Raw genomic sequence first — 72089 nt, 5'->3', positions numbered from 1 at the left:
AAGAACCCAGGTTGCCAGTGGACTTTCTGTTGGGCAGAGTACCATCAGTGGAGATGTGCACGAGTGGATTCAGGAGCATAAAGCCCGGCTACAGGTTGTACATGAAGGAGCCAAGGAGCGACTGCAACTGGCTGCCAACCGCAGGAAGAGGCACCATGATAAAAAGGTGAAAGAGGCACCATTGAATGACGGGCAGTTGGTGTTCCTGCGCGATTTGAGTGGAAGAGGGAGATGTAAGATCCAGGATAGATGGAAACCAGCGGTATACAGGATCCTGAAGGCACCTAAAGCAGGTGGGGCAGTATATACCATTGCACCTGCAGATGATCCTAGCAGTGTGAAGCATGTTCATCGAACGTTGTTAAAGGCTGTGGTAATAGCAGCTATACCATCAGAAGGGCCTGCTCCGAGCAGTAGCCCACATGGCCCAGAAATACCATCCTCAGAACATGACTCATCAAGTGACAGTGACCTGCTATTCCTGAGCGTAGGAGCTCCTCAAGTAAATGTTCTACCATCTTATAGCCCAGTGGCAGTGCTTCCAAGTAGCTCTGAGTTGTTGCTCTCACCAGAAGACCGGCTTTCCGCCGTTCCAGCCATTTGTACAGCGACCCCGAGTGCAGCACCAGTTCCATCCATGCGAAGAACAACACGGTCCACGGCTGGCCAGCATTCAAACATCCATCATCTCCCAAGACCAACAGGGGAGGTGGCACCAGGGGCTGCAAACTCTATTTCTGAGCTTAGGGTGCATGCTGTCTCTGCATTTTTTAGGCCTTGGGATTAACCTGGGTGTCCTTGTAATTCATCGTCGGGGCGACGATGCAAAAAGGAGGGGTAGATTGTGTCAGGAGGAATGTTATTCCTTGGTTCAACCCACTTTCAGCCTGGCGCATTAGGGGGCGCTAGTATAAATAGTGGCCATTTGAGCATTCCTGGATCGCTTACCTGTGATCTCCTTTTTGGTCACCTGACTTCCCCTTGGTGTTGCAGAGATCATTCTGAAGCCTCCATCGTGGCTGGTCATAGCTGTGGAAGCCACCTATGAGCCCCTGCTCATGTTTCATGACGCGGGTTTACTCGGAAGTGTGGGCCTTAGTTTTACGCAACGCTACACTAACTGAGGTGCTGCTGCTTTGCTTTGCTTGGCTTTTACCGTCAGTTCCCGTTGCGAAGTTTCTTTTCCTGCTGCTGCCAGCTTTTTAAAGTGGACGTCGGCGTGGACAGCGGCCATATGCATGCTGGTTATGGGAGTCAGCTGGCGTACATATTGACTGACCGTATGATTAATTTATAGTCGGGCAGACGGCTAGTTGGAGCAATACGGCGATTCCGTTTGCTCCAGAGTTTAAAGTTTTATCCAGATTGTATGTTGTTTTTCTGTTTTGATTTGTAGTTTGGATTTTTGTTACACCACTGGTGGGAGGCCCTTTTTATAGCTGCAGATCACCAGTGTTGTCCTGCAGTAGGGTTATTCCCCCAGCGCTACATTAGTTTTGTTGTAATATATTAAAATTTTCTTTGTTTCTTTTATTCAGATGCGGAGTGCCGACGTGGAGGAGACTAGGGTGCCTTGGTGGTGGGATCCTTTGAGTGTACACACCTGCCTTGTTTAGTTTATTAGTGTGAGTGTGTGATTTTTGTGTTGCACTTGTGTCTTGGTGTGTTTTCTTTTTTTGAGTTTGTGCGTGGCATCCCTGCCCCTCCACTGGTAAGCCTCAGCTCTGAATATATTTTTAAGCATATTTGTACATGGAATTTTATGACTGTGCTTTTATACGGTGTTTTAAATAATTATTAATAAATTGTCAACTTGTTTTAACATTGAACCTCGTCTCTGTACTGAGTATAACAAACCTAACTGCCTTCGTGGTGATTAGTGTTACTTATTATTCTCTGGGTGAAATTCCCAGAGTGGCGTTGTCTTTTAAAACTGTGAAGAGTATTTACTTTATTCTCACCTCGTGCTGCCACACTTGGCATTTCTGTAGATATTCCAGAAAGAATTTCTGTGCTTAAAAACCCCCAAAACAAACTGTATGCTTTGCCAAAGGAGCCCCACTAGCTTGAACGCTAGCATACTTGATGAATGCTAATTGATCTGGTCATCCTATTATATTTGATATTTTTTTTAAGAAAGAATGATGATAAAGAACAGTGTCAGGAGCTATACTAACATGATGGTACAATATAGATATGGCTTCCAGTCACATTTCCATTAAAACAGGGCTTCTTACCTCCACCCTTGTGTGCTTAAGACTGCATTATACTTTATGTTTGCTTGGGTCCAAGTCTCGTAAATGTTGTCATCGATTGGGCTGACTGCAAAGACTTTGCATAATTTACAGACTTCAAATGGACTTTAAAGAAGTATAACAAGAGTTACAATTTGGCCATTTGACCTCCAGCTGTTTGTGCCCGTAGCAGAGTATAATCTAGGATTAACACTCTCCAAAGAAAGCTCACACTAAATAAAGGCACCGTTCAACTGCATTATTTTAGGGGGGGGATTGATAGGATTTAACTTTGCATACTTGATTTTCTGACTGTCTGAAGAACTTAACAAAGAAACTAACCAGATACAAAAATACTTACAGGAGTGTAAGATGTACTTGTCTCTCCTAACCTTTCAGTTTATTAAATAATTCATCGTGATATGATATTCAGTTACAGTTGCTTTAGTTAGACCTGTGTTGTCCTTAGCCTAGCGCACTCCTCAGTACCTCCAGTTGTTCACTTACTTCCTTGTCAGATCGTCTTGCATTTCCTGTAGTCAAACATAGTAATTTCTAGTGTGTCTATAATCCCATGTCGTTTCCATTGTGGAACTGTTGATTACCCTTTGCATGACCCGATGGTCTATTCTTGCATTTTGCCTGTGCCTTGTTGGATGTGTTTACTCCACTCATGTTTTCACATTAACCTCCTAAGACCCAAACTCTTATATGGCATGCATTTTTAAATTCTCTTTGCTATTTGGGCTGTTTGGGATCTGATGAATGTAAAAACAAAGAATTTCCAAAAGATTTTTTTACCAAATTTTTGTCTCTGACAAGGATCCACATAAGATCCACATATGAGGACATTTGTTTTAAATTTCGATAGAACAGTGTCAGTATAATGTTCTCGTAAGTGGATATCAGTCCCTTGTGGAGTAAAATTTTGTATTTTGGTCTAGAAATCCCAAAATCTGATGTCCACATATGTGGACGCCAGGTCCTAGGAGGTTAAAGATTTGGATTTTTTACTTCGGAGGTGCCCTCTTTTGTTCCGTGTTTAGATCATCCAGCTGTGGTAATTCTCAAAAATCGGAGTCATAGATGTCTCCAAAGCATGTGCACTTTGAAGTCAATAAAGTAATAAGTAACCTCTTAACATGACAATAAATGTACTTGTGCTATAACTGCTGATATTAGATAAATGATTATTATACATGGACAGAATCTCCAGTGTGCAGGAAATCATTAATATAACGATTATCTTGAGCAACACAGAAAGAATCCTTGGTCTTCAATTACTAATGGATTTTTTGGAGTATTACTGTGTTGTCTCCCTGTTTCTCTCCACTAAATACAATTTGGGAGCCCTTGACTTTTTCAAGTCATTTACCCAAATGACTCGGACCCCCCATACTGTATTGTAACTCTGCAACTTTGTCGTCAAGCTACAGAAACAGAGTAACTCAGACCACAGCTTTGTCTGGCACATATGCAGAAGTCTGTTCAAAACAAGTCATGTTTTTGTCCATCTGAAGAAAGTAACTCCAACATTCAATTTGTTTTAGCCACCATTTCTATCATTACCTCCAGAGGTTTATCTGGCTGTGCCTCACTGAGTACACCAACTCATCTCTACCTCTGCAGGTCTTCTGTTCATTCGGAAGTGGATACATCCAGTGGATTTTAAGAACTTTGAAACTGAAAACAGCCTCCTGCTGCATCCAAAAACAGCGTCATGAGATTTTCTGTCCACTACCAGAGATCCTTTTCACGCTGTGACATTACTTGGACATTGTCATTACAGTTTTTATAAAAATCTATACAATCAACTTTAATGGGCTGATTATGTTTCATCCAAAAAATGCCTTGTACTGTACACAAAACAGGACAGTTGGGCACCTGTTATTGCAAATTCATTCAGCTATGTGACAGTTAATCCTCTTAACACAGAGCCTGCTTTTTTTCCTTCCCTGTTCCCCCATCTGGCGATGTGGCCAGCAAATCTGAGTACAGTATACAGAGAAGAAAGCTTTCCCCTGGAACAGTCTAGTAAAGCCTGGGACTTATATTTGAGACATTTTGTATTTATTTTTCTTTATGCTCCTGTTTTCAATTTGTTGTGCATTTAGTTTTTAAACCTGATGATTGTTCACTCACAGTGTTGTGTCAGTAATAATTTTGCTCATTTTTTCCATTGTAATGCAGAAAAATATAGCGACAGTGATTGTGGATTTACAACAGAGACAGTGTTAACTTGTGGCTCCTATTTAAGCAGTGAACACAGTCTTTTGTGGTTGTTGGTACAGCAAGTTCCAGGGTTTATTTGGGGACAAAAAGTGTATCAAAATATCTTCTGTAGAAAGAGGGTGACAAAGGCCTTCATAAACTGTTAACTGTGGTGTAAAGCCTGACTCAACATTTGGGAAAGCTAGCAACACAGGGGACTGGGCAACTTCACTGCAAATACAGTTTGGCCCCAGGCAATACGTTAAATACAAGCCTAGTTCTTCATGCTGAATTTTAATACATTTGAAAAATGTTGTGGACAGAAATCCCAGCCTCAGTGCTGGTGCCATGAATAATGAAAATGTTGACTTTCCCCTTTTTCCATCCGTGGCAGATGCAAAACAGAATTGCAGAATATCTGATTCAAAGTCATAAGACTAATGGAATTTTTACTCACTCCTGACTGAAACCAAACAGAGCTGCATATCAGAAAAATAACACTGACACTTTCAGCTGATTGTCTTCTAATCAGTTTTTTTTCCCATCCCTATATGCCCAAAGTGTACTCATCTTCTGATGGCTTCACCCAGCTGGATAAATCATGGGGATGTGGTGGACCAGGAGACTCACATCATGTATGTGTAGCTGACAAATCTGCAGCAGTTATCATGTAAATCTGGACCAAAATTTTGGAGGAATTTTTACACTACCTTGTTAATTCTACACTATTAAAAATTAAAGCAGTGCTGACTGCAAAGCTGGCCCAACCTGATACTAGCAAGATGTACCTACCACAGTAGCTGGTGCGTGTAGAGTTTTGAAGTTCAGTCAGTCAAATTAATGAAGATATGTGTTCTGTATATTGAATACACATAAACATACCTACATTACCTGATTAAAAGTGACATAAAATGCTACACACATAAAGGGTAATAAACAGCATTGCTGACAGAGATGTAACATTGTCTGTGAAGATGGATTTAAGAAATAAGTGCTTAAATTTAAAGTTTTAAAAGCTTAAAGTTAAAATTGGTTGGTTGGTTGCAGCTAACAGACTTACATTAGTTTATGTTAGCTAACCAGTGACATAATCGACAACTCAGAGGAAAATAACGACACTAAAACTCTTTTAGCTCAGTACACTGAGTCAAAGAAGGAAAAATATGTTTCTCTCGGTCCGGTCAACCATCTGTCATCTGGTTCAAACAGTCTCTCCTCTCCACACAGTCCTCATTATTAAAGTGCTTTACAAACCCGAACATTACGGCTAACAGCTGGATTTTCCTGTTTGAGTGCAGCTAGCCAAACAGCAAATAGCCACTTACTGCTAAAAACACAGAGAGTGAAAGTGAACAGTATATCCTTGGTTTCCTAACATAAAACTCATTGTTGCGCCCAGGGGCAGCACAAAAGTGATCCCCTTAAACTGATTTGTAGTGTTACTGTCATTTTTTTCCCTCTGAGTTATCGATTCTGTCACTAGTTGGACTTAGTTTATGTTAGCGTTAGCTGTTAGCTGCAACCAAACAACTGACCACTTGACCCCAGAAGATGGCGCTAAACATGTTTTTAAAACTAACTTTTAGAACTTATTTCTAAAATTCAGCTTCAACGACAGAGTTACATATTTGTCAGTTTCTGAGAGCAGGGTTCAAATTAAATTAGCCTTATCATGTGTGTAGTGTTTTATGTCCCCTTTAATACTTAATGCAATAGGGTCCAAGTGTGTAACTTGTGACTGCACAGACTGTAGCCTAAATACCATGGCAAGCAGCTGGTTTCCACTCATCCAACGACTGGGAATGGCAGATGGAAATCAAAATAGCTCGGAATTTGTTTTGATTTGTGATGATACTTTAACAACTAGACAATATTCCAGTCTTACTAGCTGTAAATAAAACAGCCAGCCCCTACTTTTTATATTGCTGGAAACCTTCAGCAGGTAGAAGAACTAATGACGCACTTGAGTTTTGTTTTGTTTGTTACAGTTCTCCAGTTTTATGGTTTTGTTTTTCCTTTTTAAGCCTTTTGTGTTTGTGCAGCAGTATAAACACCTTTGCACTTAATTGATGACGAGCTGACCTTTGATCTTCAGGTGGATGCCATTTGTTGAAGAGCTTGCCACCAGCGCATGTACATTTATCCTGAGCTTCATGGTTTTTATGTCAGCAGCACCTTTATGAGAATATTTTATTTCTGTCTTATTGAATCTTCTCTTAAGGTCCCACTTATCAGCTGGCATGGTGGGCCACTGAAACTTTGAAATGAAAATAAAAATAGACTGCAAGGTCTTGTTAAATGAATGACCTTCCTGATATTTAAAAGGTTAGGACTTTAAAGAGGGCGCAGTCAGTTCTGGCTGATTCTAAACTCTTCTTGTCTAAAGGTGCTGTTCAAGGTGGCTGTGGATACAGTTCGCTAGCATGCAGGACAAAAAGACTCAACAACTTATTGGTCACTTTTCTTTTAAATAAGGTAATATACTTTTAATAGCTCTATTTTACTATGGACTTCTGAAGCTTAGAATGTTTTATATGTATTTTTTTAGTTATATCTGCTTCTTGAAGTACAGATGCTTTTCTTTTGACTACGATGACCTGGATGACTTCACAGACATATGTACAACATATTCCCTTCCAGGATAATAAAGAGATTCTTGATCCTTTACAGTCCTGCTTCTGGTATATTTTAAGACAATAATTACAGTACAGCCTACATGCAGTAGGTAGTAACAGAAACGGAACATTTAATATCTAGTGCATCAAGTCTTTGTGTTTGCCACATCCAAATCAGTTGTAGGGTTAGTCCAACAGTAATAAATGCAAAAACTCTTCTTAGCATTCGTGCCATTTGGTTGCACCACCTAAAATATTTCCCTGCAACTGTTTTTAACCAAACATTGCACATCACTGTACATTGACTTTATAAAAGTAATGCTTGCAGAAAGTGTTGGAAATTCTCATGATGTTGTGATGTATGTGGAGCATTTCTTTCAGACCAAATAGTACTTCAGTACTGGATTTCACTAATTAGACCACATTCAGTGAGAGAGGTTAATCAGCAGAAGCACCTGCTCCCGCTGCTACTGGACCATATTATTAGGACTTCATGTGAGACCTCAGTGACAAACACTTGAATGGTTTTACTACAGAAATATTATTTTATTGTGCTCACTGGTTGGCAGCTTATCATGCTGACCAGTACGGACTGCAGATGCATGGAGACATACAGTATGGACAGACTGTATAAATCATGTATGTAACTTCCAGGTCTTAAACTAGCTGAACTCTTTATAATGGCCAACAGGGGTAAATTCTATTGTAGCCCTCAGCTTCCATAATCTGCAAGCTCAGCAAACACTTTCTTGATTACTTTAGTTTCAGTTCATTAAGTTAATTAAATTGAATTGAATAAAAATTGAAGTACATTGTGTAAATTATGGTCTCCATTAAAGTCCATTAGAGTAAGATTTTGCATGCTGTACTCTTTGTCATCTTGTTGCCCCTCCCTCAGCCTGGTTCTGCCAGAGAGGTCTTCCTGTTTAAATGGGAGTTTTTCCTTCTCACTGTTGCCAAGGTCTTGCTCATTCAGGACTGTGACTGTGTAATTGCTTCACGGTTAACTTAGCGACTGTGTGCTTAAGTGCACCCTGAGAAACAACTAGCTCGGGCTCAGGGAGGTTAGTGTTGCGCCTTGAGGGAATATTTGAATTGAATTGTCGTTTGTCAGTAAACATGCAGTCTGCAGTTTCAGAGCTAGATCCCCCCCTTGGAAAGCCCTGCTTTAAAGAGCAAAAAAAAAAGACAAAGTGCTTCAAACTTCACTAACCAATCGTCCATAGTTTACATTGGTCAGTGAAGTCCTACTAAAGTATGACCATGTCTGTCTTTTATTTGCTATTTTTATTTATGTTATCTACAGAACATATATTTAACCCTCCTGTTATGTTGCCGGTCAAATTGACCCATTTTAAACTTTAAAAATCTAAAATCTAAAATAAATAGTTTAAAGTATTTTTTCAGTATGAAGCTTCTCGTTCTTGGCTCAGCAAGGGTAATCAAAATGTTTATATTACACAGAAACTGTTCAAGTCAATTTGAATTTCAAGTCAAAGGGGCGGTTAAAGGGGTCAGAAGTGACCTCATCTGCAAGTGCAAGAATGCATGTGTTGTTATGACTTTTGATGGGAACCTTTTCTGTTCCTGTGGGCAAACTCCACCCACAACTCCATTATTGAAATGGTTAATAATGGAGTTAATGTCTGTGAAGGTTCTCAGTCATCCAGGTCATTAGAGTGGATGAGTGGATGGAGTTAATAATGAGATATAAACAATGTTTTTTGGGGATTTTTTGGTTTCTGACACTTTTGGATAAGTAAACATGACTTGGGTCAAATTGACCCAGGAACATCATTGGTGTTCCTGAGAAACGACCATAACAGGAGGGTTAATTTATAAACCAATAATAAACCTGGACACTGGCCAGGTATTTGCATCCTCAGGGTAATTTAATCTGGTGGAATGTGTCCCTATGTAAATGTTCAGCTACTGGACTTTTAGCTCCTAGCTCCTCGTTCCAGTGGCTGCAAAAACAAGCTCAAACCATCACACCTACACCACTGTGCTGGACAGTTGGTATGTTTCTTTTGCTTCTTTTTTTGTTCTCTTTTCCAGAGACAAGACACTTTAGCCTGACAAAACCCTTACGAACAAGTCATACTTGTTCAGCCTTTCTACTGTCATCAGTTTTAACACTTAACATGCTAACCTAAGAATGGCAATGGAGTCCAAGAACCTATGTGTCAGATCTAGCTGTTGGGTTTTTTGCAGTTTCTTTGTATTTGCTGGGACATCTACTCCTGGGAAAACTGGCATTGTGTTAACCAACACTTGAAAATAATAGATTATTGAATGATTTGTACTTTTTTTATTCTTTATAGTGGCTCCATAGTGTAAATGTTTACACATTTGCCTAACAAGTGCAAGATCCTCATTCAATCCTGCAAGGAAACTCACTTGATGACATGTTGTTGTGTATGTATACATGTATCGTGTCACTTTTTATTGTATATTATTATTTGACTTCCATAAGGAGAGCAGACACAATTTTGCACTATATTTTTAGACTGATGCCAACATGCACTATCCATGTCAAATAAACAAATAAAAATGGAGTACTTTTATTAAAATCATTAACATAAATTAAAGCATTTAAGCATTTCTCTCAGAGTGCTAAGTGTAATTCTTGTCTCCTTATGCTCAACTATCCTTCAGTAACCTATGTAAATCTTACCCCACTTTGCTTTGAAAATGACTTGCCTATAGAGTAATTTACATTACTCTTGAGCGTTAGACTATAAGTGTGATTCCAAAGGCTGCATAAAGTACTTGCACATCTACATTGATCCCCCTGTTAAAATCCATAACTTAACAAAGTGAAAAACTCTGTGCATGTAATCTGAGTCCAAGCTTACCCAGTCAGCGAGCATCTGATGAAGAGCTTCACCAATAACCAAGCACTTAATTAACAGCTCCCATTTTTGCTGGTTGTGGAAGAAAAGGATTTTGGATGTCTTAATTAACAAAGAACACTTCCTGCCGGAGTGCAACACTAACCTCCCTGAGCCCGAGCTAGTTGTTTCTCAGGGTGCACTTAAGCACACAGTCGCTAAGTTAACCGTGAAGCAATTATGCTCCTTTTGTGAGCTCAAGTTTGGCTGCTGGTTTATGCTGACCTTATAAATTTTTTGATACAGATGCACAATGAATGGTTGTGAATGAACAAAAGAAACAGAAGGAATAAAGATAAGTGGTTTTATTGCTTGTTCAAACAAAAAAAAAAGATATTCAAAACAACAGTATAAAGTTGGTCAAGTTGCAGTTTATATCGATGTCTCTTCAGACTTGACCTTTGACCTTTTGAAAATAGCCATCCCATACATTATACATGAAAAGAAGTATCAGAATTAACGTAAAATTACGACACTGGCCTTGACCTTTGATCCTTATTGGAATCCAGTAGTGAATATTGAAATTGTGTGAATAAAATTTGAACTTGCCCACATTAAAGCGTATTGTGTGTGCTTGTGTGCAAACAATGATTCATGACATATGGCATGAAAAATTCCTAATATGAAAACACCTCTATGAAGTTTTGGCCGTTTGTTTGTGTTGAGCATTCAGGTGTGTGTTGACACAAAACCAAAATCTTCCCAGCAGTGGAAGAAGATTGCGCAAGAACAACTTGTTCATGCGAGACACTGATCAAGTCAGACACCTGTGACTCTGCGCAGAGATTCCTGTAAAAATACACAATGTATCAGCTACAGGAAACATTGTGGGGATGTATACAAGGGGATCATAATATAATATATAATCAGTGTTGGGAAGGTTACTTTTAAAATGTATTCCATTACAGATTACAGAATACATGCCCCAAAATGTATTCTGTAATGTATTCCGTTAGTTTCTCAATGAGAGTAACGTATTCTGAATTACTTAACATATTATCATGCATTTTACAACTACATGAATGTACTATTGCTGTGTGATGTATTACTGTTACTGAAGGTCAATGGCTCCGAACCGTAGTAAAGGGACGTCTGGCTAATACGGTGGGTTCTGTGTCGGGCTCTTAGCCGAAAACTAGCTTTACTTTGTTGTCTGGGTCAACTCTGCTTGCGAGAGACAGAGAGAGGCGTTGAAAGGCTCCAACGGGACTTATTGTTTTTGGAGGAAAACACGAACACAGCGTACAGTCGAGTTTTAATAGCTTACTTACAACTGGGCTCGTCAGGCACTCTTCTTGGCTGCAGTGGTTATTATTATATTTACATGCATCCAGCTCCTGTTTTTGCTCGATGACAGCTCGTACATTTCCTTTTTCTCCCTCCTCGCGCTCACAGACACATAACGAGTATGGCAGTCCATTCTCCCTGCACCACGGACTACACTGCCCATGATGCTACATTCTGCATTCTGCCTATTAGCTTAGCACAACAACAACAAAAAGGCGCTCTCTCACCGAGGAAACACGCAGAGCGAGAGCGTCACCCTGTAACCATGGCAACCGCAACGCTGCCACCTGGAACAACAGAACATAGCTGTCAAACAAAACCCAAACTGTCCTGACCCGCCACAATATGAAACAGGAAAGTACCGCCGTGTAATCCATTTATTTCAACAAAGTAACTGTATTCTAAATACCACCTTTTTAAACAGTACCTGTAACGGAATACAGTTACTCATATTTTGTATTTTAAATACGTAACGGCGGTACATGTATTCCGTTACTCCCCAACACTGTATATAATAGAATAAATAAGGGTGAAAGGGCTATGGATGTTGAAGAGGTGGTGGTTAGGATGGAAGTGGTCTTTTATAATTGCCCTGGCTCTGCAGAGACATCTAGAGCTGGCAATGGAGTCCAGGGAGGGGCAGTGGACAGTCAATCCCCTTCTCTGCAGTTCTGATGACCCTCTGGAGCCTCTTCTTATCGGCAGTTGTACAACACGGAGATGGCATGCACCAGCTCACTCTCGATTGTGGCTCGGTAGAAGGACACTAGTAGGTGAGTCTGTAGCCTGTTCCATCTCAGAATCCTCAAGAAATTGAGGCACTGCTGGGCTTTCTTCACTAAGGCGGATGTGTTTGTGCCAGTGTTTTAACATACGTCCAATCTTTACTACCCCATGCACATGGCAGTAGAATTAGTGCTTTGTTTAGATGTTAGATGTTGCTCTCTTTGAAGCTTTTCTGTTAGTAGGGGTTTGTAAATCAGACTTTGGTGGCTAGGAGATATAAAACCTCAACACCTTATCAAATAATTGGGTCTCATTTAAACTGCCAAAAAAGATCATCAAAAACATAGCAGAATCATTTTTGGTCTTCGTATTGATCGCTATGATTACCGGGAACCAATGGTCTATATAGCAGTACAGTGGCGGCAAGGTGAAAGAATTTTTTGTGATCCCTACAGCAAATGATCACTTATTCATGTCTGTCTCCCAGGGCTGTGACCGTGACCTGTACTCTGTCAGCATTTATACGGACTAATTAGAATTGAAAATGAGAGAGGCTTCGAATACGTTGTCTCAAATCATCTGTTTTGGGAATTAAGTGAGAACTGGGGGGACTTATATCTGCTCTAATTCCAGGACTGCCACTTTTATTTAGCCTCCCTGCGCTGTTATCTTGATTTTTGCATTTGGTTTTAATGAAAGCCTGGATGTTACAAGTTAGTGCACAGCATCAATCACCTCAATTAGGCAAGAGGGAGCTTTAGTCATAGTCTCAGTGTGTGTACGTTTACGTGTGTGTGTGTGTGTGTGTGTGCAGAGAGAGGTTGCACAGAGATCTGTGAGAAATAAAGTGAGCCAGAAAAAAGTTTTAATTTTTGTATCCTATATCCAGATCATTTACATTTATGTTTGCTTATCATGAAAACCCTTCTGTTAATGCAGGGGCAGTGAAATTTGTCTGCATGGAGGCTATACTATAATAGACTACAATTTTGATAATATTTTTCTTTCAGCTCCTCATGCATCTCTTCTTTCTCCCTTCTATTTTGCTCCTGTTAACCAAGGCTGCTGAGCAGACAGGCGGGATGAACACAATGTGAGGCTGTCACACTTGTCTGCCATCTGCAAAGAGCCTTGTCACCATCTCTTTTCTTAGCCCTACATCTGGAAATGGCTGCTAGTATCCACCAACAAGGTCGCAAATCTACAACAGAGTTTGTGGATGAAATAATCAGGAGAGCAGGAAGATTGAGGCGTGGATGTTTGTGTGTGTGTGTGCTCGGAAAGATAGACGGAAATGCTGCCAAGCTGATGTCAGTGATAGGACTTAATCTAGCAGCTTTTGGCAGGGTGGGCTGCCAACCCTTTTGACCACTGCATCATTTGATATAAGGTGTAATTCATTTAGTGGTCCTATTTAAATATTGAAACACTGCACATATTTGCTTTGCCATGCAAAATTAGTTGAGAAGATTTATACAGTCCATTAAAGCTTAAAATCTCATAAAGGGCAGAAGCAGGGGGAACTGTTAGCTCTGTCCAAAGGTAATAAAATCTACCAATATGAAAATGGTTTGCTTCATGGCTTCCATTGGACTGACCATGACTCAGGAAAAATGGGAAGGTCTAAAGATCTCAGTGAAGATTTGAGAAAGACGATCAAAGATTTACACATGTCATGAATGTCTCTTTGAACATTTCTAAAGGATCGCACATTCCAAGAACTGTTCAGACAACTGCACAGTGTACTGGTCATAACCAAGGCGTGATCTGAAATTAAGTTGGTTTGTCTTTTTGGAGATTTCCCAGGAACCAACCAGGCACCCTTGAACTGCATCATATACAGGGTGGGCCTTTTATATGGATACACCATAATAAAATGGGAATGGTTGGTGATATTAACCCTTTAAAGTCGGTCAGAGCGGGCACGCTCCGTTTTGCGTAACTATTTTTAAATCCCGGTAGCACTGCAACCACATATGCTAGCGCAATCATTTTTTTTGCATATGAAACCGGAGGAGTTGTTCTTTAATCTTATGCCATCAGCTTGTCCTAAGTCACAGTTTCCTTCCACATATAGCTTTGCAAAAACTGCATAAAAAGCACTTGCAGCAACAAAAAAAATAATATTCCAGAAACACGCTTTGCCGATCCGATCAGCTGTTTGTAACACTTCCTACTCCATCAGCGCGAACTATCGCATGTCCGCCATGACCTGCCCGAAACCGAAAGTGATGTCATTTTGCAGAAAGTTTTTTACCATCAGGGCCTTATGAGCCTATACTGGTGTTTTTAAAAGTTATGTTTTTAAAAACACAACTTTTAAAAACACAAGTATAGGCTCATAAGGCACAAATTGGGCGAATTGGATGGAACCCACTACTTTTTGTGTAGCCTTTCAAAAAGTAGGACTTCAAACCTATTAAAATATGTAACTATATCCAAACACTCAATTTAATTGCCCTATATCAGTCTGTGGCAGGAATAAGGGGCGGGTCCAGGGATCAGCGTTTTCAGACATTTTATTCCCAACACCTCACACCACACACACCTGAGTCCCCGTGTTTTAACCTGGCGGGCGTGATTGCGGATGCAGTGCAGGTGCGTCCGCCCTCATGCACGCCACCGCAGACCACGCCCCACCACACACCCCCATCGCCCGATTGAGGCCGGGGAGTCATCCGGCCGAACCTACTCCCCACCGGTTCCCAACCTTGGAACAGAGCAAAGTCCGTTGCGGAGGCCGCCCACACCTCCAATGGCGGCGAGCCTTGTCCGGGGGTCGGCCACGCCTCCAGCAGCAGCGGCGAAACTGGTCCGGAGGCCGGCTACCCGGCAAGCCGGCACGACCCCGCCGGCCCCGGGAGGGGCTCACTACCCTGCGCATCTGACGCTCCGGGGCAGCTCGATCCTCGACCTCGGGCACAGGTCGAGCAGGCTCCCCTGGCACGGGGACCGCCATCTCCCCTCCCGGTTTCTCCACCTCTTCCGGCTGGAGCGGCTCGTCCGCCGCTGGCTGGGGCGCTGGCGGGAGCGGCTCGTCCGCCGCTGGCTGGCTGGGGCGCTGGCGGGAGCGGCTCGTCCGCCGCTGGCTGGGGCGCTGGCGGGAGCGGCTCCGGCAGCCCCTCCCGCGACTCCTCTTCCTCCAGCCGGCGCAGACCCTCGCGCGCCTCGTCTGCCGCCTCCGGTCGGAGCGGCTCATCCACCGCTCCCGGCAGGAGCAGCCCTTCACCCGGCTGTTCCCCCTCCTCCGGCAGGCGCAGATCCCCGCGCGCCTCGTCTGCCACCTCCGGCTGCTCAGGTGCCCCACGCGGCTCCTCCACCGCTTCACTGTCCTCGGTACACACCTGTGGGGGTGGCGCCCAGGCCCAGAGCAGCGCCGCCAGCTCCCCAATCCGTTGCAGGTGGCGCTCGGACTGGTCCTGCAGCTCAGCCTGCTGGCGACGCACCTCCGCCGCCTGCTCCCGCTGGGCGGCCGCCATTTCGGCCACCCTCTGGGCCAGCTCCTCCACTCCCTGGCTCCGATAAGAACCCACCGTGCCGCCTCCTGGGTTTCGGCACCACTGTGGCAGGAATAAGGCACGGCGGGTCCAGGGATCAGCGTTTTCAGACATTTTATTCCCAACACCACACACACCTGAGTCCCCGTGTTTTAACCTGGCGGGCGTGATTGCGGATGCCGTGCAGGTGCGTCCGCCCTCCCTGCACGCCACCGCAGACCACGCCCCACCACACAGTCCTTACTAGAGGAGTGGTCAGATGTGAACCTGAATTATGCTAGAAGGTTGTTTGTGCCCGAAAACCTCTGAAACAAACATTTGTGTTGCCTGTTTAATTTTGACTCTGTTTTTATTTTGGAAAACTCCTAATAAATTAAAAACTTTTGAGCAAGGTCATTAGATTTGCACTCCAGTAGTTGTATGCTGTATAATAATTTTATCCCGGGAAAAAGAACAACTCAAAGAAATCAATGAAAGAATAATGCATATGCACAAGTGTATTTTAACTCTTAGTAGCAACTGTGAGCCTTATTTTTCACAGATATATTTAAGAATGTTGTCAGTCCTGTAATAAGTGTACTTTCTATATTCACACAATTTAAGATAGAGGTTCTCCAGGGCATCCTGTGCATATACTTTTTTATGAATGTGCTACCATGCTGACATAGTTGTGCAGCTACTGAGTGAGTTGCAGATGTACGTATTCTAGGAAAGTTTTGGCCAACCCTTTCAAGTTGTTGTTTAAGGAATAAGACTTGGTTTTTATGATTAAGGCTACACCAGGTTTAAATCAGGGCTCGTTCTGATGGTTAAATTAGAAGTAAATGGCTGAGAATGCATTATGTCGGTGAATGCCCACACAAAGGTAGCCATACAATCAATACTGTTTAACAATTAAATGACTATGAGCAACGTAACCGGAGTCTCTCACAGTGACCACCCCCTTCAGAGAACTGTCATCAGACTCTGCACTTCCCTTCTCCTTTTAATATTTTAGTGACTTTAAATTCCTTACAGTTTCATGGCCTAAATCTTCAGTTTTTTCTGTTCAGTCTCTTCACAAGTTTCCAAGATAGCAACCTAATATAAATTTATTGTACGCCTGGACGGTGAGTCGCTATCTTGTGGATCTATAATGCAGCATCCAGCAAGTAAACAGACAGCCGTATATTCCAACAGATTTGGGAAGAGCACAACAGAGAGAAATTGTTATTAGTTCATTGTATATGGATAAAACCCTTTACGTTTTAAGAGCAAAATTGGCTGGCTGCCCAGATTCGATCCTCTGGGAGAGTCTTAGGTGTATAAGTCGATGTGAGTACTGTACACCAGAAGAATTCCAACAATAGGTTGCTAATCTAAGTGCTAGGTCACTGCAAATGATGAATTGACTCACTAAAGCCCTAATACTTTTGTTTTTTGTGACTTTTGGGACTCGCGTGACACCATGGCAGTGTCCCAGTTCTACCCAAAAAAGTAGACACTTTGTAATGTGCATAATTAAGTAGCTGCTGTTTGTCACATGCAGATAAAGCAAGTAGGTAACTGTCCTAAGCTCTAATTAATGGTGAGTACAGTGTAATTGTTGCAATTTGTTTTCTTCGGGTTCCACAATTTATAAAACAAAAAAGGTTTCGGGAGCCACACAGTGAGATCCTCCTAATTAAAATAAGCACTGCACCACTGTTCCCATATGTGTATCACCAGATATTTGCCTGAAGCACTACGAACTGTTACATAGCAGGAGCTCTGCTTTCCACTTTGGAGGATGACACCTCTGAGATTCCCCAGGAAAAAAGCGTTTTGTGAGGCTTATATTTTACCGGCACATAACCCAATAACCCTACTAATGCACCCTCGGCCTGTGATTTGTTCTCTTTGTCATCCCAGAAAGTGCAAGAGTAAACACCGCACTGAAACATGAGCCTGGCAGAGGTGGAGGAGCTGCGTCTGCCGCTGCCCTCCACAACCTCGCACCAGGGAGAGGGCGGACAGGCCTTAGGGGAGATAATTGGTATCTCCCTCATTGATGCGAGTAGATTAATGGACCTTTTAAAAAGTTGTGATTGTATTCTTCTAGCTGGCTTGCTGTTTTAAGTTCTTCAAACATAAATAAGTGGTATCAAGTTGTTAAGCGAATACTTTAAAAGCAGCCAACAAACAGCATTTGGAGCAGCGATGCAAATGTTCCAGATGCTTTTTTAAACTTAAATGTGCTAATGGAGGAGTCTTTGTTTTCTTGCCACCATAATACTGTACATGAGCTGATTTTTTTTTTTCCTTCTGTTGTCACCATCTGTGGTGTGAATCATTTATTGCTGCGGTGCTTCTGCACTGCTCCTGGCAGTCGGACATCACCTGTCAATCAGAGTGGATGCTACTGAGGCATCTTCTTCCTCGAAGTTTCCCCTGCTGACTAAATACTTATTTGTAGTGTTGCTCTTTTAATGCTGAAGTTGTGCTTCAGTTTGATAGAAGAATTAGCCAAAAACCTATTACTGCTTTCCAGTGGGGATGAATCACAAAATTCTAGCATTCAAGGAGTAATGCATTTAGCAGTGGCTGCATTCACACCAGATGTTAAAGAAGTTAATTTTATGTGGTTGTGTATTGGGTTATCTCCAAAAGTTGATTCTGTTCATCTGGAGGTAACGTTTTGTGGGAGAAACGTTTTGTCACTCATCCAAGTGACTTCTTCAGTCTCAGCTGACTGCAGGTTTCCCCAATCTTCTAAACAGTACATTTGCATAATGACTGAAACCAGCCCACTGAAGGAACAATGGGCTGGGAGGTCAGTTCCTTAATCTTAATTATGCAAATTCTCATGACCATTGATCAACAACCACTGACCAAAACCCACTGATCAATGGCCATGAGTACAATTCACAGAGAGTTGGGAAATGGCTGCAATCACAGCATTGTAAGATGGCAAAAGATGTACCCTTAGGCCCCCTCCTCGATTCAGAGATGGTCTTTCCCTTTTCACATAAATGGCCTGCTTGAGGCTCAAACCAGCGTTCCTCCCTGTCCAAGATGTGTACATCCTCATCATGGAAAGAGTGTCCACTGGCCTGTAGGTATAAATAGACTGCAGAGTCCTGGCCTGACGAGGTAGCTCTTCTGTGTTGTGCCATCCGCTTCGCCAGAGGTTGTTTCGTTTCCCTGATGTATAAATCCTGGCAATCCTCCTGCACTTAACAGCGTACACTATGTTACTCTGTTTGTGTCGGGGGACCTGATCCTTGGGGTGGACCAGTTTTTGGCACAGCGTGTTTTGAGGTTTAAAAGCCACAGAGACCTGGTGTTTAGAAAAAAATGTGTCTCAACTGCTCTGATACTCCTGATACATACGGGATCACTACAGGTTTTTGCTTAGTCAGCGGTTGTCCTTCTCTCCTGGATCAGCTGGAGCTTTCTTTAGGTGCCTTCCCAGCTTTGACAAATGTCCAGCTGGGATAACCACATTTACTCAGGGCCTTCTTGATGTGATGTTCTTCTGCCTCCCTGACCGCTGTGTCTGTGGGGATGGTGTTCGCTCTGTGTTGTAGCGTCCTAATGACACCCAGTTTGTGCTCCAGTGGATGATGAGAGTCAAACCTTAAATACTGATCCGTATGCGTAGGTTTACGGTACACGTCAGCTTTTAGATGTCCCCCATTACTGATGGAAATCTCACAGTCCAAGAAGGCTAACCTGCCACTTTTCATATCCTCCCTGGTGAATTTGATGTGTTGGTCCACTGAGTTAATGTGATCCATGAAATGTGGTACGTCCTGAGATTTGACTTTCACACAGGTGTCATCCACATACCTGAACCAATGGCTTGGTGGTGTTCCAGGGTAGGATAGCAAAGCCCTCTTTTCCACTTCTTCCATGTACAAATTGGCCACGGTGGGTGAAACTGGGGAGCCCATGGCACACCCATGTTTCTGCCTGTAGAACTGACCCTTGAATGTGAAGTAGGTGGAATGAAGACACAGTTCCAAAAGCAAACACACTTGGTCAGTGCTGAGAGTGGTTTGTTGCTGAGGTTGGGGTCATCCTGTAATCTCTTACGGACTACCTCCAACGCTTCTGTGACTGGGATGCAAGTGAAGAGAGATGTAACGTCGTACGAGACCACGGTTTCATCTGCGTCCATAATGACATCTCTCACCTTCTCAACAAAATCCAGGGTGTTCTGGATGTGGTGTTCAGAGCTGCCTACCATTGGGTTGAGGATCGAAGACAGAAACTTGGAGATGTTATAGGTGACAAAGTTGATCATACAGACAATCGGTCTTAAGGGTGCACCCTTTAAGACCATCTATCAAAAGTTACAGCTATCTTTATGAAGTTGTACAAAAACGCTTTATTTCGCCAAGACAGCTATGGCTTTACTTTGAGTATACTAAACTGTATAGTCTTGTATACCATTTGACCAAACTGCATACAAATGCATCAGCGTTAGCATTTTGACTACTGCCATGTTTGATTGTTTTGGAGACAAAACTGGCCATATTTAGACCAGGAGTGAAGCACTATCAGCCGTTTCTAAGAAGACTGGTTAGCATACAGAGGGCTGTAATGCACGGACAGATGTTTGGAAATTAGTGCTACTAGTGGAACAAAATGTTAAAATCATAGCCATCTGAATGGTCTGTGCCATGAAACAGTCCGTATCGTTTTTCAGATAATTCCATTAAAGGAATCAAAGGAGCTCAACAGCACATACATAGTAGCTCCGGTTCACTTAAGTGAATTATTTCGAGGCCACGTGGACATACATGTCAAAGCAGTCAAACCTCTAACACCGAGCCTTAGTACCATCCAAATGCCTGAGTATTAAAAAAGAAAAGAAAAGAAACACATTTACTATGTAAACACATTTGTGTGTGTGTGTTTATTGTAAATGCAATGAAGTTGGGCGTTTTAACTTTACAATGTCTAATAATGTTTAGTCAGCTCTCAAGTGGATACTAGAGCAGCTGCACTTTTTGGCACATCTATGTTGGCATTATTTCTTTTTTACACCTTTGTGGGTTGGTATAGACCACTGTCTATGACCACCCACCCAGTGATTTGGCCATAAAGCTGTGCAGGAGGTGGGACTGAAAGGGCTAAAGGTGTGAATCACTGGCCCTCATGAAATAATATGGGAAGGCGTGGTGAAGAATGCCAGGGAACTGATGGGGATTTTACAGGCAGCTCTTTCTCTCATTTGGAAGATACCATTCCTTTTTGTGTTGTCTGACAGTTCAGTGTTTAGTTGACCAATGTGGCGAGCAACAGCAACTTAAGACCAAGCACTGCGTGGGTTGGCCCAAATGTCAGGAGTGAAAATAGCTGAGCATCACCTGTATGTAGTGAGGGGCCAGTTTGTCCAAGTCCACTTTCCTTTGTATCGATGGTAACTTTGTATGACCTTTGAACATAATATGGACTGCCAGACTTTCAGATTTGTGAAAGAGAGATAGGATCGCATTTTCTACAGGAGCCTGTATGCAGTGGACCCTATGCTAAAATGTGAAAAGACACAATGAAAAGACACATTAAACAACCTCTAAACGATACACTTAATCACAGCTGATCTTGTCTTCATATTGTATGATTGTGTGTTACTTTATTTGGAATGCATTAATTTTCCTGTTGTTTATGGCCCTCATAGTAAATACCAGCAATTTTCTATGCATGAATAAAAGAAACCTTGCATTACATTTTTACCACCATGCTGTACAGTTGGCATGAGGTTCTTCTCCCGAAAATCTGTCTTTGCTCTGTGCCAGACATATCTACTGTTACTGCGGCCAAATGACTGTCTATTCGTCTGCCCATAGCACGTTTTTCCAAACGGCCTCATCTTACTATATGTTCACTGGCAAACTGTAATTTTTCCTATAATGGTCTTTTTGGATAACACAAAATTTGTCTTGACACACTATGCATGCACTTCAAATGTGTGCAATACTAGATTGGGTTCTGAATGTACATGTGCATATTTTTTGCATATTTAACACTTGGAACATGCCACAGAGAAATGACACTCATGGTGCTAAAATGTTTTTATATTTTTCTCAGTAAAACTAGCTTAAAATCTACATAAATGCTTAACGTTATTATATATTAAAATAAATGCCTGCATCTTCGAAGAAGAAGATGAAAAAAATATTTTTGCTTCTCAAAGTTGGGAAGTTGTCATGTTACAGTAACCAAAAAAGTGAAGAAAAAAAAAGAATTCAGTGAATTAAAATCTAAATATTACACAATAATGACCTTACAACAAATATAGGTATTATGGTAGAAATTTGGTAGAAATGTATACGTAACGTAACATCTATAGCTGTTAGTGAAAGTGTTTAGCTGCATGCCTGTTATGTGGTGAGGACAGTGGTCAGGATCCATTCATTGTCTACAGAGGTCACAGCACAGTCATTCGGATGGCCTCTGTGTCAGCTGATGGAGGAATCCAAACAGTGTGTTGAACTCAAATGTCAACTGCATGATGAATTCTATCGACAAGGATTATGGACACATTCCACCAGCTAGCAGTTCGATATTCAGTTCACAGAAACACCTCTTTGCCGTGGAATATATGACTTTTCAGTCAGAAGTAAGTCAACTCCTTTCCGCTCATTTCCTGTTAACCCATAAAATTCTTGGAGCCAGGTATGGTCGCACTGTGGCCCAGGAAGTGCAAATGTGAAACTTCTTGCTGCAGTGCTGCATAAAGTGGGTCAAAGTACACTCACTGCGTTCCCTCTGAGTCTTAATAAGCTCTCTGGGTTTATCCATACTATTGTCCAAACACCTCACATTCCCAGTGATGACTGATTGAACAGCACCAGCGCTAAAATTCCATTGTTCCCTTTGTAGCTCATTCGGGATTACAGACCTCGCTTCTGGCAGTAGAACTGTCACCATGATCAGCTGGTGAAGATTTGTCATGGTATTATGAAGAAACAGCACTATTAGAGTTGCAAAACTCGATTTTATGAGAGCTTTGAAACAAAAAGTAATCCTTTCACCTTTGCTTGAAAAAAACAAACCTCACTTTATCAGGTGGAACAAAAGAAACAGAAAAAAAAATACAAACCATCACAAAATAATAAATTTTTAATAAAATAATAATAAATTGTGAACAAATACATGTTCCTGTAAAAATTACTTTCTGATTACGGTACAGACCATAGGAAGAAAAGCTAATTAGCCCTAGTTAAAGACACATTTTTGCATACATGCTATATTTCCTACACAGACTGCTGCTTGGGTATAGCACTGGCCAAGACAAGGATGCCATGGATTTACTGCTTGCATCTTCTGCCGAAGCTACAGCTTTTATTGATTTCTAGAGTTATTTAGTTTACCTGCTAGGAAGTCAGGGGTCAGATTGAAATGATCCATGGAGCAGTTCCCAGCCCAAGACTTATTTTTCAAATGCTCTATAAGGACCTTTTTTTAAAATAAAGAACTAGAACTGGAAAAGAAAACTTAACAAACCAAACCAAGAAAGACAAATGCCCCAAATTTCACCAGTAACATCTAAGTTTCAGAAACAAATTTGTTATACATTATAGTAAAAAAAATGCTACAGCTGGTACTGGTAATTAAGTTTCTATTTACTATGGTGTCATGTTCTGCTGCAAAGGATATGACACCATTTTGTTCTTTCTCTGGCAATGTTTTGTTTGCATGATTTTAGATATTTAGATACCTAAAAATACATGATCTTATGCATTAAAATAAGGGAAGTAATCTGGCAAATCAGGACACTTCTATTGTTTAAACTCTGGGGAAAAAAAACCTCTATTCCCTCCTCAGCATTTTCATGCTGCTCTGCTGCATTGTCCTAAAAAAAGGTCAGAAATCTGTAAATTTGGGCGTCAGCACTTTAACAACATAGAGCAAGCACGTGCACAGGCACAAGATTCAAAGTAAAGGAAAAGTGTCTTAGGATATATATACTGAAAATAAAGTTCATAACAGCTTTGAAAAGGCTTTTTTAGATTTTAAAGTTTATTGTAATATGTGTATGACCACTTATGACTGGAAAAATTATACCTTACCCTATTATATTGCATTAACTGTTCTGCTGCTAGTGATCCTTTCATCCAGTGTCCATTATATAACAAGGTCTATACAAAGGCCATACAACAAAAGCTCACGTCTACAGAGGGCTCTTCAAAGTGCTAACAGGACTGGATTTGTTTATCTAGGCCCTGGCAGGTTGGATGTCCAGCAGTTCTCCTGCTTTGTGGTGTGTCACTGTCAAATTACATTTATAAATAGATTTTGGCTCAATGCTGGCACCACCCCATCCTCCTTGAGTTCTGGCTGGAATCTGCCATCTGTCTAAAACTATTAGGGAGAAATAATACAAGTGAATTGTGTTGAGATTAATGAAACTAGCTGGCTTTTGAAATCAGAAGAAGAGTTGTGGGGGTGCTACACTGATGACGCTTGTTTAAACCATGTAGACTGCATAAAGTTAATTGTATTATTAGTCAAGCTAAGATAATCAAGCTATTACTATTATTATTACTATTACTATTAAAACACAATACATTGTTATACAGTTTTAAAATAGCAGGGGTGTGTAGTGACTTTTGCTGAAAGGCAAAGATGATAATGAATTGATTTCGTGCTAACTAGAACATGCTGGTGGAGCCTGCACCTGCTCACCTTGCCTGTTTTATTAAACCAGCCATAGCAGAAGTTAACCTCTCGAGGTTTTGCTTGCTAAAGAGCTAAAGGAGATTTTAAAAATATTTTTCACACTACTCCAATTTCTCTGTATCACACATGTTGGTTGCTGATCACATGGGGGTGAAAGCAGAGCCACTGGCAGTTTGTCTGGCACACTAGTCTTACATCACCAAGGATTTAAGACCAGGTGACACAGACAGCTCAGCGTTCAACAGCACAATACCAGACAGCCTCACCACCAAACTGGACCACCTTCAGACCCCCCCTGCCACCTGTTCCTGGATGAAAGACTTCATCATAAACCAGCTTCAATCAGTCCTAATCAGGCCCCACTGTCACTCAGCACCAGATCTCGATGGAGCTGCTTTCTCAGTCCCCTACTTTACACCCTGTACACATATGACTGTACACCAACCCACCCAATCAACGTCATTTCCAAGTATGTCAATGACAACATTGTAGTTGGGCTCATCTATGATGGAGATGAGAAAGAGGTAGACAACTTGTTCTGCTGGTGCTCAGAAAACAACCTGATGCAGAATATCTTTAAAACAAAAAGACAGTCTCTACTGTCCCTGTCAAATAAAGCTGACAGAAGAGCCAAAGGTCAGGTTTGAACCCAGGCTACCTGCTAATCTCACTGAGCTGAACCAGTGACCACACTTTCTATTGCCTTTCTATCGTTTTGTACATATTCCTCTAGTTTGCACATATTCTATTTAAACTGTATATATCTCTTTCATTAGTTTTTTATTTCTGATGTCTTTATTATTTATATCTTCAGCACAGTTAGTGCGGAGCACCCATAATTTTGTTGTACATGTACAATGACAATATAGAATATTCTTTTCTATACTATTCTGGACAATCAACCAGACACAGGGGCTGGCCTCAAAGCTTGCCCTGCTGCTGCTGTTAATGTTATGCAGACACAAACATCAAATCCCTGACCCCATACGGATTCCAATGACTCTGAGACAAGCAGACCCAATCCTGCTTCCGGAGACAATACCCAAACTGTGATTATAAGATAAGAGTAAAAAAAAAAAAGGATGGATGTAAATATGTAAAAAGGTTTATAACAGAACTCTGTTTGAGAAGAAAGGAGAGTGATTACCCTTTGAGAAATTTCAATTGATGCCCATTTTTAGGTTTTGGGAGTCAAAACAAAATCTAGTGGATGAAAGTTTTGTGATTAAAATGAGCAGAAAAGTATTTTTTGTCTTATTTTTGCATTTTTGTTTTGCAAGGCAGTAGTCATCCAAAGACACTGACATTTATTATTTCCTTTGTCAGATTTACATATTGTTCACCCAAAACCTCCATTAGTAGTTATCAGTCATGCCCACAAAGAAGCATTAGTCAGGTTCTGGGCCCGGCTGTCATGGAAAGGTCAGGAGATTTGTCTCTTCCTCGAGTGTATTTTCTCTTCTATGGTTTCAGAGGAACAGTGAGCGGTGATGTTAAAGCCAGGTTCCAGCCTCCACTCCATCATGGCAGACATCTCAATCTGTTCCCACTGTTAGTCTTTTTTACCGCGTTTACAGCAGCACAGGTTTTCAATACTGATCAGTCACTGCTCCTTTCGCCTTCATTCATCACTACCTACTTCCTGCTATTTTTCTTTTTCCTCCTCATTCTTTTCTCTTTCACCTGTACTGTCACCTGGCTTCACTCCATGTTTTCCTACTTCATCTTGCAATGCCTCTTCCTCTCTCCAAAAGCAGAGAAGTCTATCTATCTCTGCCTCCGATTTTCTATTACCTCCTTTAACCTTCTTCTTTTTCTTTTTCCCCACTCCCCTTTCTTCCCCCGCCTTCCACCATTTTCATCATTTGTAGAAGGGCTGAGTGCCGCCGGATGCTGGTAATCTGGTGCTGTGATTGCATAGGGCATGCATGAATGATACCCAACCTTACTCCCAATATCCTCTTGCTTTGAGTCATGAGTTTAATCATTCCTAATGGAGGGTGATGAATACCTGAGACCAGCTGAGTATTTCATGATTTGCTCTATGATGGAATAACAAGGGCTTCCAAGAGGACTCCTCCTGCTCCTTGTTTTTGTTGTTGATGACCACAGCACTGTGTTTAATGCGCAATCTAAATGCTGGTTGTCGTACTGTTTCTGGCACATGGCTGCTTTCCTTTACAAGTAATAAAACATCTTTTTACAGCTCTGTTATAGTGTGGTATAAACCTTTATTACTGCTCATAAAGTAGGGCATCATGTTGAGGATGTGGAACTGAGACAGGAGGTTTGCTGTGAAAGAGCTGCCTATTTGAATATTCTGAATCTGGTACATAGTAGACCTCTGTCCTTTTCTAAAATGTATTAGTGCGGGCTGGCAAAAGTAAGCAAACATTTGTGTTTACGACTTCTCCAAAAGCAGCTAGAAAGAAGTGCTCTAGTTAAGTAGAAGAAAAAATTGGAAGTGTGGGTTGTAGTCACCCTACTTATAAATATAAAAAGCATACAAAGTCTGGTCACTGAAAAAGTGCAAAGATTACTTGGAGTGAAGCATCTCATTTGAACAAAGCGTGAATGAAAAGGACCTGGGTACTAATCATTCCACGTTGAGATTAAAATGTTTACAGATGCAAGAAAATCATATTAAAACAAAAATAAAAGTCGGGGGGGGGGGGGGGGGGGGGGTCAGCCCCTATGATGTCTTGGACCTCAGAGAGTTACATCTCTGTTAGAAGTGGGAGTCCAGCAAATTTGTACATGTGCTGTACAAAAAGAAAGAAAGAAAAAAAAACCATTATCATTAAAATGGTGTTAAGGAAAGCACTGCCCTACAAAAAATACTGTGGCATGTATCACTTTTGAAACTAGGAACAGCGCCTCAGAGGGACCACATCGGATTGGGTACCAATCTGTTGTGGTAAAGTGAGAACAGAGCATAAAAAAAGAAAATGTTCCTACTCTCACCTATGGTCATGAGCTCTGGGTAGAGACCAAAAGAATGACGATACTAGTTACAGAAATTAGTTTCCTTCTAAGGGTTGCTGCTGAGATAGCACGAGCAGGTCGGTCCTTTGAGAGGAGAGTTGGAGTAGAGCCACTGCTCCTCCACATCCAAAGGAGCCAGTTGAGGTGGTTCTTTGTATCTGATTGAGAAGGCTCCTGGACACCTTCTGAATGAGGTATTCTGGGTATATCCTATCGTGAGAAGGCCCTGGGACAGACCCAGCACTTGCCAGAGAGAATACATCTCTCAGCTGGCCTGGGAACAACTTGGTGTCACTCGAGGTGAGGGAAATCTAGTCTTTTCTGTTCAGACTGCTTCTCCAGTGACCCAAACTCAGATAAGCGGTAGAAAGTGGATAGATGGGTGAGACTTTGACCAAATCTTACAGTCAGCTACAGCCAGCATCTGACAGAGGTTCCCTTTTTATCCAATTGGACTGTGAATTATTTTGAATGTAATTCAATGAAATATTAAAAGCACAAGTCTGCTGGATAAGGATTAGACGGAAACCAACTTTGACAAGGGGATATGTTGCTCACCTCACTTTGCTGTTTCATGAAAGAAATAAACTATGACAGAGAGGTGAACGGTCATACTATCACTTCTGTACACTGATGTCCTTACACTCGCACATTTCCACAAAACAGAGGTTTTAAACTTATATGCAGAGCAGGAAACTTGTTAGATTTACATTTAACCCAGTACTACAAGAGGCAGCCCTATATTATTATTATATTATATTATATCTAGACTACATCAGTACTTTTAAACAGCCTGATTTTAACCACATCTTTGCTTCAGGCTCACAAAAGAGACTAACAAAAGAGAAGCAGAAGGCTGAGGTCTGTGTCCTGAGCAATGTGCTTTCAATATTTTGATCATTGTGAAATAAATGTTGATCACTGTTGCTATTTCGACTGGTTGTGTGTGTGTGTCTAACTTTTGAGGTTTTACAAGAACAGGCAAAGTTTAGTGAATTTACTTTGGAAAATTAGGTTTGGTGCTAAGAGATTTCAGAACAAAAGGGCAGAATATTTTTTTAAAAAAAGTGTCTGAACAACTGTAAGTAACTTACCGCACCACACACTGGGGCAGTTTGAGCGGCTGGCTTTGAGTGCAGAATCCCTTCAACACATTCCCATTTGTGTTTTACTCTTTCAAGTAAGATCATGCTTTTAAACAAGCTGCACATGGCGATGTGTTTCCTATTTTTAGTTCCAAAAATACATGAGCAATACTTCCTGAGCCCTGACTTGCCCATCCACTCCAAAATCATTAGAGTAGATGTCAATCTCCATCAGCTGCTCAGCCCCAATGGGGTCAGTGTCCTCCTCAGTTATGCTAATTACCTCTAACACTGCACTTAGCTTCTGTGAGCGGAATCATTAGCCACTGCCATTGTGGGTGTTTAATTCTTTCATTTCTGAGCTGTATGACATAATTTTACATATAATTGTAATGGTATGTCAATGGAATTCAACTGATGGGGGCACGTTTTGGGATAGATTAAGAACTCCGAGGCCCACTTACAAGCTGAAGTCTATCCCAGCTGTTATAGGTCAGGATGTGGGGTATTCTCTGAACAGAGCTAACACAACAATGGACAACCATCCACACTCACATGCAGTCAATTTAGAATCACTAATTAAACCTACTCATGTTTTGAAATGTGGAAGCTGGAGTACTTGTAGTGAATCCACACACATGGGGAGAACATTATATAACCAAAGTAGGTATTAGTGATCAGCTAGGTATAAGTCTGAATGCATGTGCAGGGGCTATCAGCCCCACTATGAATGATTGAGAAGGTATAGGATCTGAGTCTGTGACCCCCCCTAGAGCAATTGACCTAAAACTGTAACAATGTTTTGACCTGTCTGGCTGTTGCAGGTATGGACGAGGTGATCCAGGGTTTAAGTTCTTTCCTTAAGTTTTCAAACAGTTGTGTGTGTATGTCAGTGTGTCTGTGTGCTTCTGTACAGGATTATCATTAAAATGGCAGGATGCCACAAAGATTGTGTCTTGCAGCGCAGAAACCCACAAAACAAGTGACGTGGAGCACATAAAAACGGCCTTAGACAGCTAGCCCGCACCGAGAGCGTGCATATTTGTACCTCAGATTTTACATGCGAAATTATCTAATAGTTGCTACGGTCATTTTCTTTAAGTTACTCCCTTTAGAGATCGGCACAGTCACCCAATCTCTACCATGCTCCTCTGTCTCGTAGACCCTTTGCATGTCTTTCACTACATCCATGAACCTCCTCTTAGGTCTTAATCTCGGCATACCTGGCAGTTTCAGTTTTAGGAAAGAAATCCAAGATTTCTTTACTTTAAAAAAATCTTTATGAATAAAAACAAATGTAGATTACTCACTTAACTTACTCTGAGAGGTAAAGCTGATGGAGAAAAAAACAACTGCTGTTTGCATGATTTGCATTTTGCTGATATTTAAATATATCTCCGATGTCATATTTGCATTGTGGAGCAGACTGTTGTAGTAACTATGAGAAATGCAGCCTTAACAGACTCACTCTGTGTAACTGCTGTGATAACTGTTAAACCTAAGTTGATACGATGGCATAACCCTTTACACGAATGTGTACAGAGCAACAAATAGAGCTGTTGTGTCTTTGCCTGCGGCTCCAGCATCAAATAATTCCTCACTGCTGTGCAGTTTATCTGAGATGAACATCTTGATATTCTCTCCCTCTGCCGTCTTCACCCATTTCAGTTTCCTCCTCCCTAAAGACACTTCAGCTCGGTGATTAGCGGCTTAAAAATATACCATTGTGTGATCTTTCCTCCTTTTTTTTTTTTTTACAGCACTCTAAACAGAGTCACTCAAATGTGCAGGTGATTAAAACGAGACTGACGGGCGTGCAGAGCAGTCTGTGGAAAGAGAGACGGAGCTCCAGCTCTCCATTAGTTTAATTAAATTACCTTAATCTGATATAGGCTATTTCAAGTCATCACCCAATTATATATGCTCTTTTTGTTGGTGGCCCTGAGCACTGAAGTGTGTATTTATTTATTGCCTCCCTCCAGCCCAACACGCACACACACCCATAAACACACTCATTTGTGCAAGTCGAAAAGTTCAGTTACATATGGAGTAGCTCTGACAGCCTTCCGCTATCATATGCATTCATTTTTAATTAAAATCTACACTTAGGTGTTTCGCTGCAGAATATTTTATGCTCCCCGGAGACACTGAGTATTTCAGGGCTTAATTCATTTCTCCTCGTCACTCAGCCTCGATATTGGATGATGTTTCTACCTTTGCCGAACTTCTGTGAATGTTTTACTTTTCTATTTGGGAGTTAATGCATTTCTCCAAGGTCCACCAAATACAGTATTACCTTTAATGATCATTGATTTTGTGAGTTAAAAAGAAGAAGAAAGGAAGAAAGGAAATGAGAAAAAAAAAACACTGGTGGCCATAGATGGAGGACATCAAAGAGCCGGAGCTCCTAAAGTAATAGACATGCAAAAGATCTGTGACAACACAAGTGACAGCAAGCACTACTTAGCAGTCATGTTAATGACACAACAGTTAAATATTAAAGTTCATGCTAATGTCTATATAAGAGGAGCTTTCATTTATTCTACCTGCAAGCTTGTTCCAGAAGATGCCAGTTTGATACTTTTATGATGTATGTAAGAGTCTGCTCAGGTACGAGTGATGCAAATTTATGTAAATAGAAAGCTAGCTGCTGGATTACAAGGACACAAACTATGCATTTGTCCTTAACCGGAATAGAAAACACACTGCTCTGAAATGGTATCATGCCACTAGCAGTAATGAGCCAAAAGCAAAACTAGAGAGAAACTAACCGTGAGGGGAAAAGGAAGAGCTACCATCTATGGCCAACACCTACAAAAAAAAACCCCACTTCCTTTTTGTGGGTTGCTATTCTGTTTCGTCTCCTGTGCAGCTGTTGTCATTGGCATCAAAGCAGGTGAAATGGATTCACAATACTTTTTGCTTCCTAGCTGAGCAAATTGTCCCTGAACTTTAACTGGAATTGTGTTATACTGTGATGACCGAGTGCTCCCTTAATTCTTTTGATCGGTGCAGTATAGGAAAAATTGTCTGTCTGTTTGTGCATCTACGTGGAAGTACTAACCCAACTTTAACCCAAAGTTAGTTTTACTTTTCTCCAAAAATCTAACAGGGCTAACACCTACAGCCTATGCCTCAGAGGGTTAACACCATCTTTGAATGTGAATGTGTGCGTGAATGGGTGGATGACTGGATGTGTAAAGCGCTTTGGGGTCCTTAGGGACTAGTAAAGCGCTATATAAATACAGGCCATTTACCATTTACCATTTCTTTGTACATTTTCACGTACAATTTTTAAGTGAATACTGCACCCATAAATTCACTCATATATTTTGAACATGTCTTAAAGGAAGCATTTTCTAAGATGTGAGACTGAAGTTAACATCATCACGTGGTCATCAAAAAGTTAATATTAATAGTGTTTTAGTTCTAGAAATCACAGTGAAGATTTTCATTAGAAGTGACCTGGATCGACAAGATTAGGTTTGGACACAGGGAGGAGGGGGCAGAGGATATATTGGAAAAAAGCTGTTGACAATGAAGCTGGCAGCTAAAGATGGATGCAGATAATCCACTGTGGTGACTTCTAATGGGAGCAGCCGAAAGAAGTTCGAGCAGTTGCATTTACCCTCAGAAAATTTTGTGAATTGTGTACATTTGTGAAGATTATCTTCCATCCATCCATCCATTCGCTTCCGCTTCTCCTTTTCAGGGTCGCGGGGGGCGCTGGAGCCTATCCCAGCTGTCATAGGGCGAGAGGCGGGGTTCACCCTGGACAGGTCGCCAGTCTGTCGCAGGGCCAACACACAGGGACAGACAACCATGCAGCAAGATTATCTTGCTGCATGAAAAAACATGAAACTACTGTGAACTTCTTCATTTTATCCCTTTCGTGATTCCTGCAGAACTCTATTAGCAAGATCATCATCATCTCCTGTTGTTTTCAGCTAATTAGTTAGCTGTTCTCTATAGCAATTTGTTTGTTGCAGTGACAAACCGGTGACAATGCCTATGTTTTAACACTTCCATATTAGTGTTAATAAGTATACTCTTTGGCTGCTAGCTAGCTGTTGTAGCTAGCTCCTGGTTTCAAAATGATATCAGTCATATCAGAAAAACACTTATTAATGTATGCATTACATCGTATATTGATCCTTGTGATTGATTTAACACTGAAATGCAATCACTCCCCTTTTAATACTTAATATTTTCTAAATGAAAATTCAGATGAGCTGAATAGAAGTAACCTGTAATGCTAAATGATTTCTCTACATATCATTTGCTTCTAAGAGCAGGCATATACAGATGGTGACAACCTGAATCATTGTCCCCTTTGACATATGATGCAATATTTCTATTCTGATGAAATTTGAAAATACCCCCCATCCACAAGTGTGGTGGCTGTGAAAGATCAAATGCACTGCAGCTTAAGAAAGCATTTTTGGGGAGACATTAATGTGATGGAACGGCTGCAGTAGTAACAGTGCACTGAGACTCTTCAGAAAAGCAAAGGATTCATTGCTGTGAGGAAGAAAAAGATGCAACCTAATGTACGTTTTAATCTCAAGATTCACGCATACATGTTTGCTATTAGCCATTTACTGTCGCTTGTGATTTCCCAGCATTTCACCCCCCATGTCATACTGTGTATGGTTGTGTGTGTGTGACAAATAAAATTTGAATTTGAATTTGGTGAGTTTTTTTTCTCGTAAGCTTTTGTGGCATTTCATTAATTTCGCTTGTGTGTATTTTTCCATATTTGCTTTTAACTATTTTTCATGTGGTGTTTTGAGTTGCTGTGCATTTGAACTTTCACCGCCACTGTACATGAGGTACAGGGCTTATTGCATGGTTTGTGTGGAAAAAGTGTGAAGCACAGGACATTGCAGTGAATAGATGTCAGCCCGATTGGATACATATGAGGGAAATTTAGTTATTTCTATTAGCAGAAATGTGTTCCATCCATTCGGTACTCTTTTTGATGCCAAGGCTCACTGTAGCTCCTCTGCTAACGTCCGGTGGTCCACACCACTTTATGTTCGACAGCTTAGGAAGAACCCCCGACAAAACAGACACACACTGCTGCACACAAAGTGATTTTGGAACGTTTAATCGTTAACAGATTCATTGCACATTTGCTGAAGTGCAGAGTCATAGTCAATGTAAAGCTTTAAAAAATACAATCTCAGTCATCTCTGATGTGATTCTGGGTGCGTTCATGTCGATCGTTTTAAATAAAATACAGTATATGACAGATAAACCTTCTCTTTAGGGTGGTATTCATCGATAGATCTGGAAAGTAAACACTGAGAAACAGGGCAGCATAACTGGTCAACGTCAAAGGTTCATATCATTCATTCATATTTAGGTAGTATAACTTTTTGACATAGTACATGTACATTTCCCTTTGTCTTTGTAAACACACTTGTGTCTTAATGTTTTTCTTTTTTTTTCTTTTGTTTTTTTTTTGTGTATTCGTAGAATGTGACATACAGTACTACCCTTTAGAGAACAGCATAAATTACCACCTTTCTGTTGGCACCTGAATTATCATAAACACCACTCTTGAGCTGCAGCTTTTTTTTTTTTTTTAGCACGCTCCATTTCACACAGAAATGTCCCCCATTCTCCCTTTTGGAAATAGCTCAATAGATTTACAATACATATTTTTTTTCATTTTTTGATTAAAAAAATAGTTTGAATCAACTGTACACAATAACAAAAACAATGTGCTTATCCCCATAAGGTACAGTGCTGAAAGTTCAACATGCCCTTCACCATCTGTAGTTACACTGAGCTCTTCTATCCTTCCCACCTTTCTTCTTTTTTTTTTTTTTGAGATGGGGTGTAATCGCAGGATCCATCACGGAGGCCTCTCTCCGTGGAACTTCCGGTGTCTGTGCCTGCCGCTCTTTTCCTTGGCCATGTTGATACAGGCGTTGTGCTTGTTGCTTTGCAAGTGGTTCCAGTACTTGATGAGTTCATTGGGTTGGAACTGATGGGATGTGATGAGGTGGCTGTACTTACAACTGGAGTAAGACACACGCCAGTGGTTGAAAAGGAACTCGTTGGGAGGAGGTGCTGGTTCGATGCGCAGCTTCGCCAGGCAGATTCCCACGTAAACATCCTCCAGGTGCAGCCTGCGTATGCTGAGCGAGGCCTGGTAGATCAGCTCGGCCATGTCCCCTGAGAACACGTACCCCGTGCCTGAGCAGAATATCGGGTAGCGCTCGCTTGGATACACCTCTGGTGGCATGTACCACTTGCTGTCTTTGTTTCGGTTTGGTGCATAGCCCCTCATCAGGTAGCCAGTGAAATACCTCTGCCTCGCAGGCATCTCAGGTTTCAGCAGCTTCTGTATGAGATATTCTGTATTGACAAACATGTCACTATCTGTCTTCATCACGTAGGAAGCATGTGGGCAATAGGTAGCTACCCAGTTCATGCCCATCAGAGTTTTGATGGTCAGGTTGTAGTAAGTGTCCTGATAGTCCTGTTGAATGATATCGTGGTAAACGCGGCTCTCTTCCTCAATTCTGCTCTGAAGGAGGGTGTCCGAACTCTTTCCTGTGCCGAGCAGGAAAAGACGGACAAACCCCAGGCCCATCGCCACGCTCTCGTTTCCCCATGTCTGGCGGATTGCATTGCGGGCATCGGCCTGTCCTGGCTCTGCAGCTATGAGCAGGATGAGAAAGGGTGTGTTGTCTCTGCACTTGAAGGGCTCGTTCAGGATGTATCGATAGGGCTGGGCGCTAAGCCTCCCGCCAACACCCATCTCCTTCTCTAGCGTGTTGTTAGTACTCATCGAGTCCCCGAGCCCCATTACACCCATTCTGGCTCCTCCACCTCCTCCTCCCCCCACGCCTGCTGCCTCTCCTGCTGCTCCCTCACCCTGCTGAGAGCTGAGGTTGAGGAGAGGTTTTGGTGCAACATTCCCTGTTTCCCTCCAAAGGCCCCTCAGGGAGTTGCTCTGGTTTGCCTCTCCCTTGGGGCTTCGGAGGCCCCTGACAGTGTAGGCAAGCGGGTTTTCACGAGGCCCACTGTGCCCTGGCAGCCAGTCTTGGTGGCTGAAAAATAAGAAAACGGCGAAGAGCAGGGCCAGTGAGACGAGCCCGGCCACGTGGGTCCGAAAGAGGGAGCGCTTGACGGTCCAGGTCATCTTGATGGGACAGCAGTGCCGCCGTCTCCACTGCATGATGCAGGTCGGGGTCGCAGGAGGCTGTTGCTGCTGCTCGAGAATGGGCGGCGGCGGCGGTCACATACAGTCACCGCAAACATGTGGTTGTCAACAATCAGAGGGTTATCTGAGCTGACAGACAGGTTGGAGTTAGCCTCCTGGTGGAGTCAGGGGAATGTCTGAACCCCCTCCGATGCAGCTTAGAGCAGGGTTAAAATCTGAAAAGAGAAAAAAAGGAGACTGAGAAAACAGCCTTGGAAGCAGCCCAAAAGCACCTCCTATTCACTGGCACAGAGCCACATGTTAGTTGTCTGAATTGCAGGTGTGTTTTTTATTCTACTTGTGGGAAAGAACTGAACCTAATTATTAATTGTGCTTTGTTTTTCTCATGGCTTGTTTTGACACGCTCGAGTGATTTTGACTAAAAAACCCTCAGTTAGAGCTTTCTGTGGATGGAGGGTCCAATATGGCAAATGGCTCTCTCGGTAAGCTGACTTAACAGTTCAAAAGGAAGTAGCTGATTCACCGTGAGCACTGTTGTATCTTTGATTGGACAGGGACGAACAACACGGCAGGGCCTGGATGCTGCTCTGAAAATTATGCATACAGTGCATCTGTATGGTTGAAAAACAAACACTCCCAGGTGTGTGTCTAGTTGCTGAGATACAGAACACATCCCGAATAATTCTATCTCATGGTTTACACAACTGACGGCCATAACTTTCCACAGTGACAGAAATAAAGAGAATCAGGAATTCATCTCACGGTTAAACCCAGTTAAAATAGTCAAGACTGGTGGAAGCTACATTTTGGGCTGGCAGATTGGTGGTAGACATGGTGAGATGGTGGTTTCTTTTTTCTTCTTTCATTACTCAGTTTAATGCCTGGGGCAAACTATAAATTGCAGGTTTGGCCCAACGTGTTGCCAGCAAACGCTACTCTGAGCCGCATGGGCAAGCAAGTGTCATCAGCCCCCCGCAGCGCGTCAACAGCTAGGGAGGAGATGCATCTGTCAAAATGAGTTTTCAGGGTCCAGCAGGCAGCGGTGCCTAAGCCTGAGCCAGCCTCTGGCGATAACAGCCATCACCAGCCATTCACCTTCTACCTCCAGCTTATCAATGCTGCCTACTGTCTAGCTGGCCCAGGCTGCTTGAGGTTGTAACATGGAGACGTACAGTATAAGGAGAGGACAGATAAGGAAACAGGCAAACAGTGTGGACAAAAGTCCACGTGATTATGTGTGCTGTCTAACAGGACGTTGTGCACCAAGAGAGACATAATGGCGAATGCACCGAATGCAACTGACACACGAGCAACTTAGAAAACTCTATGCCAGGGGTGACAAATTCAAGGTCCGCTGGCCAGAATCGGCCTGGGAAGGCCTCAAATCTGACTCTTTTGTTAATCCTGTGAATTAACAAAAAGTTTAAAGTATTTGTAATTACAGGAAAGTCTAGGCAAGGACAACAGAACTACTTCTGTTATTTTTACACATTTATTTCCAATACTGACATATTGTTCATTTACTACAGCGGCCTTTCTTTGTCATATACAAAAAATCAAGACATAAAGTTGAAAATGCCCATCTTTTTCCCCTATATTAAGATATTTCACAGATTAAATGTGTAATTAAACGGCTTTACACTGACTGACACTTAAGATCAAAGTACGCTGTATGTGGTTCATGATCTAAAATGAGCCTGTCTCTGTAAACACACTGTTCTGAAGCAGGATTTACCTAAAAAGATTTTGGTATACACGCACCAGCTCAGCGAGTCACCGAGGCAAACAGTCAGCTTGCACAAAAACAGCATTTACTATGCAATATAGTCAATCATATGGATAGCAAACAGCACACATGCAATCATTTTTGTTGGGATCACTAACAGACAAACCCAGAATATAATGCCGACAAGATTTGATGATACACACAGCAAATACGCTACACACATAATCAGATCTGTGTACACACACAGACAAAAGATGCATGTGCACATCACACATAATTATATTCACACTTGACGCAAACATCATCACTGCGGTCCACGTTAACTAACACACACACACACACACACACACACACACTCATGCTGGCAGTAGACACATCACTAGAGAAAACAGAATATGCCAGCAGAAACTTGGAGGTTGTACTAGACTCTGGTGAATATTAATGTAGCAGCAGTGTAGCAGTCTAGTATCCACTTTTGCTTCCTGTGTGTGTTAATTTACTGCCTGCCTGCATTGCCTTTCTTGCTTGTTTGCTTGCTTTTTAATAATTTGAGATACGAAACAATGGAGCAATAATTTTTGCAAATGCTACATGCCAGCTTGCTAAGAGAGAGTGTTTTTTTTCTAAATCTAAACTTGCAATTTTCAGTTTCCTGCTATGTTTGCTCATTCATCATGACAACTGACAAGGAACACGATAACCTTTTCAGGCGAGTGTGCTTACCCAGCGCAAGCAATTACAGGAGAATGAGAGAGGCCAGGGCCGGCTTTGTTTTAAAGGTTAACGTACTTTACATCGAAGCACATCCAGCGCTTGAGAGATTTCTGCTGTCAGCTAAATGAGCATGTAGTTCCATGAGCTCTGATGAAGAGTCCACACACAGAGGCGCATACACATAAAAATAAGCATGTACGCACGGGTACACACGCAAAATCTGACATCTACCCCACCCACGCGCTTACAACCCTCAATGGATTTCTGACATTGTTTTGGATCTAAATGCCAATTTCACCAGGAGATCCAGGCATCCATTTTTAATTTTTAGCAGTGCAATTTAATCTGCCAATGCCTTTCCTCATTAATTCATTTTCTTGCCTCCCATCAATGTCCCTTCTATATAAGCCAGTTAGTTACACTAGTGCTAATTAAAGCCTCAGCGTTTCAGCAGCGGTCAATAGTCAGAATGACGCCTGGGGGAGTGGCACTTTGGTAACATACTAAGCATACATTGTAGTGTCTTTTCTCTCAGCCTTAAAATCAGCAGGAAGAAACTCCCAATGTTCACCCACCAATCACCACGGTTTGCTTTCTTTGTTTCTATGCCTGCATAAGCAGCGTAGACTGCTTTTGACTAAACATATTGTGAGACGCATGCAAAACAAGCTTTGCCGATGTCAATGAAGATATGACCTTCATATGATAAAAAAAAATGCACTTTGTGATGGTGACACATTTTCTTGAGGAAAACGGCTCACAGAGCGGCTGCTCACTGAAGTTAGAGGTTAAATTCTGCTTCACTGGAACAGGTCCGACTGATTATGTGGTTCATTTGACATTCCTGTTTCCTCTAATAACACCAGCCTTGAAGCAACCACTACATTTATGATTTATTTTAATGCTAAACTAGTGTTACGCCATACTGCCTTCATTGGAGTAACGAAAGCTCAGGCTCTCTAAAAAGAGCCATCAAAGGCTAAACAACATCGACAAACAAATCCTGAGTGTTGTGGTTGAATGAGATATAACTTGTATGGAAAAACTAGTCTTGTGAAACAATGTTCTTTGGACAGAGAAGACCAAACTAGAGATGTCTGGCATAATGCACAGGGCTGTGTTTGGCAAAAACCAAAAACAACAAATCGGCACAAACTCCTCATTCCAACTTGCAAGCACAGTGGTGGAGGGGTGATATGGCTTATTTTGAAGGCACGGGCAGTCAATGAATCGAACACGAACTTGTCTGTAGATGAAGGTAGATCAGCTACAGCTTGACTGAAACTGGTTCATGCAACAAGACAGTGGTCCCAAGCATACCAGCAAGCCTATAACAGAATGGCTGAAAAATAGCCCCCCCCCCCCCCCCCCCCCAAGTTGCAATGACCCAGACAAAGTCCACAAATGATATGGCAAGAGCTTAGGTCACCTGTGCATTTAGAGTGCCTGTAAACATAAGTGAACTGAACCTAAATTGTAAAGAAGAACGAGTTGTACAGAAAATGACAATTTCAAGTTATTGCTGGTAAAGGTGCTTCTAAAAGCTACTGAATCATGAGGTGTACTTAGTTTTCACAGGGCTGCAGAGTCCAGTGAAAACTTTTTTCACATCACTATATATACATCATAAAGCTGTGAAATTTATGGTTTTCAGGGTCTTTATCATTAACTCAGTTTCCCTGGGTCTTTTCCCGTGTTGTAGTTGTGTGTCTTATTTTGAAAGAAATATTTGCGCTTTATTCTATATATTCTCCTTCCTTCCATGTCTTATCATTCTCACATTCTTTGTTCTGTTTAATACCATAGGGTGATGACTGCGACTGTACAAATGAGTGCTACTGTATACACATTAAACTGAGGGTAACTGCAACTGAGTAACTTATTCTAAAACATTTGAAAATTGAAGTGGCAAAAATGTTGAAATACTTTTGTCTTACTTAGTTTCAGTAATGCTCAATTGTACCTGAATGGCACTTTTGCTTGAAAAGACACTCAAAATAATTAATCCTCAAATTACTTCCATTTCCTGTCCTGTAACTGAATTGCCTCTTCGCTTAAGCTTTAACTCCATAAAGTCAGTACTATTTTAACTGCAGTTCTTTTTGACTGAACTAAATTAGACGAATCAAACGTCAGGTAGATATGCAAATTACATTGATGTTTTTTCACAGCTCTTACCTTATTGCTGAGGTAACAGCTGTTAGAAAAAATTTGAAATCATAAAAAATATGTTGTTGAGGAAATAACGTGTCCGGCAGCTATGACTTCTCTTTACAGCGATTCCCACAACTGACTCATGTTTTCAATTTCCGTGGAGAACGGTCTATTAATGTCTATTGTCTATTCAACATCCAAATCCAGGCTCATTTTGGTCTATTTAACCTAAGTTCTGTAGAACAGCTTAGAGCAATGCACTCCATGGAAACATAACTAAATATAGCCAGGTTGACAGTGAGCTTATGTTATATCTGAGGTGGAGTCAAAAACCACACCTGCTCAACAAACAAGGAATGCAGCTTTGCAACGCTCACTGTGTTTTAGCTGTCAGGCAAACTCACTAGTCATGGATGTTCTTCATAACAACTGAGTCACACATGGCAAATCCACCTCAGCTTTTAATACTTTTTTTCTCCTTTTTAAATTTATTTTCTAATGAAGTCACCATTTAAAATGTAGACACATAATCTCAATATGATCTCCTCAATCATGGACCTTCACCTATAAAGCCCTCCTTTTGGCATCAAGTTTGAAAATACCATCAGTAAAGTATCCAGCACAATATAGTCCATCATTTGCATTTCTGGTATCATAGCCAAACTAATGGCTAGCTTTTTAAAACTGCATTTTAATTAAAATTTGCCATTCTCTATTGTTTTTTTTTTCTTTATAGCTATCTTTCTATAAACTGCACAGAACTGGTTTTTCTGCCACTGTGGTTTGGCTCTTACAGCAATGATGCTCAGGATCATCTGCTGAGATCACCATAAAAAACAAACAAAAAAACATGAAAGCATTCATCCTTGTGATAATCCAGAGCTTCCCAAAGTATGGGGCCCGCCCCCTGGGGGGGGGGGGGGGGGGGGGGCTATGAAATGGGGAAAAAAACAAAACGCTTGACCACTGCTGGCACAGCTATCTTCCCTTTGGTTTCACCTGCACAAATGCCAAGGTAGGTCTCCCCTGCATAACTGGTTTTCCCTGCGTCTGTAGTACACACTGGGCTCTCCAAATCACGGACAAACAGTATCCCGCATTCTTGATTTTTAGTTTACAAACACTTGTTGTAATGACTAACTACTCCTGACATTTTGGAGATGCTAGCTCTTTATACAGTAAAGTTACAGTGGGATACAAATAATATCCACGATTTGTTCCTCGTGTCTAAATCACGGACAAACAGCATCCCACAGTTGTTTAGGTTTTTAAACCCATTTTGCACAGAGAGGCATTTTTTGAAAATTGTATTGATAGCAATGTTGAATATTATTACACAGGAAACAAACAACTACACGTAAAATGATTACACCGTGACGCCTCTGCCTTTCTAAATGGAGGGACGGTAGCTGCGTGTGTGTATGTAAGCGTGTAAAAGTTTGGGAACCACTGTGACATAATCCATTCCTCACTTCTGTTCAGCGGCACTCCACTTCAAGAACCTGTCATTTCATTCTCAGGCTGTTGTTTACTATCTGATTGCAGTGAATAGTTCAACATGTAAATCCAAGAATACTAGTAACTTGAGGACAGGGGTGGTGTTCATCCCTATTCTAATTTCCACACTGCTGTTCTATTTCTGAATGGCCAGCTGGCAGCTTTACTTTGGTTATATTTACCAAAGTGAAAAGCAGGGTTTTCACAATTTTAAGAAAACTGCATTTCTTTAAATAAAAATTATTAAAATAAATTGCGTCTTAACTAGTGATGAACCAAAAACTAGTTTCAAGCTCAAACTTTTCTTTACAAAATAAAACCCTGACAGCCAAGATCTTTTTGTTGTTGTCTTTTTTCACATTTTTGCCAAGAAAACAAATTAATCTATCCATCTAGTAGATTTTAGCTTGCTTTGATCAACTTCAAATTATTTTGATTCATTCTTTACTTTAAACTATGGCAGGCATTGATCTATCCCTTTGTTAAATCTGATGTCATTCGCCATTTCCCAGTCCAATGCTGCTTCAGTTCTCCAAATCAATCAAACTCTGAGCCACCACTCAGAGAGAGAGATCTTTTCAGCCATAATAAAATGATCACTGCGGCTGTTCTCCCAGATATTACAGTTAAGTTTACATTCAAGGGTTCAGTCGAGTTGGACGTTAACAGGAAGCTATCTCACTGGTTTTTAACTAAAGATGAGATACCAGGTTCTGACAAAAGTATGTCTAAAATACTAAACAGAAAATACATTAGCTGTGACATTTAAAGGGTTAGTCAAGCTGGGCCAGCTTACATATAATGATGTGCCACATGGTGGCTAGCTACATAGCTATGTTTAGGCTAATATAAATACATTAGCACAGGGATGATAAGAAGTTTTTTCTCAAAAGCTTATATCAGCTGTCTCTAATGGGCCATCATGTGGAAAACTTCAGCCAAGAGATGAACCAACCTCAACACCAGGCTGATCATTAATATGTTTCTATGGTGGGCTGTGCAGCAAATGAAAAGCAAGTGAATAAAAAAACCTGAAGAGACTAAGAATTCAATCCAGTTCAGTTAAGGTTTATTTATGTAGCACGAAATCAGAATAGCACCCCCGTCAAGGTACTTACTACTGTAAGGTAAAAACCCTGCAGTTCTGGAGAAAAATGGCGACAATCAATGTCTCTCCTATGAGCAAGCACTTTGCAACAGTGGTGAGGAAAAACTCCCTTTTAACAAGAAGACACATCCTGTAGAACCAGGCTCTGAGAGGGGAAGCCACCTGCCACCATCAGTTGGTGGTTAGGGGAAGGAGAAAAGACATAAAGAGAAGAAAAAAATGACAGAATAGCAAAACCTCGAAAAATAGACTTAACCTCCTAAGACCCGAACTCTTCCACGGCATGCATTTTTAATTATTCTTTGATATTTGGGCTGATTGGAACCTGATGAATGTAAAAACAAAGAATTACCAGATTTTTTTTTTACCTAATTTTTGTTTCTAAGAAAAATGAGAGCCACAAATGAGGATATTCGTTTAAAATTTCGATAGAACAGTAGCAGTATAATGTCCTCGTAAGTGGATATCAGGCCCTTGTAGAGCAAAATTGAGTATTTTGGTCTAAATAACCCAAAATGTGATGTCCACATATGTGGATGCCAGGTTCTAGGAGGTTAAGAAGCAAAAAGACACTTTCACTTACTCTGCAGTAACAGCTGTTAGGTGGAATATCTGGAAAGGAAGAATCTCCACCAACTGACTTGTTGCGCCAGTGGCATCCTGTTACAGTAACACACTCAAATTCAGTGAGTACTTTAGAACAACAATTTATTCGACAAATGTTTGTAGAAGGCAAGAGTGCATGTTGTAGAACTGAATCTAGATGTGCAAATACATTTATGAATTCTATTCAAATTCCATTTGTTTGACAGTCTACCACAAAATCTTCCCAAGGACTATTAGTCAACTGCACATCTAACCTTGGATGGAAATCACAGTGTCACTAAAATAAAGGTCAGAGAAAGATTAAAAACAGACACACACACACACACACATACACACACAGAGAGACACACACAATAAAATAAAATAAAACAGAATAAAATAAAAGTGCTATATGGACTATCCTTCAGCTATAGAACAGAGTTTAATATACTCAAACAGACACTGAAATAAAAAATAGTTTGAGTTTTAAATGAAACCATCTTCAGGTTACTGCTTTTCATATCCCCTTTAATATGCTGCTTCTTCTCAACACATCTGTCTGAGTCTAATCTGCTAGTATACAAATAAAAAAAAATAATAATAATAATTTGTAAAATTCATGTGATACAATTTTTTAATTTTAAGACTGGATTAAAGAGCCGGCACACAGTGTATGCTGCTCCTTGATTTCACTGTTTTCTTTTGTCTCTGTCTATAAATCCAAGTGTCCTCTGTCAGTAACGCTTTACTCAAAAACAAACTTTCCTGTGATATATTTAGTTACGTGGACGAGTCGTTTTATCTGTAGAATATTGATAAGGTCAAAACCCAAATGCAAAAGAAGGAAATTTGGCATTTGTTGTACTTTTACAGGTTTAAAAATAAAACCGCCTTCTATCTTTACCCCCGCCAAAAATAAAAGATTGTCCTGATGTTTTAAATAATCCACAGACTTGCTGTCCAAGAACTAAAGAAAAAGGATAATTTTCAGACCCTTTGAAAACGTTGTTTGCTGTCTGACTCAGCCTGGAAAGGGCCGGCAGGATAGGGAGGGTTGAGTTCTTGCTAAGTGTTGCACAACAGATGAGACACTCTGGATGGCCAGCTGCGTTTTATTTTTTTTTAATATCCTTCATGACTAGAGCCCGGTCAAATGTGGGCCAGGCCACTTGAGCCCTTCCATCACACGACATAGCCATATCTGATCCTTATCAGGTCAGCTGACCCAAATTACAAACGTCTCTGGTATCTAATCAAGAAGTGTTATTCATATTCTGGTTTTAAGATTTCTTTAAACTGTCTTTCATTAATCATATAACTGATAAATACTGTAATATAAATGTTTTTTGATGCAAAATTTTTTTCACAACAAGATAAATTGTTAATGTTTACAACTTCCCCCAAACTGCAGGTAGTTCTCTCAGGCAAACAACTGAAAATAAAACGCTGTGCTGTTGGGAAGCGGTGCAAATAATTCACTGAAAATGACTCGCTAGCACACGAATCTTTACCTGACATATTTTACCATACAAACAAAAGTAGGGGCAACAGACAAATATCAGATGTTACTTACATCATTTTCCAGTAAATGTATAAATTCAGCAGACAGCAGGACCTCAGACTCTGCTCTCTCTTTCAATCATCTGCATCATTTTCCCCATAACTGCCTTGACCTTTTGCTCATACCGAGGCTGCTAGTTTGTGGTTGGCTCTGAGCTCTGGGTTTTAGTCACTTTTCCTTTGTTAGCTTTTTTAAAACAACCATGTTTAAGCGTCTGTTTGTTGCTATAGACGGTTTACTTTTTTGAATCTTTGTCTTTTGCTCACAGTGAGGAACTTCCACACTAACGTCACCTCAGCTTGTGGCTGCGAGTGTGCAAATCGGCCGATTCTGACCAATGCATCTCATTTCTCAGTCTACTGTGGCATTAAACAGATTTTCTTTAGATGTTTCAAAGCTGATTGGATTAAAAAAAAGTGATTTGATAAAACGGATTATTTTCAAACATACATCAGCGTTCTGAACTCCACAGATGTAATCCAATTTCCTGTAAACTGAACCTTTACCACATACACTGTAGACATGCAGTAAACATTTAGACTCGCTTGGTCTTTAAATAGCTTTAGGTCTGAGTAATGGCAGTGACAACAGAAAGTGTTGAGCAGCCTTTGGACTTTGACCTGGACTCCCGACCTTTTAGGAAATCAAGCTTTGGCATCCAGGACCCACCGCAGCTGTAAATATTATGCTACAGCATCGCACTTCTCTAAGTGAGTGACAGACACAGAAAGTGTTATCCACTTCTGTTAATTGTGCTATCTGAAAACTATTACTGCTGTATTTACCTCTCACAGTCCTAACGCCCTGCACATGTTCTCTTCCCTTGGACTCTTTTTGAGGACTCGGTTCAGACGCCACTGTAATAAATTATAAGGGGGTTTGAAAATTAGACCCTATTAAAGTTTCATAGTCTGGCGGTAAGAGTGAACACCCTGACGGGGGAGGTTAGCCTTTTTTTTCCCTCTCCGTCTCAGCATTTAGCAGATATCCCCCAACTATGCACGGTCTTCAGTGCCCAAAAACGCTCAGGCAGCTCGACATGATGAAGTGGATAAAAAACGCTGTTAATTGAACTGGATCGATGGAAAGTCCCTGGCCTTGCCTCTTGGCAGGTCTACAGAGGGATTTCCTAAACTTGATTTTTATGGAGACTAATACAGCATGCACTACTGACCCCTTTTGCTGACACTGTGCCTCCAGGAATGTCACACAAAAACTAGGCAAGTGGACAACATTCATTCTTAGGGGAAGAAATAATAGTGGAATTAAAATAAGTGGTCCTCTGGTACACCTTCCCCGTGGGGTGGGGGGGAAGAGGGGCTTCTGGAAAGTATCTGACTGAGACAAGATGCATGATGTTGGGACAAAGGTGTGTGGAGAAATTGATTGATGGCTAGATGGGTACTCGTCAAGGCTACTGGGGAAGAAAGGTGGATGTAATGGAGGGGAGAGGAGGGCGGGGAAGGCTAAATGAATAATGAGGATGTGGGGGGACCGATGAGACGTGCAGGGCTGCCTACCTCCTCCTCCTCATGCTGCTGCCGCTGCGGTGGCTGATGGGGCTGCGGTCGGCTGAGGGAGAGCAGGGACCCCGGTGCCTGCACTCGCCATCACCGCCTCTCAGGACTGGAAACAATCTGGGCTTTAGTTCCCTTCCCCCTGTTTTTCTAATCGCACTGACACCTTCGATGCGTAAGGTCCCTCCTCCTCGTCCTCATCCCCACAAGCTCAACAAACCTGCGGGTTTTGGTTCTCCTCCTGCTGCGACTCCCCCTCTCCTTCCTCTCCTGTCTTGCGTCTTGTGGCCGCTCTACACTGCTGCCCTCTACTTCATTTACGTATCCCCTTCCTCCCGCCCTCACCTTTCTGTTTCTGCGTTGTTTTTTGATTTTATCCAAGTTTGGCCCGCTGCTCGGATGTGTTATTTCATGTCAGAATGAAAGCAAGAACACCACAGCATCCCCGCCCCGCACGGCTATCGGGGAGCCCGCTGAAAAGCGCCAGAGCAGCAGGAGTACGGTTGGTACTTCACGATGCTCGAAAAGCTGGTGTTAGGCAGAAGGGGAGTAATAAAAATGAGCAGAATAGGAAAAAATATATATAATCTTCCATATATAAGTCCAATCACAGCCAAAACATGTTCCCCGAGTCCTGGAGTGGGAAACGGAAACAACAACTCATCTACCTTCACCTCCCTGCTTCGGTTTTTCAGTCCGCACCTTCTTGTTTTTTCCTTCTCCTGTGCTCCGTCTCGGAGCAATCCCGGTCGGATTCCTCAGCCGGGCGAGGTACCTACTGGCCCGGAGAAGCTGGCTGTCAGACACCGCTACACTGACAGAACTCTCCCACGTCACCGCATTCTTAGCGGAGCATCTCACGTGACCCACTTCAGTCACTCATGCTACCTTCAAGGATCGTGGGTGAAAAAATGTCCTCCCTGTATTCTCCCTCTCTCTCTCTCTCTCACACACACACACACACACACACACACACACACACACTATTAACCCCGATTCTTTTGTCCCCATGATAGAACAGAGAAAACCGACTCATAGTGTGTTAAAACATTTATATTTCTTTTATTCAATCATCTTCCGGAAGAGAGAGACCCCTGCACAGCCCAAAACGCCAGTTGCAGGATCTCTAATATTAGAATCATAAACTGTGCCTAATATAGGTGTTATTTTGGTACTTTACACGTCACACACTTTCAAACATTGCTTATATGCCAAAGTTTCTCTTTTCTGTGTCTTATCTATTAATATGCCTGTGCACTAAAACCTCCCGTTTTTCAGTCTGGCTGAGCACTTAGTTTATGAGTCAAAAGTAGCCTTGCTTTACAAACCATACAATATAATGAGAAAATAAGGATACTAAGGATATTAATTACATGACAACACACACACACACCTACACACACACACACACACACACACACACTGCGTTCCAGCAAACACTCTTACAATTAAAACTTAATCAAGCCATGCTGCATTCATATTGTTATTTGACAATTTAGGGGACAGTTTTCTTCATCTTTCAGTTTGGGGGAATAATCAAACTGATAACTGAAGTTTTTAGAAATTTTATTTTCATCTTGCCACACAGTGGAAATGCTGTAGACATGTTATGGTAATAATGTTTCATCTTTTAACGAGGCAGGTGTTTTGGCTGTAATTAAATGGCTGAACTAAGCCATTGACAGAGCAGACTCGGTGTGTTGTGATGTACTTGGTAGGATCTTTCTAAAGCATGCCTTCCTTTTTTGACCCTTTAACTCAAATATTTTATACAAAAAGACTTAAGAGTAGGGAGAGAGTGAATAAAATCATCAGGCAACTGTTTACAGAGGCCACAGATTAATGGAGCTTAGGCCCGCTTTAGTTTGATTTAGAAAATAAATTTACGACACGCAAGACATAACCAGCAATGCCTTTTAATCCACGCTGCAGCCTTCCAAGGCATTCAGCCATAGCTGACTGCATCGACCTGCCATGTAGTTACATTTCTTGGGGGATGCACATCAGATTACATGGAAGGATAGAGCACAGAGTTTAAAAAAAAAAAAGGATTTCCAGTTATGTCGTAAGTTATGACAGATTTCCTACAGAAGTCGGGCCTTTCTCATAGCCTTCTAGTTAGTCAGACTGGCTTGTAGTTTTACAACAGAGAAGAAGCGAAAAGAGACTACAACATTTCAATTGTGCCTCAAACCTACATTCTCAGCAAAAAACTAAAAAAAAAAAAAAAAAGAAACCAATGCAGAAGGGTCTTAACCCTGCATTTTATTTGGCTACCAGAAGACTCTGGTCCTATAGAAATCTATGGAAAAATGGTTTTCTGACTTGACCTCTGTAAACATTTTCTTGACAAGTTTATGGGCTCGGGCACTCATGCTGTGTCATAAAAAAAAAATTGAAAAATTAAGTCTATTTTGTGAGCCTTGGTAATACTATGTTTCAAAATGGATTTTTATCCATAGTATCCCAATTAATTAATTACCTCTGGTTTCTCTGGTTTCAAAAGGAATGCAGTTGTACAGTCTTCAGGAAAACACCCCTCTGCTCCTTTTCATTTTGACCTCAGTAAACTCTTTATTGATGAGTAATGTGTCTCAATCTCTAGTTTGAAGTCTTATTTCAGGACATTAATTTCATTGAGTTTCTTGGGAAGTCACCACAATATGAAGATGCAATATTTCTCAGCAAAACACCAAAGAATACTTTCTACTGGACCCTGAACAATGAGACTTTAGCAACCAATGATGATGTCACTTTGATCACATCCATCTTTTACTATCATTTTATGACATTAAAATTAAATAAGATTATTTTTGTGGAATGGCATGTAATGGGAAATCATTTATATTTGGACTAAATTCTCAAGGAGTCTGTATAATTTTTTCTACCTGTAGTGCAGCAGTTATGCATTTCATTAAAGCTGCAATCCAATTACAAATACAATACTTCATGTAAAAAGTGGAAGCGCACATAAAGAAATCTGACAAAGAACAGGAAATCAAATACGATGTATCTGAGTGGGGAATGTGCAGTTGTTGGGTTTTTTTGCAGGTTTTCTCTTTGTTTAGATCCATCTGGGTGACAAGGTGCACATTTGATTATCAAGGCAAAGAAAATCATGCTTTCTTCTTGCTTTATTCTGATCCATTTATCATCCTTACAATGTTTGAGAAATCAAGAATGATTCCAAGAATCCGGTGAATTGGTGACAGATGTAATTTAAAAACCAAAAAAGACCTCCCAACAACCCAAAGTTTAGTTCTTCCATTTTTCCCACATCCGCTTGAATGCAACATCACTCCCTTCTCTCATTTCGCTCCCCCTCCTTCACAACCCACCACCCTGCTCCCGCTCTGTGGGCGGAAAAAAGGGGGATTTAACTCGGTAAGAGCATGGTGGCCAGTGGTTGTCTGGTAACAGCTGGATTTGCCTCCATTGTGCTCTTTGTTTAACTCTGCCTGCAATGGTCCTCCCTGGACAGCGCCCTTCTGATTCCAACTGTAAATTAAAAAGGCATCTTTTGCCCCGTCTGCTACATTAGTAATGCATTATGCACACATGATTACCAACTAAATTTAGCATGCTTTTCACATCTAGACTAAGAACACACACTCGCACGAAAACAAAACAACATGTGCTCCCCTGCAGATGACAGCACAGACTTCCTGCCTCCACTTCATGAGTCTGAAACCCTACCTGCCTCATTAATGACCTAAAGACAATGCAAGGCCCTTCATCAACCCTCAGTCCTGTTTACACTCATCCACCTCAAAGGACCAGTGTGTTTCCTGATAAGGGATGAAAGTAAGCTCGCCTCTCTCCCTCTCTCAGTGGAAGTGGACCAGATGGAATTATAGCTCGAGCGAAAAGCAGCTCACCACCGCTCACCAGAGGGAGAGCGGCCTCTCGCAAGCACTGTAAATATTGTAAGGTACACTGCAGCACAGGAGCACCGGTGACTGAATAATTAATAGGAGCTGTGTCTTTGACAGAAATATTTTGGAGGCCATTAGCTCTGCTACCTGGCCAGTGAGAACATATTTGTCAAGCGAAAGCAATGCCGAGGTGGTGATTGATTTCCGGTGGCTGCCAGGTTAGAGGCAGCGTGCCTTTGTACATTAATATAATGTGGCATCTATCACAGGTCACTTCCTCAACTCATCTAGTCTTGGCTGCCCTGCGAAGACGAGCGTTTCAAAATGTAAATTGTCGTCATTAATTGCCAGGTACCCCCGGGGGCGTCTTGGAATGGCTGCTCGGGTGTGTTCCACACAGATACACACTCACACAAATGCATGCTTTTATGGTGTTTTTACATTTCTTAGAAATGTCTCGTAGTCATTTCTTTATAAACCATTCATGTCCGTGCCATTCACAAAATATATGTTTTTAAAAAGCAGATAATGAGACAAACCATTTTTTAACTTATTAATTAATTAAAAAAAGAAACAAAAAAAAAAAAAACCACTGCTATAAAACAACAACAACAACAACAACAAAAGTGAAGCCAACTTTCTTTTCTGTGCAAAAACCCCAAGTTCAAACACAAATGACCAAACATTTAACTAGCGGCATGGGAACCCTTTCAAATTTGAATAATTTCTCATTTCTATGCTTTGAGTCATGGTCAGTTCGCCATAATGGCTAGTTCTGGAAGGAAATGCTAAATGACATGGAGAATAATGCAGCTATATCTACCTTTTTACTCTGTGAGTTTACTCATTTGATGGATCAATTGTTTTTTTTCTTTCTTTGTTCTAAAGCGTTCGAAAGTGCGTTTGCCTCGTGCTGCCCCGTACTTTACATTCTGTCTCTCTTTTTTCCCCCTTTTCTGTCTGACACTGCTGGGGGAAGAACGGGTTGGTTATCTTGAAGCATCGCCTTTTACGAAATGCAGTCTCAGATGAAATGCGAGCTGTTATTGCTTCTCTTAAAGAGTGCAGTCGCAATATCCTGTGGCAGAGCCTCAAGTACAGGCAGGGCTGTCAGGGAATATTTTCGCCTTGAGTCAGACTCAAGTCTCTTGTTCACAGTACAGATCCTGGGGGTCAGCTCTGTTACAGAAGAGGGCACATTACAAAGAATGAATTACTTCGATTTCATATTATCTCAGAAAGTTTGAAATTACACTATATTAAAATGTGACTTTTTTCATTCAAATCATTAGAACAAAGTGACTAAAATATCTGCTTCCATTGCACATGAAATCCATACATGTTAATTTTAGTTTAAATCGAGTAAATCCTTTACACAAATCCCACATTAGGCACAAAGAGGAGGAAAACGGGGGGGGGGGGGGAAGAATTCCTGAAATGTTGCAACAGATGCATTTGGCCACATTGATGACAAAGGCAAAACGTGTAATGTCTATCACACATGAATTAGAAATGCATGGGAGGCATACAGCTGGCATGCAGTCTGAATAGTAGCATGCCTGTCAGACTGGATTGTCTGGATTCTTGCAGGCTGGCGACAAAAGAGCAGTGCTTACTGCCAATATAGAGAAATAAATTAATGAGAGCCAGTGTGCATGGCTATCAGTGAGAAATCTTTTATCAGTTTGTGTACAGGTAATTTATTTTAATTCAGTGTGTAAATCCACTGCCTGCACAAATGTGCACATAAGATGCTTGGCTTCTTGGCTCAAGAAACCCAGGGCTGTTTGACCGTCAGAGCCAGATATAGATGCGGTCAGACAGTCTGAGATCCAGCCAAAGTGTACAAATAAACCATCTACGCAAGAGGAGCTGGAGGCAAGAGCAGGAAGCCATGAATAGACAGTTTCAAGGCAAACATGACATTTATTTTATGGCGGGAGAATATTACGAAGGGATCTCATAATTACCAGCCTTTACAGTGAACTATAACAACCACAGAAAAATGACAAATGGATGTGGAAGGCTAGTATATATCTTAATATATGTGTTTGCTAAACTTGGTTACACAATACAATACAAAAATAACACTATACTCACAAAAAACTGGACCACTGACATCTTGGATGGATTGTAGTATAGATATTACACAGGAAGATGGCAAGTACTGTGCAAAACGCTGAGGTGTGCCAAATTATGCAGGCAACACACAAATCAGTGGCAGCGGGAGTGATGAATGCAAATTTAAAAGATCGGTCCAGCAGCGAGTGCCTATTTGTTAAACACGGCAGAGGCTCTGTCATGTTGTGGGGCTGCATTTTAGTGTGTGGTGCTAGGGATTTTGTCAGAATGGAAGTATGCACTGTCAAGTTTTGGTCCAGCTTAGCTTGGAATTTGTGTGGGTAAAACCTTGTCGGGAATGGGCTGCCTATAGGATTAGCCTACATTCTTATTAGCTGTTCAAATATTATATATATATATATATATATATATATATATATATATATATATATATATGTATATATGTGTGTGTATGTGTGTGTGTGTGTGGATGCTGTTAAGATGTGTTTGGTTTCCTCCAAACGTAGCACTGTGCATTATGGCCAAACATCTCTATCCAAATTATATTGTTTCATAAGTCGTGTAATTTATTTAGATGCAACATATCAAACCTGAGCTGTGATGCTTTGTTCTCTTTAGACAGAAGAGGCTTTCTCTTGGCAACCCTTCCAAACAAGCCATACGTGTTCAGTCTTTTTTTTTAAATCGTACTGTCATGAACTTTATGCTAACCGAGGCCTCCAGAATCTGAGATGTATGTCTTGGGTTTTTCACATTTGGTTTCTTTTGTCCACTGAGCAAAAGAAACCAAATCCAGCTTGGATTTGGTTTCACCCCGGTTCCTTTTATTCCTCGAGGCATCCAGAGACGGCACCGGAACTCAGTAGTCATTTTCACAAAACCTTTATTCATCTTCATTTAAGCATGCATCTTCTAGAAGGGGAGACGTGCAAGGCCGGTGTCCCTCTGCAGATCTTCACTCCTTTGTTTGTTACAGTCAGCTTTATAGAAGCGACCCCATCATAAAACCCCCATGGTGTACTGCAAACTCTGTGTTTGTGTGTGTATGCACGAGCACGTGAGTGCCTATGTGTGCATGTACCCGTATGTCTATGTTAGTGCACGTAAGTGAATGTGTGCGCGTACCTGTGTGTATGTGTGAGAGCACATGAGTGAGTGTGCATGTAGGTGTGGGTGCATCATAACAGTCAAAGCACTGTGTGTGTCTCTGTGTACGTGACTTCCTGCCAGTCATAAAAGTAATCTCCACTCAACATTAACTTAACCTTTATTGCATCCAGGGCAGTGTCAGTGTCTCTACAATAATTCTACATCCTACCTAACACATTTCTAAACTCTCAAATAAGCTACGCATATCTTCATCCTCCATGATTAAAAGAAAAAAAAGATCATTAAATATTTCAAAAGGTGTGAGAGCTTTTCATCATACTCAGTATTATGGAAAAAAGGTATAGTGCAAAGTATAACCAATCATTCAGTTTGTTTCTGGAAGAAAACCTGGTTTGGCTTACCCAGATCTCAACACTATTGAAGCAGTGACAGAGAACAGAACAAACAAAACCAAAGCTGATATCCAAAGAAAAGCTTTGGATACTGAAGTCTGGAGAACTGTTGATGAAGACTGCTGAAAGAAATGACACAAAACCTTGCCTAAGAGAGTTCTGAATAGGTTGAATCCAGGGGCGAGTTTAGGCCAAATGAATCAAAGCACCCCCAAAGATTTCTTACTTTTTGGACAATATTTGCTGTTTGTGTGACACACTACTAAAAATATAAAAAGCATACAGTACTTGGTTGAGACGTAACATTTTAACAACAAAAGTATAGATCTGGAAGTTGTGTTCTCCCTATATTAAAGCTGCTATACAGAATCTGCAAAACAAACTGGGTTGAAACATTTTGACCCTCTTTAACAACATTCCAACATAACATTATAATTGATTGGGGAGATTAAAATTAATTATATATTTTATGTGGTTCAGCCACAACTCTACTAAAACCTCAGCCAGTAATAGGCAGGCCAACTTTTGGACCGTCCAGTTGTCTGTATGACTGCTGCAGTACGTACATCACATTTGCACACTATCAGAAAGTGTCAAACAGCCCTGGTGGAGTGAGGAGCTGTAAAGAGAAGCAGAGTGCTCTGTTTATATTCTAAAAATGTTTTAAGCTTGTTTCAAAGATTCTGTACAGCAGCTTTAAATGTTTTCCAAAAGCACACATACACTTATCAGTGTTTCTCAAACTTTTTACAGTGTGTACCACCTGATAAAAATGTCAAGCTCTCCTAAGGACCACTGTGAAAGCATGAAAGTCATAAATCTTACAACACAAAATTAGTATTATTAAATTAGTAAAATTAGCATCTGCAGTAAAGATTTTTTCATGCATTGTATACATTCTACCACAGGCAAAGTTGCCTCCATTTTTATATATATATATATTTTTTAATATTTTGTAATAATTTATTTGTAATAATTTATTTGTAATAATTTATTCTGTTTTGGGAGTGTTTTTTATGCATCTGTATTGTATTATACATGCACATTAAAAGTGAATCTCTGTCCAAAAAATGCACTCAGTTTACTTTTCACTCACTATGAGCATCATTCATAATTTTCCCCCAGTAATTAAGGAACTATATGTATTTTTTTTTTTTATTCCAATCCATTCTTCTTTTGCAGTATTTAAATAACCTTGATCAGATTTGATGGTTTTGTTACAGACTTTTCAAAAAAGTGTTTTGCTTTTCTTTCACAAATGTGGGGATTAAATTGTGTTAAAATGCACAAAACAGTGATGTCATGTTTTGTGACGAGGATCCAGGCACAGAGAGACTTGATGAATTTAAGAATCATATGATTTAATAAAGAAATTTGCAGACTTGCACAGAGATGGTAAAATTATGATGACTGATAATGGAGACGAAGACAGACGACAAGGACAGGGAAGATGCAGGAACTGACAGAGAAAGGAAAGAAGTCTCATTGTGACCAGTAAAGTGTATCTTGGCTGGCCGGGCAGCTCTCTGGGTGCTCAGCACCCCCAAAGCTCTGATCCTAGAACCGCCCCTGGAACCAAAAGGAAAACAGACCAATAAACAATAATATAGAATCAAAACACTGGGCCACAGGCCCAGGACCGTGACAGTACCCCCCCAACCCCCCTCAAAGGGCTGGCTCCTGACAGGCTCAAAGCCCTAAACAATTCAACAGACCCAGAAAACCAAACCGGGGGGGTGGAGGGGGTCCAGGACGGAGGAACTGAAACACAACACAACACAAGGAGCACCAAGAGTCCAAAACAAAAAAGGAACAGAGGAGGAGTTCAGGGTGTCGACCGTGCGGACGGCAACTGCGCTGGACCAGGCGAAGCAGAAGCAGACACTGCAACAGGCGAGGCGGAAGCTGAAGCAGACGCAGCAACAGGCGAGGCGGAAGCTCAAGCAGACGCTGCAACAGGCGAGGCGGAAGCTCAAGCAGACGCTGCAACAGGCGAGGCGGAAGCTCAAGCAGACGCTGCACCAGCTGCAGGCGTGGCAGGCTGGACGGATCACTCAGACCCTCCAGCAAAGACAGGAGACAAAGGCCAGGTGGCTAACTGGGCTACGGGGGCTTGAGCTATCAACTGAGCTATGGACTGGGAAGATGACTGAATTGACGGCAGGGTAAAAGACTGAGAATACCAAGCAGCGAGGGTTTCTAAGAGGGTGGCTGAGTCTACTTTACCGGGGCCACCAATGCCAAATAATCCAAAACGGAGCCTCGCTCTTAGTTCTGTTATGATTTGAGACAGCTCACTGACGTCTGGAAAATTCGGGGGGAAAACTTGTAGTTGACAGGAAATCATCAAAGAACACTACCTGAATCAGTCTCTTGGGAGTGTCCACAGCATGAATTACGGCCCGGCAATAATCCAAAAGCTACTCTAGCAACTCCTCCCAGCCTAAACGTGAGTCCAATGGGTCCGTTTTGTGGTCGCGTCATTCTGTCAAGGTTGGCTGTATGGCAGACAGGAATTGGACCCAAAATGCAGGACTCACGGAGGCAAAACGTGAACTTGAAAGCAGCTTTAATGCTGACCAAAGGAAAACCAAACAGAAAACCTAAATTGGAAAGCTAGAACTAAAACACACAAGAAAACATCAGGAGAGACACAGCACGAGAGAGAACTGACGTTAACGATGTGACGCAGAACACTGGAGGACACACACTATAAATACCCGGGCAGGAACATGAGGGAATGAGGAACAGGTGGGAACACAGCCGGGAGAAATTAGACTAAACGAGACAGAGGAAGCGAAACTAGAAACACTGACATAAGATATGAACCTTCAAAATAAAACAGAAAATCCACAGACTGACCACAGATAACTGACCAAGAACAGGAGGAACACAGTACAGGGGTCGGAGTGATATCAGGGAAAAAGGAATACACAAGCTAAGAAATATAGAACAGAAACCAAAACACCAGTAGTCATAAGCCAAGAACCTAAAGGAAAACAGACCAATAAACAATAATATAGAATCAAAACACTGGGCAACAGGCCCAGGACCGTGACAAACAGAGTAGTTCAGGTATAATTTGCTATTGAAAGCTGATGTAACACATGATAACATAAACAGTTAACTATATATAAAGAGATGCTTGACTGGTCCCTATTAGTGAGTGATTATCTAATCCATCATTTTTTATTATGCAGTATACAATTATCTAATTAGTTTAATATTAACATACTTTAATGTGATATAGAGCGTAGGAGTTAGGCAGTGAGGTAGAGTGGTTAGAGTGGCTGTCCATCAACTGTACCGAAGGCTCTGTGTGGGCCACCAGACACGCTGCATAAAAGGGCCTGAGCCATGAGACTGAGTATAAACCAGCTGCTGTATAATGATCTCTAACACTGATGTAAAAAAAATGTAATTGAGACTGTGAAAAAAAAGTCACATATCACCATCTGTATGCTCATTTTGAACAGCATTTGTTTCTGTAAATATTAGAAACATTTTCAGTGTAGATTGGTGCTACAGTGCTAGTGGTTTGTTGATTTGGTTAAAAAAAAATTAAGTAATTAAAGAGCATTAAAAATATCAAAAATGACTAAAAGATGAGTCAAAACTGAACACAGAGCTTGTGATGCTGTGATAAGTTAGACAAAAACTATAAATGTACATTTTCACGAGGAAGTGAGTGGTTTTTCTATCTTAGCACCAATTCAGAAAGCTGGGGCAAAGAACCTATCCATCCATCCATTCACTTCCGCTTATCCTTTTCAGGGTTGCGAGGGGTGCTGGAGCCTATCCCAGCTGTCACAGGGTGAGAGGCAGGGTACAGCCTGGACAGGTCGCAGGGCTAACTCACAGAGACAGACAACCATTCGCACTCACATTCACTCCTGCATTTACACAATTGAGATTGATCAATTAACCTATCCCCACTAACAAACAACCTAGTTATGTCCAACAACTTGTATAGTTTTGTATACTGTTTTTCTTATTTAAAGTTTGGCAGAACAACACTTGACTGCAATTTTATTCACTGAAATTTAAAGAGACACGAGTCAAAAACTTAAAAACGAATCATAAGAAGAAGAAGTCCAAGAGCGTAAACCTCCGCCAAGGCAACTCACTCTCAGGGAAGAGAACTGCACATATGTACATGTATATATTGTTTTACTTTCTTTGTTCTTTTTAAATGTACTTCAAGTTTGCAGTGCAGGAAAACTCAAACAAGTGTAGCATGAAGCTATTAAATTGTAAATAACTGGATGTCTAAGGAGCTTAGAAAGAAAAGCGTCTGAACTTCTTTAAGTTTCCTTGGGGACGTTTCTCCTCTCATCTGAGAAGGTTCTTCGATTATAAGAGCAAATTGGTAGAGAGTCCCAAACCCTATTGGGAATGTCCCTAAAAGGGTCGTTGATGTGCTATTAATCATCTGCCTAATCTCATGAGCCAAGGTGTAAAAACGGGTGTGGGTTACTGTCAGCCAAGGTTTTGGATGAACCCATTTTGGGACCTTGCCCCACCTCATCATGTGATTCACTGAGGTCAAATGGCCCAGGATGTGAGTGGGCATTAAGGCGTTATATGAGGCCAATACAAAAAGTAGTAGAATTGTAAGCATCATTTTAAAGATATGTGATGGCCCTCTGCCTTGGCCAGGTGTTGCTATTTTTCTGTTTGTCCCTTTGTGTTGTCTTGCAGGCTCCTAGTAGGCGGGGCTAATCAGTGCAACTGATTAATCAGTTGTTTTCACCATACAACACTATGCATCCTTAGCCTTCAATCACACATCCAACTACTGACACACTAATAACACTAATGAAGGTTTTTCACTTGTTTTTTAATAAACTGGTAAATTTTGGTTTTAGTGGCGTCTTCCCCATTGTTTGACAAACTAAAGAGATTTTATCAAGTTTGATCTCATTTGAAATTAAAGAAGAGGTCCAACATACTGAGATATTTAGAATCCCCGTGTATTATTCTTGGTATGCCTATATGTTGTCAATACAAACGATGGCAGTAAGAAACATAGTTTTAAATAACTCTATATAGCATTATTTGACCCTCAGATCTATTGAGCTTGAAGGAGAGATCAGAGGTCAAATGTGACATGATATTTGAAATCTTTATACAGTACTTTGTATGTGTTGACAATACACACCACACTTGTAAAAATCATAGTTTCTAAGTAATAAGGCTTTTTGTTAATTTTTGACCAATAAATCATTAAGTCGATCTTGAGGCTAGTTCATATGATGACATTTTTTTCACAATTCACAAAATGTATAAACTAAGGAGTGTGAAGTCCCAGTAGAAAATAGTTCTTTTAATGTGTCAATCATGAAGCCACTCAAGCAGATTGCAAGAATGAAAATATGGTGTTGGAAAAAAACATTTGTCCTTAAAAAATATTGTCATTAAAAAAGGAATACAAATTTACTTGTAATAAAACTTGCAGTAAAGATAATAGTATAACAAAAAGAAGGGGACATGCATTTGAGTGTTCTGCATGTGACAAGTTCTTGGTGTGCAGCTGTGTAGTGAATAAAATGTGCATTCAAACTTTAGCATATAGGAAAGTTCAATTAGGGGGTCCAATGAAAGACAGCAAGGGAGTTAAAAACAGTCAGGGCCAATAAAAAAAGAAAAAAGAAAATCCTGGGTCAATCATGTATATGTGTATTGGCATTTAGCTCACCATGAAAAGTATTATCACTGGCTGTTTATCACAAAACTACCAACTTCATAATGACGTCAGAACTGTGGGAAGTCACGCTACCAGCTGTTCATAACGTTAAAGGTTTTACGAGGGAGAGTGGGTGTGCTCTGATTAAAGCGCACCTGCTCTGCACAATACCCTCTTCTGCTACGGATTCCTGCTGTTTTATATACACGGATTTAAGATGGTGGATAAACTGCTGACAGGAAGTATATTTAAAGCGACTTGTCAATCAAGTTTAATGGAACTGCCAGCTAAACCAGACTCTAATATTTCCCGTAGCTGTAATATAACAGGGTATTGCTGTCAGACATACAGTAAGATAAAGAACATTTTCAACTGAAACTTCTGGGGCATGGTGCACACAAAATTGTGGCAGAATTCAGTTGAGATGCTAAGCAGGTAAGAGAACTATCTATTGCCATTTTATTGAGGTCACTACAACTTTACTTAAATGTTTAGGTTACCAAAAGGCGCTCAGCTGACAGAGCTGGGCTGATGAGGGGAGATAGCCCTCATATAGATCTTCATGGATGGTAGAGATGTAAGCATCCAGCAAGATGGACTGAACACATGTATATTTCTGATAGTGTAAGTGCGACTGGAGGTAACTCTTTGTGCTCTCACCTTTCTCATTTCAATCTACCTTTTCTAGAGGTATTCTAAAATTCCACTGTAAATTGTGAGCATATTTTAGGAATGGAACCCAAAAAACAGAAGAATTAAATGAAAATTCTTATACAGTACACATAATTGGGGGCCACATAAAGACCAAAAAACCCCGTCTTTGGTCTTTATGTGGCGATCGAGAAGTCTTTCCAGTGCCAGACTCCTGCTAAAGTAAAAAAGCCGAGGACACTGAAACAATAGTGTCCAAGGAGGAAGTCCGAAAAGGTGCACCACTGTCAGCCCTAAGATGAGAAACTTACTAGTATTACTGAAAAAAAAAAATCTGTCACTTGCATAAATTGCATAAATTAGACTGTGATGCTCAGACAGAATGCAGGCAGATTTTAATGAAAGTGGATGTATTATGCTAACCCTTTAAATTGATCTATAATCACATTGTGTATAAATTGTCTGGCTGACTAATAAAATATGTTCCAGAACAAAGCCTATAGCTGTTCAAGTAATATTTTGTGTTATTTTTATAAGGACCTAAGTTAAAATTCAGTCACTGAGGCAAGAGTTAAAAGTTTCTTTGTTTGCTAGGCAATCATGATTAAAACAAAAGGTGCCAAGGTCCGGGGGCCACAAAACAAGCCCATATCATTACGCTTCCACCACTGTGCTTGACAGATGCTATGAGGTGTGGATGCTGATAAGATGCGTTTGGTTTCCTCCAGACGTGGCACTGTGCATTATGGCCAAACATCTCTATCTGAATTATATTGATCCAGAAGTCATGCAATTTATTTAGATGCAACATTGCAAACCTGAGCTGTGATGCTCTCTTTAGACAGAAGAGACTTTCTCCTGGCAACCCTTCCAAACAAGCCACACGTGTTCAGTCTATTTTTAAATCGTACTGTCATGAACTTTATGCTAACTGAGGCCTTCAGAATCTGAGATGTATTTTTTCACTCTGATTTTCAGGGTGTCTCGTTGATCATATTCAATTCTAGTAAATGATGTGGCATCCTTTTATTCCTAACACATTACCGAGTCTATATCAGTATAGATATCCAGCATGAGTTTTTCCCCCCATTGAAATCTAATGAGCTTTTAAAGTGGTCCTTAAATTTTTTTGAGCAGTGTATGTTAAAATGACAGAAAATAAATAAACGCATTAGTTGGTTTTCAGAGAGCTTTCTGAAAGCTGCTGATGACGCCGAATGTGATGACGTACAGTCTCCTGCCTGGCCTTGAAGTCGCCCTACTCATACAAGGCTGGATATATGGCTATGGCATGTGCCAGTCTGATTTACCACATATTGTTTTCAATATCAAGTACCAGACAGAGAATCTCATTTCACTAACAGGTTCACTTCATAACATGACTCTACAGCACCATGCGGTCGTCTATATGCAGCAGGATACTTATTGTTTCAGTTTAACTGCGTCTCCGGGCTGATTGAGAAAGGCGATTGTATTTGCTTTGCTCATTGCTTGTTCTGTAAAATTAACATCCCTGGAGTTTGTTCAAAGGACACACGGGCTGTTCTTTTCTCGTGGAGGACACATGATAACTGTTCATCATAGGATGCAGCCACCAAACTGTTTGTGAGACTAGCCTGAGGTTAATTCACGCTATCACCTCAATGCTTTGTTTCTGATATCTTGTCCGGCACTTCCCCTTTCTCCCTGTTCCTCATCCTTCAGAGGAAACATGATAAAGTCTTCATTTGGTTAGTACTTCATTATGGCCTCCAAAGCAGCATAAGGAGACTCGGCTCTTTGCTGAGCCCAGCTGGAAGCCAATGACAGAAGTTTATGTGAGAGTTATTTGAGAGTCAGATTAACTTCTTCCCCAGAGCATTTATCAATAAACATCAGATTGCTTTGCATGGGTGACAAAGATCCCTTTGATATTTAATTGGCTGTGGTCCAGACATGGTGCACGCTGCTTGTTTTAAATACTTGCAAATAAAAATTTCCAGCAGTTGCCAAACTAGACTCACAAGGGGAGGACGATGAATTGATACAGTATGCGGGTTGTGTGGTCTGTTTTGAATATGCTGTGACACAGTCTGTGTGGCTCTCTTTCAACATTCTTCATTTGAATCTTTTTGCTAATGCGTGAGAGCAGGAGTTGGTGTGCCTGTGTTTGTCCTAAGAGTGTGCATCTGTGTGTGTGTGTGTTGGTGGTGGGATGGGTAAAACGCAGAGGTCAGCTATCACTTTGAAACATGCTGGTCCTTATCTCTGTCACAAGGCCTAATAGAGTAATGAATCAACATAAAGCCTGGGACTCTCATGAATGGACCGCTGCTTCCTGCAGTAACACTCGTGCTTTACTTCAACTACACTTACTGCCTCTGTAAGCATCTTTTGCCCTCCTCCGTTGTTTATGGGCGGTTTTCAGAAGTGCCTGAATTGTGACTACAGAGGTGTATTCACACATGAGCAAGTCCTACCACCTCGTCCTACACTCAGCTGCTATGAAATAACCACAGCCATGGTATAAACGGGGTGGAGGGGCTTTGTGAAGGGAAGGAAATTGGGCACAAAAAGGAAAGCAGCATATCTGCGATCACCTTCTGATCTTGTCTCATGACCGGTGCCAAATCACTGACTGCATTCATTACGAGCTGTGGGAGCTATCAGGAGCGAGAAAGCATAATTCAAAGCATAAGGACTAACAGAAGAAAAGCTTTTTAAAAAATGAGGTGCCAGTTTTCTACAAAGAATAGATGAAGTTTGTTCGATGCGTTCAATTGGCAGAAAGAAAATTACTTGTGTGAGACTTATTAGGTGTTCAAAGCCTCCAATAGCTGCTATTTAGCAAGCAGCACAAAGAAATAGACAATTTTTTTTCACTGTCACTTTTAGTGAATGTGTATCTCACAGTTTCATTCATTAGCTCATTTATTATGATTGTTGACTCAAAGTAGGCAATTTTCTCCATTACCGAGAGCTGCAGCAAACCTAGCATTGATTATTCACAAAGCGTATAACGTTTTATACAAAGATCTGTAAAAGCTTGTTTGTCTAACACAATATTGGAAACTTCTAAAAACAGTTTATTCCTATACCTATACATCAGACATGAATTTTAAACCAGCACTGAATGTGAAGAGGCTTTTCTTTCATACCACTTTCACAATAAGGCTGCAGTGTTGGCACACTGTATTTGGAAAAATTCAAATTTTGAGTTTGGGTATTTGCATTCCTTTTCCAGTCACATTCAGTATTTAAAAAGCAAGTGGACTGTAAAGAGAAACCAAAATCTGGCATTCCCAAAATAGACTGTTTCCAAGCTGACACCATCATGTGTGCAGTTGTTTCAGGATACTACAGGTCATCCAAACCACTGACACACTCTCAGTTCTGGCGTGCTAGTGCTTGATCAGAACTGCAGGCTTGTCATCCCTTTTAATTTTCTGGGATAAAGGAAATCGCTGTTGAATACCTTTGCATCACAGTAAAGGGAAACAAGCAGCAGAAACCTGCAGATGGTAATGTTTGGCCTCTGTGTTCACACTCTGACTTTTTCTGAAAAAACAAAAACAAAACACACACATGAGCAAAATTGGCACAAATATAATGATAGTCCGCTACCCTAGCATCTAATCACTAGCATTACTGCCAAATGACCATACAAACTTAGGACAGTATTCACTACATTTCTTACCATTTTTATCTTATAGTATATGATTGTGTTCAGTATAACAAACAGAGAAAATAGAAAGGAGCCTTTACAGAAGCCGAGAGGTGTCACCAGAAATCAAGAAAATAAGTCATTATATTATAAGTTGATTATTATACAACAATTTTAAGTGACATTGTAAGTGCTGAAACTCATCTAAGCATAATATTCAACGGAGCCCTGACTGAACCTTGAACCTTAAGTTTGCTGCACATGTGGTCATATTGACTGCATGTTAAATAGCCCGTGTAATGAATGGACTTCAATCATGACCCATGGCCATGATGGCAGTGAAGACTTAAGATTGTGCCGTGTTCTTATTAGTCAAGATTAACTAGAGTGAAAAGGTAAATGTCTATAAGACACAAAGGAGGTCACTGGGGAACATAGGTTTCATATATGATATGTTATTCATTCTTTAACCCTTTAAGACCTACCATAGAACCAAGTCCGCCAGAGCTTATATTATATTTTTACATCCTGTAGTGCCATTTTTGGGAGCATTTCAAGTTGCTATACATCAATACAACTGTTATAGCCCATATTTTAATAATATATATGCATTAAGTCCATAGTAACTACATTAATTGCAAAAAAGTGCAATAAACTACAAAAAAATTGAAAATCATTTTTGTTTTGTTTTTTACATATATTTCTACTTGAAGAAATTTAAGAGGCTTATCCCTCAAAACGTTAAATACAAAAAAGTTGGAAAAAATAGTTTACAACAACAGGAAATTTGTTATTTGTTATTTATTTTGAGTGTCTTCATAGTTTTATTTTTGAGAACAGCAATTTTTATATACTGGAGGAAAACCGAAAAACAATCCTATGATGCAAATTTGCAAAGAAAATAGCATGTACATCAAAATAGACAATTTTAAGCAGTGCAATTCGAGTTCTAAGCATCCCAGAAATTATTCGGGAAAGTATATAGTCAAACATGACTTATAAAAACACCAAACACGCTTTTTATGCAATATTTGCAAAGCTATATGTGGAAACCGTGACCTAGGACAAGCTGATGGCATAAGATGTAACGACAACTCGTCCGGTTTCATATGCAAAAAAAATTATTGCGCTAGCTTACGCGGTTCGGTTCTACAGGGATTTAAAAATATTATGCAAAACGGAGCGTGCCAGCTCTGACCAGCTTTAAAGGGTTAAATACTGCCCTTCCATATGAATCTACTAAGCCATAATCTAATTTCTATATCACAGTCCATTACTTTACCTATACTGCTCCTTTCTTAGGAAGGTATTTTCAGCCTGCACGCATATGTTTCATTCTTGCACTCCCATCATATTAGATGTCATTGCATATGCTGAGCAAGTCCTTGCTCATTCAGTCTGCATGATGATGCTTTTATGATACAGGCTTGTAAACCTTGGCACAAATTGGCCATATACCAGCCTTCAAAGGGAATACATTAATCAATTTCCATTGGCTTTGAAATGCCGGTTCTACGTTTGAATTCTGTGGGTGCTCATAGACTGAACTTTTTTTCTTAAATATCAAAAGAAATGGTTGTCCTCAAAAAGAACATACACTCTAATGCCATTCTCTTTCTTCTTTCCCTTTTATCCTCATTGTGTATCTTTTATTTTACCGCAGTTGAATAAAGTCAGCATTTTTTTACTAGTTCTGAACTGTACCGTAGATGTCATAATATATGAACATACTGTATCATCTTCAAATATATTGCAGTTTATTGCATGGAGGTTATTATACATAGCGTTTGCACAGACTTGCTTGAGTCCCCAGGCCAGCAAGGGACCCTTGAGGGCTGGCAAACTTGACAGTGCGCAACGTTTAACATCCCGAGAGGTTGACCTCTCTAATGTGGCCCCACCTGACCCAACACGCCCATCCATCCATCCATCCATCTTCATCCGCTTTATCCGGGGCCGGGTTGCGGGGGCAGCAGCCTAAGCAGAGAAGCCCAGACCTCCCTCTCCACAGCCACCTCCTCCAGCTTATCTGGGGGAACACCAAGGCGTTCCCATATAATCTCTCCAGCGTGTCCTGGGTCTGCCCCGGGGCCTCCTCCCAGTGGGACATGCCCGGAACACCAACCCCAGGAGGCACCCAGGAGGCATCCTTGTCAGATGCCCGAACCACCTCAGCTGGCTCCTTTCGACAACACGCCCATTGCAAGCGTTTTTTAGTTTTGATGTTTTATTTACTCAAAATAAAGGGGCGTTATCCTTTTATGACTAAAAAAGGGAAAAGATGAGGGGGGAAAGCAAGATAGTAGAGACTGGAGCAGATAAAAACAACCTCCAATGCTAAATAAAGTAACTTCACTACAGTATTTCTTTTGTTTACGTTGACCTTTAGCATTACCTAGCTAAGCTAGCAGAGCAACAAGGTATGTTAATCTCTGCTGGATGTCATGTGACTATATTGAATATGTGTGGCCAGGAGTCAGAAGACTTATTAGTGAAGCTATCATAGTAAAAAGAACATATAACCTAATAGTTCTGAATTCAGAGTTTTGGTATTTGTCACCTTTGGTATTCAAAAAGAAAGTGGGGTGTAAAGACAAAAAGATAAAAACAGCATCCTCCCAAAAAACAGTTTTCAAGCTTAAACTCTAAGGTGTGCAGCTGTTGCTTCAAGATACTACAGGTCTTCTAAGCCACTGACAAATTCTCGGTCCTGCCATGCTGGTGCTTAAAGGAATCTGCTTTAGAATACCTTTGCATCATCGTAAATCAAAGCAACAATCAGAAACCTGCAGAGCATAAAGTTTGAAGTGGGGTTTTATACTTTTACTTTTGATGCTGTATAGCCTGACCCACTCAGTACTAAGTTGCGGAAATGTAGGTGGATCTACCACTACTGGCCTGGCTCAAACATCTCAAGATGGTAGAGAGTGGAACAGATAAAAAGGACGAGTACTTATTGTATGTTTTACACATATTTGACTTGTCTGCCAGTGCAGGCTCAAGCAGATAGGTTTAATCTCATCTCTTGGAACTATTGCAATACAAATGAAAAACACTTTGTTCAATTAACTGACTCAAACTTAAAGATTTGTTACTAGAGTGACTTTTATATTCTGATGGTGGTCAAATTTCACTCGGCTTGCTTGATAACAGTGTTAACAAAGAAGTTATACGAGGTGATTTTCATTATCCTCTCAAATGTTAGATAAAAAGACTAATAGCTGTCACATTATTATTCACTAGCACCTACTGAGTATAGGACAAAGGCTAATGGCTGAATAGTTGATACCCTCTCAGAGCATGACAACATAATTTACTTCTTGACTGCAATGTCTCTAAAATAAATTCTTAAGATTTCTTAATAAAAGATTTGTGCTTGCAGCCTCAAACTTTAGTCCATTTGTCAGGGCAAACAAGGCGATTGGTGCTTGTCTAGAGTTGACAATTGTCTCTGGAAGCAGGATTACCTCTGATAACAGAACCACTGATGGGGTGGGTGCTCTCATGGGCATGTCCACGTCACATTTCTAATAGCTTTAGCTCATCAAACAGAAAGGCAAGCAGTTCTTTCTGGTTGTTTGCACATAATCAGCTATTCTTTGATCAGAGGCTAGTATATTAGACAAGTTGCTGGTGGGTCTGCATTAGGGATGGGAATCAAGAACTGGTTCCTAGTAGTCCAATTCCTCAGAATCATTAGTCTGTCTGCCTATTGATCCCAGTTATCAGCTCTTGGACTCTTGTTACGATCAGCTGTTTTCAGTTTGCTGAGGCTGCAACCTCCATTTCTACCTGTTCATGTTTCTACAGAAGAATCACTGTGATGATTGCTTAAAGTGCCTTTGTGCTGGTTTTAATCTGTGATTTGTGCTCAACCTAAATACTAAGGGAAAGATGACAAGTATAGGGATTTGTGTTGGTGTGTGGGGCTGTAGACTATAGGTTTATATTGTCAATTGGTAATTATGAGATTTTACAGAGTAACTGTGTAATATGGTAATAACCTTTAGACTATTTTTGAGTAATGACCCTAACAATGATTAAAACAAAGAGGGGAAATACCTCCAACATCCACAAACATTTGACCATTTACTGTGCATGAATGTAATGTCTTTGATATGCTGCTTAGAGATGGTGGTGACCAGAGATGGGCATTGCAAGAAATGAACTTTCTCTCACAAACCACAATGTGACCATGAGCGATTTAAGAGCCTTTTAATAACTCCTTTAGCATTATATAGATGAAAAGTTTGATGATGTAGAATTAATTAAAACAGGCAAGTTGAACAGCTGAAGGCTTTTAAATTAGCATCTAAGAAATCTCTTGTCTTTGATCACATATACTATGTTTAACAAGATTTTTCCTAAGGCATCATGTTAAATTTTTGATTGTTTGATAAGTTTGATAAGTTTGATGCCCCACTGTTAATATTTAGTTAACAACATCCAAAAGTGCTTAATTAATTTTTTTATTTAGCTGCAATTTTAGAAAATAAACATACTTGTTTTAGTTTTTTATATTAAGTTGTAGACCTATATCGCTTTGGTGCCACGGTGGCACAGTGGTTAAAACTGTTATCAGGCCAGGGTCTGTTTTTGCGTGGCTTCTCTCTGGGTACTCTGGCTTCCTCCAACAGTCCAAAGACATGCAGTTAGTGGGGATAGGTTAATTGGAAACTCTAAATTACCCATAGATGTGAATGTGAGTGTGAATGTCTGTGTCTATATGTCAACCCTGCAACAGACTGGCAGCCTGTCCAGGGTGTACCCTGCCTCTCGCCCTGCGACAGATGGGATAGGCGACAGCTGGCCCGGCGACCCTGAAAAGGATAAGCGGCAGATGATGGATGGATGTTCCTGAGCTGATTAAAATTATTTATTTCCAACTATGGTAAATGTTTACATGATAACTATAGAAGCAATATGCTTTGTAGTTCTTCAGACAGAAAAGAGTGCAGAGAGTTGAAGGTGGAAGAGGCTGCCAGAACATTTTCTTTAATGTGTTCTAATTGTTTTGTTGAAGAGTGGAGGAAGAATAGATAACGACTGTAAAAAGAGCATATTATATATTATATACCTATCATATTATATGTTATATTCCAGTGCCTTCCTATGGATGTGTTTTCAACAATGGATGTGGATGTACGAAATAGTTTTAACTGCAGAACTAAAATGTTGCTTTCACATCCCACACGTGAAATATTAACCAACTTTTGATCTAGTATGTTGTTTACTTTGGATTGCAGCTCTGATAACCAATCTCATATTTCCTGCTAGCTGACAAAAGAAGGTGATTAAAATCAAACATTATTTCTTTATGAAATTGCTATGTGTGACAAACAGGGTGTGTTTTCAGCCAAGCCATCACACATCACTCTTCACCATTTCTGGTCTATTTACATATTTTGGTTTTTGACAAGCAGGATTTAACTAAATGGTTGATGTCCGCTAACCTCTTGATGCCAGAACTTACTTTCCTTCTGTGATGTGAGAATTATGACGATTCCTGAATTTGAGTATAATGTCTCTCTCCCTTTATCTTTTCTTTTTTTTTTATTCCAACTCAGACGAGGCATGCAGTTTGGCATGCACATGCGTTGGCATCTTTCTGTGGAGCAGACACGTATAAATCCTTTTATACGCAATGGTGCCAAACTACCCTGTAGGCAGGCTTTGCATTTGAAATGTACAATTAGTTATCCCTGTTTGGTTTGAATGCAACATTTCTGAAACAACAAGCCTGGGGGCAACACCAGGAGAATGGCAGCAGCGACCTCATACATTGCACCTTGTTGTTGTTGTTGTCCTTGTTTATCTCGTTCTCTGTCTTGCTCCCCACTTTCATTCTTATTTCTCTCTGTCTTGTGTCCTGAGGTGAACTGAATCGTCACCTAGAGTGCGGATGAGGTTAGGTCTTTATAGGGGCTTCATTCACCGCAATGTGTTTTGGCAGGAGCATAAAAATACTGCCTGAGTTTCTCGGTCAGGGTTGAGGAAGTAGATGGGATAAACTGAGGTGCTTCATCTAATCAGCAGGGCCAGCAGCGTGCAGTAAAGCCAGCTGCTGGCCACAGGCAGGTGGGGGCAGAAATCTGCTTGTACTACCTGCTTCTAGCACTGACCCCTAGTGTGCCCCCATGCTGTGCCTAATCTACAAAGGCATTAATACAGGCAGAGTTGGCTCGCAACAAGGCTGTTAGTAAGATTAAAAAGCCTTCCCTAAGTGTTCTGTTGGCAAATGGAGAGCTTTTTTTCGTGTATTCCCCACGAAGGATTAAAGTGAAGATCAACATGCTAAAAGACTATGTTAAAAGAAATGCAATTTTAGCCTTGTGTTTTTGTTCTATTTTTTTATTTCTGACTTTCCATTTTCTACATCCTCCTACAAGGCCTGAATGATTCTGGAACAGCTTAATAGCAGTGAATGATGCATGGAAAGTACCATGTTTGACAATATATTTCTGCCAAAAGACAGTATTTTACATCAAGGCTAAAAGAGGCTTGGTGGTAAGGTCTAACAGAGCCACCTACACATTTTTAAAAAGAAACACAAACACCATTGTTTGTGAGAAACTAAAGCTTAGCTGATGAATTAAAAGAAATTGTATGAATGGGCCTAAGCATCCTATGACATCATCCAAGCCTAAAATAACACAAGGCTTTGAAAATTATGCCTCTTTTTTAATAATAATAAATAATAATAAATGTTATTTATAAAGCGCCTTTTAAGACACCCAAGGACACTTTACAGAGTTCCACAGCCTGGGAGCAGAGCAGCTAAAAGCTCTGCTTCCCATGGTGGTGAGGCGGAAGGAAGGCGCAGCAAGCTGGATAGAAGAAGAAGATCGAAGTAAGCGGGCAGAAAAGGTAGTGCTTAACAGATCATAAAAGGTAAGAAGGTGCGAGTTTTTGAATGGCCTTGAAGGTGAGCAGAAGAAGTTTGTATATTATCCGGAATTTCACAGGGAGCCAGGGAAAATCCTAAAGAACAGGGGTGATGTGCTGGTAGGAGGGCGTTCTGGTGATAATGTGAGCAGCAGAGTTCTGAACCAGTTGAAGCTTATGGAGGGATTTTTGGGGGAGACCATGCAAGAGAGAGTTGCAGTAGTCAATACGAGAGTGTGGAAAAGAATGAACGTAGACTAGGTGGAAAGAGAAGGACGTAATCTGTTAAAGTTACATAGGTAGAAAGAGGCAGAACGGGGAGAGATTATTGATGTGAGATTTATATGTGAGATTTATAGGAAAGTGAACTGTCTAGGATGACACCAAACTGAGGAGAAGGGAAAACTGTGGAGTTATCGATAGTGAGTGAGAAATGGTTCGCCTGCAAAAGGTTGGATTTGGTGCCAATAAGGAGGATTTCAGTTTTATCCTCATTGAGCTTTAGAAAATTGGAGCTAAACCAGGATTTTAATTCAGACAGACATTCTGTAAGGGAAGAAGGTGGGAGGGAGGAATCCAAAAGTTTCTGAACTCTGGCCTGCAAAAGCAAAAAAGATCACATTATGTAAATGTGAATCAGCTGGGCTATTCTTATTAGTGGGATGCAAGGAATTGTGCATTAAAAGATTTTGGTCACACCAACAATTTCTTTATGTAGTCCTTACGAGAACAAAAGTCACATGACTATTTCCCAGTATAACATAAAAAAAAGATAGAAAGGCGTGAATACGGCAATTAAAAGTGCTTTAAATGAAATAAAAATAATAAAATCAAGCTTGCACAGGTGTCCGCAGATATTAAGTCTAGTGGAGGCAAGCTAAACAAAGTAGGTGGCGTTTTCTAGAAAGTGAAATCTCACCTGCTCTTTAGGTACCACCAGCAACCTTTGATCAGCAGCCCTCAGAGACCTGCCTGTTACACATGGATATAAAAGTTCACTAATACAGAAAGCCATCTGACCACTCGGAGCCTGGAAGGCGATTATCAAACTCTAAATTTAACCTTAAATTTAAGGAGGAGCCACTGTAAAGAGAAAAGAATCAGTGTCACATGAGACCTTTTAGAGGACCATGTGAGAAGCCTTGCAGCATTCTGGCCCATTTGTTGGCAATCCAGGGGCGATTTACTGCACATTAATAATAAATTGTACTAAACGAGTCGTGATGAAATAAAAACATGATGATCAACTTATATCACGTTGACCCTAAACCCCACCCTGTTCTCCAGATTCTGCTCCCTGCAATTTTGTGCTTTTGCCTAAAAATAATAACAATAAATGATCGTAATACCTTTGTTGTCACTGTGCATGTGCAACAAAACAGGATGCAGTGGCTTTTCATCCTCAGTGGGTAAGTGGGACTTTCACAGAGGGGTGGGAGCAGCTTAAAAGAAACCACCTTCTGATCTAGTGGCTTAGTGGTGAGGGTTTCCAAACATTTCTATTCCCTTATTTCCTGTCTGTTACAAAGATGAATGT

General features: G+C 40.9%; 2 protein-coding genes across 4 annotated transcripts; both read right to left on the bottom strand.

Moving 5' to 3' along the window:
• Positions 1-14641: 14641 nt before the first annotated feature.
• LOC146498961 (uncharacterized) lies at positions 14642-23958 on the bottom strand. The gene is made up of 3 exons (XM_085138252.1): positions 22609-23958; positions 14982-22425; positions 14642-14881 (listed from the first exon to the last, which is right to left on the bottom strand). The coding sequence occupies exons 2-3, from the start codon at positions 15576-15578 to the stop codon at positions 14642-14644; spliced, it is 837 nt and encodes a 278-aa protein (XP_084994378.1). The 5' UTR covers positions 15579-22425; positions 22609-23958.
• A 9322-nt stretch (positions 23959-33280) lies between these two features.
• On the bottom strand, positions 33281-47132 carry b3galt2 (UDP-Gal:betaGlcNAc beta 1,3-galactosyltransferase, polypeptide 2). 3 transcript variants are annotated; one of them, XM_085137943.1, is made up of 2 exons: positions 39985-47132; positions 33281-35581 (listed from the first exon to the last, which is right to left on the bottom strand). In XM_085137943.1, exon 2 carries the CDS (start codon positions 35379-35381, stop codon positions 34050-34052), a length of 1332 nt encoding a protein of 443 aa, XP_084994069.1. In that variant the 5' UTR covers positions 35382-35581; positions 39985-47132; the 3' UTR covers positions 33281-34049. The 3 variants fall into 3 exon arrangements, with proteins under 3 accessions (XP_084994069.1, XP_084994070.1, XP_084994071.1); XM_085137944.1 differs by having other exon boundaries at positions 33281-41491; positions 41587-47132; XM_085137945.1 differs by having other exon boundaries at positions 46232-47132.
• Between the last annotated feature and the right edge of the window lie 24957 nt (positions 47133-72089).

Source organism: Neolamprologus multifasciatus, chromosome 17 (genome assembly GCF_963576455.1).
Source record: "Neolamprologus multifasciatus chromosome 17, fNeoMul1.2, whole genome shotgun sequence".
NCBI lineage: Eukaryota > Metazoa > Chordata > Actinopteri > Cichliformes > Cichlidae > Neolamprologus > Neolamprologus multifasciatus.
Note: the sequence above shows the minus strand (reverse complement) of the source record. Positions and strands in the feature narration are given on the sequence as shown.

Bases quoted from the DNA above. Each gene is read 5' to 3' on its own strand.
- LOC146498961 (XM_085138252.1), bottom strand. From the start codon at position 15,578: ATGTCTGAAAACGCTGATCCCTGGACCCGCCGTGCCTTATTCCTGCCA. The intron at 14,882-14,981 runs GCCAGCGGCGGA...CCTGTGCCCGAG, and splicing joins CCGCTCCCGCCAGCGCCCCA to GTCGAGGATCGAGCTGCCCC.
- b3galt2 (XM_085137943.1), bottom strand. From the start codon at position 35,381: ATGCAGTGGAGACGGCGGCACTGCTGTCCCATCAAGATGACCTGGACC.